We start from the raw sequence: 72,089 nt of genomic DNA on the forward strand, positions 1-72,089 counted from the left end.
TAGCCTTGTCACAGTCAGGTCAACAGGGGGGGGGGTAATGGGACTGTAGCCTTGTCACAGTCAGGTCAACAGGGGGGGTAATGGGACTGTAGCCTTGTCACAGTCAGGTCAACAGGGGGGGGTAATGGGACTGTAGCCTTGTCACAGTCAGGTCAACGGGGGGGGGTAATGGGACTGTAGCCTTGTCACAGTCAGGTCAGCGGGGGGCGGGGTAATGGGACTGTAGCCTTGTCACAGTCAGGTCAACAGGGGGGGTAATGGGACTGTAGCCTTGTCACAGTCAGGTCAACAGGGGGGGGTAATGGGACTGTAGCCTTGTCACAGTCAGGTCAACGGGGGGGGTAATGGGACTGTAGCCTTGTCACAGTCAGGTCAGCGGGGGGGGTAATGGGACTGTAGCCTTGTCACAGTCAGGTCAACAGGGGGGGGTTGGTAATGGGACTGTAGCCTTGTCACAGTCAGGTCAACAGGGGGGGTAATGGGACTGTAGCCTTGTCACAGTCAGGTCAACAGGGGGGGGGTAATGGGACTGTAGCCTTGTCACAGTCAGGTCAACAGGGGGGGTAATGGGACTGTAGCCTTGTCACAGTCAGGTCAACAGGGGGGGTAATGGGACTGTAGCCTTGTCACAGTCAGGTCAACAGGGGGGGGGTAATGGGACTGTAGCCTTGTCACAGTCAGGTCAACAGGGGGGGTAATGGGACTGTAGCCTTGTCACAGTCAGGTCAACGGGGGGGGGGGTAATGGGACTGTAGCCTTGTCACAGTCAGGTCAACAGGGGGGGTAATGGGACTGTAGCCTTGTCACAGTCAGGTCAACGGGGGGGGTAATGGGACTGTAGCCTTGTCACAGTCAGGTCAACAGGGGGGGTAATGGGACTGTAGCCTTGTCACAGTCAGGTCAACAGGGGGGGGGTAATGGGACTGTAGCCTTGTCACAGTCAGGTCAACAGGCGGGGGGGGTAATGGGACTGTAGCCTTGTCACAGTCAGGTCAACGGGGGGGGGTAATGGGACTTTAGCCTTGTCACAGTCAGGTCAACAGGGGGGGGTAATGGGACTGTAGCCTTGTCACAGTCAGGTCAACAGGGGGGGGGGGGTAATGGGACTGTAGCCTTGTCACAGTCAGGTCAACAGGGGGGGTAATGGGACTGTAGCCTTGTCACAGTCAGGTCAACAGGGGGGGTAATGGGACTGTAGCCTTGTCACAGTCAGGTCAACAGGGGGGGTAATGGGACTGTAGCCTTGTCACAGTCAGGTCAACAGGGGGGGGTAATGGGACTGTAGCCTTGTCACAGTCAGGTCAACAGGGGGGGTAATGGGACTGTAGCCTTGTCACAGTCAGGTCAACAGGGGGGGTAATGGGACTGTAGCCTTGTCACAGTCAGGTCAGCAGGGGGGGTAATGGGACTGTAGCCTTGTCACAGTCAGGTCAACAGGGGTGGTAATGGGACTGTAGCCTTGTCACAGTCAGGTCAACAGGGGGGGGGTAATGGGACTGTAGCCTTGTCACAGTCAGGTCAACAGGGGGGGGTAATGGGACTGTAGCCTTGTCTCAGTCAGGTCAACAGGGGGGGGTAATGGGACTGTAGCCTTGTCACAGTCAGGTCAACAGGGGGGGTAATGGGACTGTAGCCTTGTCACAGTCAGGTCAACAGGGGGGGGTAATGGGACTGTAGCCTTGTCACAGTCAGGTCAACAGGGGGGGGGTAATGGGACTGTAGCCTTGTCACAGTCAGGTCAACAGGGGGGGGTAATGGGACTGTAGCCTTGTCACAGTCAGGTCAGCAGGGGGGGGGTAATGGGACTGTAGCCTTGTCACAGTCAGGTCAACAGGGGGGGGTAATGGGACTGTAGCCTTGTCACAGTCAGGTCAACGGGGGGGTAATGGGACTGTAGCCTTGTCACAGTCAGGTCAACAGGGGGGGTAATGGGACTGTAGCCTTGTCACAGTCAGGTCAACAGGGGGGGTAATGGGACTGTAGCCTTGTCACAGTCAGGTCAGCAGGGGGGGTAATGGGACTGTAGCCTTGTCACAGTCAGGTCAACAGGGGGGGTAATGGGACTGTAGCCTTGTCACAGTCAGGTCAACAGGGGGGGTAATGGGACTGTAGCCTTGTCACAGTCAGGTCAACGGGGGGGGGGGTAATGGGACTGTAGCCTTGTCACAGTCAGGTCAACGGGAGGGGGGGTAATGGGACTGTAGCCTTGTCACAGTCAGGTCAACAGGGGGGGGGTAATGGGACTGTAGCCTTGTCACAGTCAGGTCAACAGGGGGGGTAATGGGACTGTAGCCTTGTCACAGTCAGGTCAACAGGGGGGGGTAATGGGACTGTAGCCTTGTCACAGTCAGGTCAACAGGGGGGGTAATGGGACTGTAGCCTTGTCACAGTCAGGTCAACAGGGGGGGTAATGGGACTGTAGCCTTGTCACAGTCAGGTCAACAGGGGGGGGTAATGGGACTGTAGCCTTGTCACAGTCAGGTCAACAGGGGGGGGTAATGGGACTGTAGCCTTGTCACAGTCAGGTCAACAGGGGGGGTAATGGGACTGTAGCCTTGTCACAGTCAGGTCAACAGGGGGGGTAATGGGACTGTAGCCTTGTCACAGTCAGGTCAGCGGGGGGGGTAATGGGACTGTAGCCTTGTCACAGTCAGGGCAACAGGGGGGTAATGGGACTGTAACCTTGTCACAGTCAGGACAACAGGGGGGTAATGGGACTGTAGCCTTGTCACAGTCAGATCAACAGGGGGGGGGTAATGGGACTGTAGCCTTGTCACAGTCAGGTCAACAGGGGGGGGTAATGGGACTGTAGCCTTGTCACAGTCAGGTCAACAGGGGGGGTAATGGGACTGTAGCCTTGTCACAGTCAGGTCAACAGGGGGGGTAATGGGACTGTAGCCTTGTCACAGTCATGTCAGCAGGGGGGGGTAATGGGACTGTAGCCTTGTCACAGTCAGGTCAGCGGGGGGGGTAATGGGACTGTAGCCTTGTCACAGTCAGGTCAGCGGGGGGGGTAATGGGACTGTAGCCTTGTCACAGTCAGGTCAACAGGGGGGGGGTAATGGGACTGTAGCCTTGTCACAGTCAGGTCAACAGGGGGGGTAATGGGACTGTAGCCTTGTCACAGTCAGGTCAACAGGGGGGGTAATGGGACTGTAGCCTTGTCACAGTCAGGTCAACAGGGGGGGTAATGGGACTGTAGCCTTGTCACAGTCAGGTCAACAGGGGGGGGTAATGGGACTGTAGCCTTGTCACAGTCAGGTCAGCAGGGGGGGTAATGGGACTGTAGCCTTGTCACAGTCAGGTCAACGGGGGGGGTAATGGGACTGTAGCCTTGTCACAGTCAGGTCAGCGGGGGGTGGGGTTGTAATGGGACTGTAGCCTTGTCACAGTCAGGTCAACAGGGGGGGTAATGGGACTGTAGCCTTGTCACAGTCAGGTCAACAGGGGGGTAATGGGACTGTAGCCTTGTCTCAGTCAGGTCAACAGGGGGGGTAATGGGACTGTAGCCTTGTCACAGTCAGGTCAACAGGGGGGTAATGGGACTGTAGCCTTGTCACAGTCAGGTCAACAGGGGGGGGTAATGGGACTGTAGCCTTGTCACAGTCAGGTCAACGGGGGGGGGTAATGGGACTGTAGCCTTGTCACAGTCAGGTCAACAGGGGGGGTAATTGGACTGTAGCCTTGTCACAGTCAGGTCAACAGGGGGGGGGTAATGGGACTGTAGCCTTGTCACAGTCAGGTCAACAGGGGGGGTAATGGGACTGTAGCCTTGTCACAGTCAGGTCAGCGGGGGGGGTAATGGGACTGTAGCCTTGTCACAGTCAGGTCAGCGGGGGGGTAATGGGACTGTAGCCTTGTCACAGTCAGGTCAACAGGGGGGGGTAATGGGACTGTAGCCTTGTCACAGTCAGGTCAACAGGGGGGGTAATGGGACTGTAGCCTTGTCACAGTCAGGTCAACAGGGGGGGTAATGGGACTGTAGCCTTGTCACAGTCTGGTCAACAGGGGGGGTAATGGGACTGTAGCCTTGTCACAGTCAGGTCAACAGGGGGGGGTAATGGGACTGTAGCCTTGTCACAGTCAGGTCAACAGGGGGGGTAATGGGACTGTAGCCTTGTCACAGTCAGGTCAACAGGGGGGGTAATGGGACTGTAGCCTTGTCACAGTCAGGTCAACAGGGAGGGGGGTAATGGGACTGTAGCCTTGTCACAGTCAGGTCAACAGGGGGGGTAATGGGACTGTAGCCTTGTCACAGTCAGGTCAACAGGGGGGGTAATGGGACTGTAGCCTTGTCACAGTCAGGTCAACAGGGGGGTGGTAATGGGACTGTAGCCTTGTCACAGTCAGGTCAACAGGGGGGGTAATGGGACTGTAGCCTTGTCGCAGTCAGGTCAACAGGGGGGGTAATGGGACTGTAGCCTTGTCACAGTCAGGTCAACAGGGGGGGGTAATGGGACTGTAGCCTTGTCACAGTCAGGTCAACAGGGGGGGTAATGGGACTGTAGCCTTGTCACAGTCAGGTCAACAGGGGGGGTAATGGGACTGTAGCCTTGTCACAGTCAGGTCAGCAGGGGGGGGTAATGGGACTGTAGCCTTGTCACAGTCAGGTCAACAGGGGGGGTAATGGGACTGTAGCCTTGTCACAGTCAGGTCAACAGGGGGGGTAATGGGACTGTAGCCTTGTCACAGTCAGGTCAACAGGGGGGGGTAATGGGACCGTAGCCTTGTCACAGTCAGGTCAACAGGGGGGGGTAATGGGTCTGTAGCCTTGTCACAGTCAGGTCAACGGGGGGCGGAATGGGACTGTAGCCTTGTCACAGTCAGGTCAACAGGGGGGTAATGGGACTGTAGCCTTGTCACAGTCAGGTCAACAGGGGGGGGTAATGGGACTGTAGCCTTGTCACAGTCAGGTCAGCAGGGGGGTGGGTAATGGGACTGTAGCCTTGTCACAATCAGGTCAGCAGGGGGGGTAATGGGACTGTAGCCTTGTCACAGTCAGGTCAACAGGGGGGGTAATGGGACTGTAGCCTTGTCACAGTCAGGTCAACAGGGGGGGTAATGGGACTGTAGCCTTGTCACAGTCAGGTCAACAGGGGGGGTAATGCGACTGTAGCCTTGTCACAGTCAGGTCAACAGGGGGGGGGGGGTAATGGGACTGTAGCCTTGTCACAGTCAGGTCAGCAGGGGGGGGTAATGGGACTGTAGCCTTGTCACAGTCAGGTCAACAGGGGGGGTAATGGGACTGTAGCCTTGTCACAGTCAGGTCAACAGGGGGGGTAATGGGACTGTAGCCTTGTCACAGTCAGGTCAACAGGGGGGGGTAATGGGACTGTAGCCTTGTCACAGTCAGGTCAACAGGGGGGGGTAATGGGACCGTAACCTTGTCACAGTCAGGTCAACAGGGGGGGTAATGGGACTGTAGCCTTGTCACAGTCAGGTCAACAGGGGGGGGGGGTAATGGGACTGTAGCCTTGTCACAGTCAGGTCAACGGGGGGGGCTGGGGTTAATGGGACTGTAGCCTTGTCACAGTCAGGTCAACAGGGGGGGTAATGGGACTGTAGCCTTGTCACAGTCAGGTCAACAGGGGGGGTAATGGGACTGTAGCCTTGTCACAGTCAGGTCAACAGGGGGGGTAATGGGACTGTAGCCTTGTCACAGTCAGGTCAACAGGGGGGGGGTAATGGGACTGTAGCCTTGTCACAGTCAGGTCAACAGGGGGGGTAATGGGACTGTAGCCTTGTCACAGTCAGGTCAGCGGGGGGGGTTTGGTAATGGGACTGTAGCCTTGTCACAGTCAGGTCAACAGGGGGGGTAATGGGACTGTAGCCTTGTCACAGTCAGGTCAGCAGGGGGGGTAATGGGACTGTAGCCTTGTCACAGTCAGGTCAACGAGGGGGGGTAATGGGACTGTAGCCTTGTCACAGTCAGGTCAACGGGGGGGGTAATGGGACTGTAGCCTTGTCACAGTCAGGTCAACAGGGGGGGTAATGGGACTGTAGCCTTGTCACAGTCAGGTCAACAGGGGGGGTAATGGGACTGTAGCCTTGTCACAGTCAGGTCAACAGGGCGGGGGGTAATGGGACTGTAGCCTTGTCACAGTCAGGTCAACAGGGGGGTAATGGGACTGTAGCCTTGTCACAGTCAGGTCAACAGGGGGGGTAATGGGACTGTAGCCTTGTCGCAGTCAGGTCAACAGGGGGGGGGGGTAATGGGACTGTAGCCTTGTCACAGTCAGGTCAACAGGGGGGGGGTAATGGGACTGTAGCCTTGTCACAGTCAGGTCAACAGGGGGGGGTAATGGGACTGTAGCCTTGTCACAGTCATGTCAACAGGGGGGGGTAATGGGTCTGTAGCCTTGTCACAGTCAGGTCAGCGGGGGGCGTAATGGGACTGTAGCCTTGTCACAGTCAGGTCAACAGGGGGGGTAATGGGACTGTAGCCTTGTCACAGTCAGGTCAACAGGGGGGGTAATGGGACTGTAGCCTTGTCACAGTCATGTCAACAGGGGGGGTAATGGGACTGTAGCCTTGTCACAGTCAGGTCAACAGGGGGGGGTAATGGGACTGTAGCCTTGTCACAGTCAGGTCAACAGGGGGGGGTAATGGGACTGTAGCCTTGTCACAGTCAGATCAACAGGGGGGGGGTAATGGGACTGTAGCCTTGTCACAGTCAGGTCAACAGGGGGGGGTAATGGGACTGTAGCCTTGTCACAGTCAGGTCAACAGGGGGGGGGGGGTAATGGGACTGTAGCCTTGTCACAGTCAGGTCAACAGGGGGGGGTAATGGGACTGTAGCCTTGTCACAGTCAGGTCAACAGGGGGGGTAATGGGACTGTAGCCTTGTCACAGTCAGGTCAACAGGGGGGGTTAATGGGACTGTAGCCTTGTCACAGTCATGTCAACAGGGGGGGTAATGGGACTGTAGCCTTGTCACAGTCAGGTCAACAGGGGGGGGTAATGGGACTGTAGCCTTGTCACAGTCAGGTCAACAGGGGGGGGTAATGGGACTGTAGCCTTGTCACAGTCAGGTCAACAGGGGGGTAATGGGACTGTAGCCTTGTCACAGTCAGGTCAACAGGGGGGGGTAATGGGACTGTAGCCTTGTCACAGTCAGGTCAACAGGGGGGGTAATGCGACTGTAGCCTTGTCACAGTCAGGTCAACAGGGGGGGGGGTAATGGGACTGTAGCCTTGTCACAGTCAGGTCAGCAGGGGGGGTAATGGGACTGTAGCCTTGTCACAGTCAGGTCAACAAGGGGGGGTAATGGGACTGTAGCCTTGTCACAGTCAGGTCAACAGGGGGGGTAATGGGACTGTAGCCTTGTCACAGTCAGGTCAACAGGGGGGGGGGTAATGGGACTGTAGCCTTGTCACAGTCAGGTCAACAGGGGGGGTAATGGGACCGTAGCCTTGTCACAGTCAGGTCAACAGGGGGGGGTAATGGGACTGTAGCCTTGTCACAGTCAGGTCAACAGGGGGGGGGGGTAATGGGACTGTAGCCTTGTCACAGTCAGGTCAGCGGGGGGTGGGTTGTAATGGGACTGTAGCCTTGTCACAGTCAGGTCAACAGGGGGGGTAATGGGACTGTAGCCTTGTCACAGTCAGGTCAACAGGGGGGGTAATGGGACTGTAGCCTTGTCACAGTCAGGTCAACAGGGGGGGTAATGGGACTGTAGCCTTGTCACAGTCAGGTCAACAGGGGGGGGTAATGGGACTGTAGCCTTGTCACAGTCAGGTCAACAGGGGGGTTTGTAATGGGACTGTAGCCTTGTCACAGTCAGGTCAACAGGGGGGTGTAATGGGACTGTAGCCTTGTCACAGTCAGGTCAACAGGGGGGGTAATGGGACTGTAGCCTTGTCACAGTCAGGTCAACAGGGGGGGGTAATGGGACTGTAGCCTTGTCACAGTCAGGTCAACGGGGGGGGGGTAATGGGACTGTAGCCTTGTCACAGTCAGGTCAACGGGGGGTAATGGGACTGTAGCCTTGTCACAGTCAGGTCAACAGGGGGGGGTAATGGGACTGTAGCCTTGTCACAGTCAGGTCAACAGGGGGGGTAATGGGACTGTAGCCTTGTCACAGTCAGGTCAACAGGGGGGGGGTAATGGGACTGTAGCCTTGTCACAGTCAGGTCAACGGGGGGGGTAATGGGACTGTAGCCTTGTCACAGTCAGGTCAACAGGGGGGGTAATGGGACTGTAGCCTTGTCGCAGTCAGGTCAACAGGGGGGGGGGTAATGGGACTGTAGCCTTGTCACAGTCAGGTCAACAGGGGGGGTAATGGGACTGTAGCCTTGTCACAGTCAGGTCAACAGGGGGGTAATGGGACCGTAACCTTGTCACAGTCATGTCAACAGGGGGGGGTAATGGGTCTGTAGCCTTGTCACAGTCAGGTCAGCGGGGGGGCGGAATGGGACTGTAGCCTTGTCACAGTCAGGGCAACAGGGGGGGTAATGGGACTGTAACCTTGTCACAGTCAGGTCAACAGGGGGGGGTAATGGGTCTGTAGCCTTGTCACAGTCAGGTCAACAGGGGGGGGTAATGGGACTGTAGCCTTGTCACAGTCAGGTCAGCAGGGGGGGGTAATGGGACTGTAGCCTTGTCACAATCAGGTCAACAGGGGGGGTAATGGGACTGTAGCCTTGTCACAGTCAGATCAACAGGGGGGGTAATGGGACTGTAGCCTTGTCACAGTCAGGTCAACAGGGGGGGTAATGGGACTGTAGCCTTGTCACAGTCAGGTCAACAGGGGGGGGGTAATGGGACTGTAGCCTTGTCACAGTCAGGTCAACAGGGGGGTAATGGGACTGTAGCCTTGTCACAGTCAGGTCAACAGGGGGGGGTAATGGGACTGTAGCCTTGTCACAGTCAGGTCAACAGGGGGGGTAATGGGACTGTAGCCTTGTCACAGTCATGTCAGCAGGGGGGGTAATGGGACTGTAGCCTTGTCACAGTCAGGTCAACAGGGGGGGTAATGGGACTGTAGCCTTGTCACAGTCAGGTCAACAGGGGGGGGGGGGTAATGGGACTGTAGCCTTGTCACAGTCAGGTCAACGGGGGGGTAATGGGACTGTAGCCTTGTCCCAGTCAGGTCAGCAGGGGGGTAATGGGACTGTAGCCTTGTCACAGTCAGGTCAACAGGGGGGGGGTAATGGGACCGTAGCCTTGTCACAGTCAGGTCAACAGGGGGGGTAATGGGACTGTAGCCTTGTCACAGTCAGGTCAGCAGGGGGGGTAATGGGACTGTAGCCTTGTCACAGTCAGGTCAACAGGGGGGGGGTAATGGGACCGTAGCCTTGTCACAGTCAGGTCAACAGGGGGGGGGTAATGGGTCTGTAGCCTTGTCACAGTCAGGTCAACAGGGGGGGGTAATGGGACTGTAGCCTTGTCACAATCAGGTCAACAGGGGGGTAATGGGACTGTAGCCTTGTCACAGTCAGGTCAGCAGGGGGGGTAATGGGACTGTAGCCTTGTCACAGTCAGGTCAACAGGGGGGGGTAATGGGACTGTAGCCTTGTCACAGTCAGGTCAACAGGGGGGGGTAATGGGACTGTAGCCTTGTCACAGTCAGGTCAGCAGGGGGGTAATGCGACTGTAGCCTTGTCACAGTCAGGTCAACAGGGGGGGTAATGGGACTGTAGCCTTGTCACAGTCAGGTCAACAGGGGGGGGGGGGTAATGGGACTGTAGCCTTGTCACAGTCAGGTCAACAAGGGGGGGGAATGGGACTGTAGCCTTGTCACAGTCAGGTCAACAGGGGGGGTAATGGGACCGTAGCCTTGTCACAGTCAGGTCAACAGGGGGGGTAATGGGACTGTAGCCTTGTCACAGTCAGGTCAGCAGGGGGGGGTAATGGGACTGTAGCCTTGTCACAGTCAGGTCAACAGGGGGGGTAATGGGACTGTAGCCTTGTCACAGTCAGGTCAACAGGGGGGGGTAATGGGACTGTAGCCTTGTCACAGTCAGGTCAACGGGGGGGGTAATGGGACTGTAGCCTTGTCACAGTCAGGTCAACAGGGGGGGTAATGGGACTGTAGCCTTGTCACAGTCAGGTCAACAGGGGGGGGTAATGGGACTGTAGCCTTGTCACAGTCAGGTCAGCGGGGGGGGTAATGCGACTGTAGCCTTGTCACAGTCAGGTCAACAGGGGGGGGGGGGTAATGGGACTGTAGCCTTGTCACAGTCAGGTCAACAGGGGGGGTAATGGGACTGTAGCCTTGTCACAGTCAGGTCAGCAGGGGGGGGTAATGGGACTGTAGCCTTGTCACAGTCAGGTCAACAAGGGGGGGTAATGGGACTGTAGCCTTGTCACAGTCAGGTCAGCAGGGGGGGTAATGGGACCGTAGCCTTGTCACAGTCAGGTCAACAGGGGGGGTAATGGGTCTGTAGCCTTGTCACAGTCAGGTCAACAGGGGGGGTAATGGGACTGTAGCCTTGTCACAGTCAGGTCAACAGGGGGGGGTAATGGGACTGTAGCCTTGTCACAGTCAGGTCAGCAGGGGGGGGTAATGGGACTGTAGCCTTGTCACAGTCAGGTCAACAGGGGGGGTAATGGGACTGTAGCCTTGTCACAGTCAGGTCAACAGGGGGGGGAATGGGACTGTAGCCTTGTCACAGTCAGGTCAGCAGGGGGGGGTAATGGGACTGTAGCCTTGTCACAGTCAGGTCAACAGGGGGGGGTAATGGGACCGTAGCCTTGTCACAGTCAGGTCAACAGGGGGGGGTAATGGGACTGTAGCCTTGTCACAGTCAGGTCAACAGGGGGGTAATGGGACTGTAGCCTTGTCACAGTCAGGTCAACAGGGGGGGGTAATGGGACTGTAGCCTTGTCACAGTCAGGTCAACAGGGGGGGGTAATGGGACCGTAGCCTTGTCACAGTCAGGTCAACAGGGGGGGGAATGGGACTGTAGCCTTGTCACAGTCAGGTCAACAGGGGGGGGTAATGGGACTGTAGCCTTGTCACAGTCAGGTCAACAGGGGGGGGAATGGGACTGTAGCCTTGTCACAGTCAGGTCAACAGGGGGGGGTAATGGGACTGTAGCCTTGTCACAGTCAGGTCAACAGGGGGGGGGTAATGGGACTGTAGCCTTGTCACAGTCAGGTCAACAGGGGGGGGTAATGGGACTGTAGCCTTGTCACAGTCAGGTCAACAGGGGGGGTAATGGGACTGTAGCCTTGTCACAGTCAGGTCAACGGGGGGGGGTAATGGGACTGTAGCCTTGTCACAGTCAGGTCAGCAGGGGGGGGGTAATGGGACTGTAGCCTTGTCACAGTCAGGTCAACAGGGGGGGGGTAATGGGACTGTAGCCTTGTCACAGTCAGGTCAACGGGGGGGTAATGGGACTGTAGCCTTGTCACAGTCAGGTCAGCGGGGGGGGTAATGGGACCGTAGCCTTGTCACAGTCAGGTCAACAGGGGGGGGGTAATGGGACTGTAGCCTTGTCACAGTCAGGTCAACGGGGGGGGGTAATGGGACTGTAGCCTTGTCACAGTCAGGTCAGCGGGGGGGTAATGGGACTGTAGCCTTGTCACAGTCAGGTCAACAGGGGGGGGTAATGGGACTGTAGCCTTGTCACAGTCAGGTCAACAGGGGGGGTAATGGGACTGTAGCCTTGTCACAGTCAGGTCAACAGGGGGGGTAATGGGACTGTAGCCTTGTCACAGTCAGGTCAACGGGGGGTAATGGGACTGTAGCCTTGTCACAGTCAGGTCAACAGGGGGGGGTAATGGGACTGTAGCCTTGTCACAGTCAGGTCAACAGGGGGGTAATGGGACTGTAGCCTTGTCACAGTCAGGTCAGCGGGGGGGGTAATGGGACTGTAGCCTTGTCACAGTCAGGTCAACAGGGGGGGTAATGGGACTGTAGCCTTGTCACAGTCAGGTCAGCGGGGGGGTAATGGGACTGTAGCCTTGTCACAGTCAGGTCAGCGGGGGGGGTAATGGGACTGTAGCCTTGTCACAGTCAGGTCAACAGGGGGGGGTAATGGGACTGTAGCCTTGTCACAGTCAGGTCAACAGGGGGGGGTAATGGGACTGTAGCCTTGTCACAGTCAGGTCAACAGGGGGGGTAATGGGACTGTAGCCTTGTCACAGTCAGGTCAACAGGGGGGTAATGGGACTGTAGCCTTGTCACAGTCAGGTCAACGGGGGGGTAATGGGACTGTAGCCTTGTCACAGTCAGGTCAACGGGGGGGGGTAATGGGACTGTAGCCTTGTCACAGTCAGGTCAACAGGGGGGGTAATGGGACTGTAGCCTTGTCACAGTCAGGTCAACAGGGGGGGTAATGGGACTGTAGCCTTGTCACAGTCAGGTCAACAGGGGGGGGTAATGGGACTGTAGCCTTGTCACAGTCAGGTCAACAGGGGGGTAATGGGACTGTAGCCTTGTCACAGTCAGGTCAACAGGGGGGGTAATGGGACTGTAGCCTTGTCACAGTCAGGTCAACGGGGGGGTAATGGGACTGTAGCCTTGTCACAGTCAGGTCAACGGGGGGGGTAATGGGACTGTAGCCTTGTCACAGTCAGGTCAACGGGGGGGTAATGGGACTGTAGCCTTGTCACAGTCAGGTCAGCGGGGGGGTAATGGGACTGTAGCCTTGTCACAGTCAGGTCAACAGGGGGGGTAATGGGACTGTAGCCTTGTCACAGTCAGGTCAACAGGGGGGGTAATGGGACTGTAGCCTTGTCACAGTCAGGTCAACAGGGGGGGTAATGGGACTGTAGCCTTGTCACAGTCAGGTCAACAGGGGGGGGTAATGGGACTGTAGCCTTGTCACAGTCAGGTCAACAGGGGGGGGTAATGGGACTGTAGCCTTGTCACAGTCAGGTCAACAGGGGGGGTAATGGGACTGTAGCCTTGTCACAGTCAGGTCAACAGGGGGGGGGTAATGGGACTGTAGCCTTGTCACAGTCAGGTCAACAGGGGGGGTAATGGGACTGTAGCCTTGTCACAGTCAGGTCAACAGGGGGGGTAATGGGACTGTAGCCTTGTCACAGTCAGGTCAACAGGGGGGGGTAATGGGACTGTAGCCTTGTCACAGTCAGGTCAACAGGGGGGGTAATGGGACTGTAGCCTTGTCACAGTCAGGTCAACAGGGGGGTAATGGGACTGTAGCCTTGTCACAGTCAGGTCAACAGGGGGGTAATGGGACTGTAGCCTTGTCACAGTCAGGTCAACAGGGGGGGTAATGGGACTGTAGCCTTGTCACAGTCAGGTCAACAGGGGGGGGTAATGGGACTGTAGCCTTGTCACAGTCAGGTCAACAGGGGGGGTAATGGGACTGTAGCCTTGTCACAGTCAGGTCAACAGGGGGGGGTAATGGGACTGTAGCCTTGTCACAGTCAGGTCAACGGGGGGGGTAATGGGACTGTAGCCTTGTCACAGTCAGGTCAACAGGGGGGGTAATGGGACTGTAGCCTTGTCACAGTCAGGTCAACGGGGGGGGGTAATGGGACTGTAGCCTTGTCACAGTCAGGTCAACAGGGGGTAATGGGACTGTAGCCTTGTCACAGTCAGGTCAACAGGGGGGGTAATGGGACTGTAGCCTTGTCACAGTCAGATCAACGGGGGGGGGTAATGGGACTGTAGCCTTGTCACAGTCAGGTCAACGGGGGGGGTAATGGGACTGTAGCCTTGTCACAGTCAGGTCAACAGGGGGGGGGTAATGGGACTGTAGCCTTGTCACAGTCAGGTCAACGGGGGGGGTAATGGGACTGTAGCCTTGTCACAGTCAGGTCAACAGGGGGGGTAATGGGACTGTAGCCTTGTCACAGTCAGGTCAGCAGGGGGGGGGGTAATGGGACTGTAGCCTTGTCACAGTCAGGTCAGCAGGGGGGGTAATGGGACTGTAGCCTTGTCACAGTCAGGTCAACAGGGGGGGGTAATGGGACTGTAGCCTTGTCACAGTCAGGTCAGCAGGGGGGGTAATGGGACTGTAGCCTTGTCACAGTCAGGTCAACAGGGGGGGGGTAATGGGACTGTAGCCTTGTCACAGTCAGGTCAACAGGGGGGGTAATGGGACTGTAACCTTGTCACAGTCAGGTCAACAGGGGGGTAATGGGACTGTAGCCTTGTCACAGTCAGGTCAACAGGGGGGGTAATGGGACTGTAACCTTGTCACAGTCAGGTCAACAGGGGGGTAATGGGACTGTAGCCTTGTCACAGTCAGGTCAACAGGGGGGTAAAGGGACTGTAGCCTTGTCACAGTCAGGTCAGCAGGGGGGGTAATGGGACTGTAGCCTTGTCACAGTCAGGTCAACAGGGGGGGTAATGGGACTGTACTCTTGTCACAGTCAGGTCAACAGGGGGGGTAATGGGACTGTAGCCTTGTCACAGTCAGGTCAACAGGGGGGGTAATGGGACTGTAGCCTTGTCACAGTCAGGTCAACAGGGGGGGTAATGGGACTGTAGCCTTGTCACAGTCAGGTCAACAGGGGGGGGTAATGGGACTGTAGCCTTGTCACAGTCAGGTCAACAGGGGGGGTAATGGGACTGTAGCCTTGTCACAGTCAGGTCAACAGGGGGGGTAATGGGACTGTAGCCTTGTCACAGTCAGGTCAACAGGGGGGGGTAATGGGACTGTAGCCTTGTCACAGTCAGGTCAACAGGGGGGGGTAATGGGACTGTAGCCTTGTCACAGTCAGGTCAACAGGGGGGTAATGGGACTGTAGCCTTGTCACAGTCAGGTCAACAGGGGGGGTAATGGGACTGTAGCCTTGTCACAGTCAGGTCAACAGGGGGGTAATGGGACTGTAGCCTTGTCACAGTCAGGTCAACAGGGGGGGGTAATGGGACTGTAGCCTTGTCACAGTCAGGTCAGCAGGGGGGTGATGGGACTGTAGCCTTGTCACAGTCAGGTCAACAGGGGGGGGGGTAATGGGACTGTAGCCTTGTCACAGTCAGGAAAACAGGGGTAATGGGACTGTAGCCTTGTCACAGTCAGGTCAACAGGGGGGGTAATGCGACTGTAACCTTGTCACAGTCAGGTCAACAGGGGGGGTAATGGGACTGTAGCCTTGTCACAGTCAGGTCAACAGGGGGGGTAATGGGACTGTAGCCTTGTCACAGTCAGGTCAACAGGGGGCGTAATGGGACTGTAGCCTTGTCACAGTCAGGTCAGCAGTCAGGGAATGAGTACACAATAGTATCATGTGAATATATAGTGAAGAAAAATTATAAAGGCAACATGCAACAATTTCAACGATTTTACTGAGTTACAGTTCATATAAGGAAATCAGTCAATTGAAAAAAATTAATTAGGCCCTAATCTATGGATTTCAGATGACTGGGCAGGGGTGCAGCTCACCCCTTGGGAGCCAGGCCCACCCACTGTGCAGTCAATCAGAATGAGTTTTTCCCTCATAAAAGTTCTTTATTACAAGCAGAAATACTCCTCAGTTTCATCAGCTGTCCAGGTGGCTGGTCTCATATGATCCCGCAGGCGAAGAAGCCGGATGTGGAGGTCCTGGGCTGGACATGGTTACATGTGGTCTACGGTTGTGAGGCCGGTTGGACGTACTGCTAAATTCTCTAAAATGATGTTGGAGGCAGCTTATGGTAGAGAAAGGAACATTCAATTATCTCTCAACAGTTCTGGTGAACATTCCTGCAGTCAGCATGCCAATTACATTCTCCCTCAAAACTTGAAATATCTGTGGCATTGTGTTGTGTGACAAAACTGCACATTTTAGAGTGGCCTTTTATTGTCCCCAGCACAAGTGAGTGCTGTAACCAGGTTACCTTAGATATAGGTAACCTTGCAACCTGGCTACAGCACTCACATCTGCAGTCACGAAATGCTTTGAAAGACTTCGGCACAGGGACTATGGTGGTCAGAGGTTGAAAATGTCAGTGAAGACACTTGCCAGCTGGCCAGAGCATGCTTTGAGTATGCGTCCTGGTAATCCGTCTGACCCCACGGCCTTGCGAATGTGAACCTATTTAAAGGTCTTACATCAGCTACAGAGAGCGTGATCACAAAGTAATCCGGAACAGCTAGTGCTCTTATGCATTGTTCAGTGCCTCAAAGCAAACATAGAAGGCATTTAGTTCGTCTGGTAGGCTCGCATCACTGGGCAGCTCATGGTCGGGTTTCCTTTTGTACTCCATGATCATTTGCAAGCCCTGCCACATCCGACGAGCGTCGAAGCTGGTGTAGTAGGATTCGATCTTAGTCCTGTATTGACGCTTTGCCAATTTGATGGTTTGTCGGAGGGCGTAGCAGGATTTCTTATAAGTGTCCGGATTAGTGTCCCGCTCCTTAAAAGTAGAAGCTCTACCCTTTAGCTCAGTGAGGATGTTGCCTGTAATCCATGGCTTCTGGTTGGGATATGTACGTACGAATATATATATACGAATGGTCATTTTGGGGACGACGTCGTCAATGCACTTCTTAATGAAGCCGGTGACTGATGTGGTAAACTCCTCAATTACCGGTCACTAGGCGCCTCATCCTGGATGAGCATTTTCTTGTTTGGTTATGGCCTTATACAGCTCTATGAGTGCAGTCTTAGTACCAGCATCAGTTTGTGGTGGTAAATAGACAGCTATGAAAAATATAGATGAAAACTCTCTTACCCTAGTATGGTCTCAGCTTATCATGAGGCATTTTAACTCAGGCGAGCAGAACTTTGAGACTTCCTGATATTAAAGAGTGTGCATCAGCTGTTGTTAACAAAGAGAAACACACCTTCCCCATGAGTGGTGTGTGTGTGTGTGTGTGTGTGTGTGTGTGTGTGTGTGTGTGTGTGTGTGTGTGTGTGTGTGTGTGTGTGTGTGTGTGTGTGTGTGTGTGTGTGTGTGTGTGTGTGTTATAACAACGTAACTGAGCTGTGACTGCCCTCTTGAGGACATAATAGTGAACATCTCACTCCAAAAAATAAAATGTGAAACACAATTGAGATTCACCCTTTGGGTAACGTTATTATTGAAATTAAACAGTCCCATGAAAATGTGCATATAAAAATAACCATAACAGGCACGCAGATCGGTCGAAACGGTCAGATAAATTGTAAGCTTCCACAAAATTCTAACTCACGAGCTGCCTATGGTCTTTACTCTTTACAGCCGTTGAAAAAAAAAATGTGAACGCGCAAGCGCATGCACACATAGGAGTATCGTTGAATAAACGTGCCCCCAAATGGAAATTAAAGGCCAGTCCAACTGAATTCGTTCTTGCGCCTGTGTCTGTGCCAAATGGCAGCCCTATTTCGTATATATGGTGCACCGTAGGGTTCTCGTCAAAAGCAGTGCACTACACAGGGAATAGCGTGTCATTTGGGATGTATATCGTCTCGGTAACATGACACAATACATTTGACTCACACAGACACCTCACAGTGAGCTGTTACAGCAGGTGCTTCTGGGATTTTAGATCCAGTAGCATGACATGTTTTTAGTTTTCAATTGATTTCAATTTAGACTGAAACCTCCCTTATAAAATAAAGAATACACATTGATTTTACAATGAGCAATTCATTACAATGTAATTAGATGCAATGTAAAAAAAAATACATTCAGTGTGATGCTTCTTTCCAGAGAAGATCAACCTAATACCTGCCAGGTAACTGTATGCTTTTTTTCACTATAGACAATGTCGAGAAGAGACGAAGGCAGATTTTTTACGTTTTTTTTAATATAAATGACATTACAAGCACATAATACTGCATGTGCTCATGATCCAAGTTCTTTCACACTTGTCATGCCAGCCCCCGCGCCAGTACACACACACACACACACACAGTTGGCGAGAGGACAGTGTCATTATTGACACAAAATGGTTGCGCTGTGTTGCTGGTGGTACTCGCTCGGAATCGAGGGAGGAGAGGAGGACAGGCGGAAACATAGGAAACCGGCGGATGTCCTTAAATACGATAGTAAGTAAATTCATGGCAGCCAATGCTTGTTAATCCTTCTCTGTCATATGAACACGCATGAAAAGGGACGGGTAGGCTATAGGATACAGCTGACTGTAAACCATTCACGTTTAATCATTCATTTACAAAGAAAACAATTTCTGTCGCATCTGTCTCATTTACTATGGAAACGACATTGCATTTCTTTATTTTGAGCTGTTATTATTACCACGAGGATAGATTCGAGGTCCTGTTATCCTATGCAGCTGTGAAAATCGTAGGCTACTGTTATTAGCCCTTTAACCTCTGTGCCAATACAACACATGCATAGACTACATATTTCGATACATTGATAGAAAAATCAATTTTCATTTAGAACTGAAAACTTCGAAAACACATTGACATTGAAATAATCAATTAAAGCTGCAATATGTAACTTTTTTGGTGACCCACCAAATTCACATAGAAATGTGTGTTATAGATCTGCCATTCTCATTGAAAGCAAGTCTAAGTAGCGGTAGATCTGTTCTAATGTGGACTATTTCTATGCTTCCCGTTCTTAAGTTTCATTTTTGTGTCTTTTACTTTCAGTTTTGTACACCAGCTTCAAACAGCTGAAAATACAATAATTTTTGTTTACGGAAAATATATATCACAGCGGTTTAGATGGATGGTACAATGATTATCTACAGTATACTTCTTTTGTCAAATAAACTGAAATTGAATTTTTAGCAACCAGGAAACGGCGGAGTGATTTCTGCATAGTGCAACTTTTAAGATGCCAATCGCCCAACTTTCTGTTGTCAGACAGGCTTGAGACAACATCAAGGCAGATGTTTTATTTAAATCATAACAACAGCAGCTAATAACACAACAAAATGCAATTTTGTCTCAGTTTAGGTAAGATTTTCTTATGCATAAAAAAAAGACATGTTTTCTCCATCCTTTCTCTAGGCAAAACCCCTCAGGCTTCCCAACAAACTGACATGTCATTGGACCAATGGAGTGTGGTAGTTCATGGCCAGCTAATCCTTAAAACCCGCCTACTGTGTGTTCACTTTCACCTGTGTCGGAAACCTCTTGAGGAAAAAATACCCACAAAACTCTGCTGAAGTAAATAATCTCAAGTGATTTTGAAGGAAATTACGCCTGAAAATAGATGGAATGTGTTCTGCTGGTGGACAACAGGTGCTGGTAGTGAATGCCACACCAAACTACCTCCACATTCCCCTTGAGATGGATGTTCTGCTGGTTCCTTGACATCTGAGGGCTTATTTTCTTCCATGCCCATGTACCTGGTGCATGGCCATTAAAACCAGTAGGTCCCCCGCTCGCCAACCCCATTAGACCAAGAGGACATCCACATAAAGGTCAGAGGGCAACATCAGGGCTTACAAGTCTCAGACAGGGTTACCTCTTCAAGAGTGTGATTCCAAATCACCTCCTAAAACACAGTCCCACAGCTCTGATCCCTCCCTTCTCTACCCTCGCTGAGAGGAACCTGGTCTGTCCTCCCTTCTCTACCCTCGCTGAGAGGAACCTGGTCTGTCCTCCCTTCTCTACCCTCACTGAGAGGAACCTGGTCTGTCCTCCCTTCTCTACCCTCGCTGAGAGGAACCTGGTCTGTCCTCCCTTCTCTACCCTCGCTGAGAGGAACCTGGTCTGTCCTCCCTTCTCTACCCTCGCTGAGAGGAACCTGGTGTGTCCTCCCTTCTCTACCCTCGCTGAGAGGAACCTGGTCTGTTTCCTCCCTTCTTTACCCTCGCTGAGAGGAACCTGGTCTGTCCTCCCTTCTCTACCCTCGCTGAGAGGAACCTGGTCTGTCCTCCCTTCTCTACCCTCGCTGAGAGGAACCTGGTCTGTCCTCCCTTCTCTACCCTCGCTGAGAGGAACCTGGTCTGTCCTCCCTTCTCTACCCTCGCTGAGAGGAACCTGGTCTGTCCTCCCTTCTCTACCCTCGCTGAGAGGAACCTGGTCTGTCCTCCCTTCTTTACCCTCGCTGAGAGGAACCTGGTCTGTCCTCCCTTCTCTACCCTCGCTGAGAGGAACCTGGTCTGTCCTCCCTTCTCTACCCTCGCTGAGAGGAACCTGGTCTGTCCTCCCTTCTCTACCCTCGCTGAGAGGAACCTGGTCTGTCCTCCCTTCTCTACCCTCGCTGAGAGGAACCTGGTCTGTCCTCCCTTCTCTACCCTCGCTGAGAGGAACCTGGTCTGTCCTCCCTTCTCTACCCTCGCTGAGAGGAACCTGGTCTGTCCTCCCTTCTCTACCCTCGCTGAGAGGAACCTGGTCTGTCCTCCCTTCTCTACCCTCGCTGAGAGGAACCTGGTCTGTCCTCCCTTCTTTACCCTCGCTGAGAGGAACCTGGTCTGTCCTCCCTTCTCTACCCTCGCTGAGAGGAACCTGGTCTGTCCTCCCTTCTCTACCCTCGCTGAGAGGAACCTGGTCTGTCCTCCCTTCTCTACCCTCGCTGAGAGGAACCTGGTCTGTCCTCCCTTCTCTACCCTCGCTGAGAGGAACCTGGTCTGTCCTCCATTCTCTACCCTCGCTGAGAGGAACCTGGTCTGTCCTCCCTTCTCTACCCTCGCTGAGAGGAACCTGGTCTGTCCTCCCTTCTCTACCCTCGGTGAGAGGAACCTGGTCTGTCCTCCCTTCTTTACCCTCGCTGAGAGGAACCTGGTCTGTCCTCCCTTCTCTACCCTCGCTGAGAGGAACCTGGTCTGTCCTCCCTTCTCTACCCTCGCTGAGAGGAACCTGGTCTGTCCTCCCTTCTCTACCCTCGCTGAGAGGAACCTGGTCTGTCCTCCCTTCTTTACCCTCGCTGAGAGGAACCTGGTCTGTCCTCCCTTCTTTACCCTCGCTGAGAGGAACCTGGTCTGTCCTCCCTTCTCTACCTCGCTGAGAGGAACCTGGTCTGTCCTCCCTTCTTTACCCTCGCTGAGAGGAACCTGGTCTGTCCTCCCTTCTTTACCCTCGCTGAGAGGAACCTGGTCTGTCCTCCCTTCTCTACCCTCGCTGAGAGGAACCTGGTCTGTCCTCCCTTCTCTACCCTCGCTGAGAGGAACCTGGTCTGTCCTCCCTTCTCTACCCTCGCTGAGAGGAATCTGGTCTGTCCTCCCTTCTCTACCCTCGCTGAGAGGAACCTGGTCTGTCCTCCCTTCTCTACCCTCGCTGAGAGGAATCTGGTCTGTCCTCCCTTCTCTACCCTTGCTGAGAGGAACCTGGTCTGTCCTCCCTTCTCTACCCTCGCTGAGAGGAACCTGGTCTGTCCTCCCTTCTCTACCCTCGCTGAGAGGAACCTGGTCTGTCCTCCGTCCACTGAGAAGAGGGACCTGGTCTGTCCTCCGTCCACTGAGAAGGGGAACCTGGTCTGTCCTCCGTCCACTGAGAAGGGGAACCTGGTCTTCCCTCCCTCCTCTGAGAAGAGGAACCTGGTCTGTCCTCCCTCCTCTGAGAAGAGGAACCTGGTCTGTCCTCCCTTCTCTGAGAAGGGGAACCTGGTCTGTCCTCCCTCCTCTGAGGAACCTGGTCTGTCCTCCCTTCTCTGAGAAGAGGAACCTGGTCTGTCCTCCCTCCTCTGAGAAGAGGAACCAGGTCTGTCCCTCCCTCATCTGAGAAGAGGAACCTGGTCTGTCATCCCTCCTCTGAGGAACCAGGTCTGTCCCTCCCTCATCTGAGAAGAGGAACCAGGTCTGTCCTCCCTCCTCTGAGGAACCTGGTCTGTCCTCCCTCCTCTGAGGAACCTGGTCTGTCCTCCCTCCTCTGAGGAACCTGGTCTGTCATCCCTCCTCTGAGAAGAGGAACCAGGTCTGTCCTCCCTTCTCTGAGAAGAGGAACCTGGTCTGTCATCCCTCCTCTGAGAAGAGAAACCAGGTCTGTCCTCCCTTCTCTGAGAAGAGGAACCTGGTCTGTCATCCCTCCTCTGAGAAGAGGAACCAGGTCTGTTCCTCCCTCATCTGTGAAGAGGAACTTGGTCTGTCCTCCCTCGTCTGAGAAGGGGAACCTGGTCTGTACTCCCTCCTCTGAGGAACCTGGTCTGTCCTCCCTTCTCTGAGAAGAGGAACCTGGTCTGTCATCCCTCCTCTGAGAAGAGAAACCAGGTCTGTTCTCCCTTTTCTGAGAAGAGGAACCTGGTCTGCCCCTCCCTTCTCTGAGAAGAGGAACCTGGTCTGTCATCCCTTCTCTGAGAAGAGGAACCTGGTCTGTCCTCCCTCCTCTGAGAAGAGGAACCAGGTCTGTCCTCCGTCCTCTGAGAAGAGGAACCAGGTCTGTCCTCCCTTCTCTGAGAAGAGGAACCTGGTCTGTCCTCCCTTCTCTGAGAAGAGGAACCTGGTCTGTCCTCCCTTCTCTGAGAAGAGGAACCTGGTCTGTCATCCCTCCTCTGAGAAGAGGAACCAGGTCTGTCCTCCCTTCTCTGAGAAGAGGAACCAGGTCTGTCCTCCCTTCTCTGAGAAGAGGAACCAGGTCTGTCCTCCCTTCTCTGAGAAGAGGAACCTGGTCTGTCCTCCCTTCTCTGAGAAGAGGAACCTGGTCTGTCATCCCTCCTCTGAGAAGAGGAACCAGGTCTGTCCTCCCTTCTCTGAGAAGAGGAACCAGGTCTGTCCCTCCCTCATCTAAGAGGTACCTGGTCTGTCCCTCCCTCATCTAAGAGGAACCAGGTCTGTCCCTCCCTCATCTAAGAGGTACCTGGTCTGTCCCTCCCTCATCTAAGAGGAACCTGGTCTTCCAGTGGTGTGATTCATTTAATGTTGAAGTGGTGTGATTCATTTAATGTTGAAGTGGTGTGATTCATTTGATTCTGAAGTGGTCAGAAGTGGCCACCTCTGGAGATGAAAGATGAAATGCGACCCGAAGCTTAGAATTATCAACTATTATATGTAACAGGAAAGCAGTGTTTAGGCTGTGTGACTCAGACTCAGTACCAGGCAGATGTAACGAATATATGCATCGAACCCTTATATTTACTGAAAAGGATATTTTTTTTCTCAGTGATATTTCAAAAATGAATGCTGCCCTTTGTATCTGCAATTTCACAAGTTCAGTCATCATTTGTGTTCCCAGTCAGCCATAAGAACATACAACACTAGTATGATAAGGAATATGTTGGTTATGGGTGCTTCTTTACAGAAACCAGAGAAATCTCTTGAATCCCCTATAATAACCATTAGCATGTACCTCTTGTTTTCTTTCAGTTGCAGATTTCTTCGATGATGGCATGACTACTCCTACCCGGGCCTATCTACAGGTCTGCTCTGCCATGTCTGAAGCCCGCCTGGATGACGTAAAGCCAAATGCAACCCTTGCCGCACTGCCCTCCCAACAGCAGGAGGCGTTGCAGCCCTCGCCTGTTACCACTGTACAACAAAGGAGCATTCTACGCACAGAGGAAAAAAGTAAGTCAAGCAACTCTTATCCACAGTTCATGGGTGAATCGCAGAAATCTTTTCCTGAATTCTCTTTCACCTTTCTTAAAATGTCAAGGAAACAGTGAGAGCATTGGAGGAGAAGGTCCTTGTTCTGATACACTCCCTCTCTCTTCCCTCGTTGAGGCCGGCGACAATGAGAGGAATCAAAGAAAAACCTTTTTGAGATTCACCCACACTGTTCAAACACAAGGCTATTGTAACCAAGCATTCTTGTTTTCGGGAAACACCTACATAATGACTTCATAACACATTCATGATATCACATTTAAAAGCAGTACATAAGTATTTATTGCTTATAAATGCTTTATGTATGTGTATGGGTTATGAGTGTGGTGTGTATGTATATAAAGTAAAAGTGGCGTTCCCCTCCACAGACCAAATGGCAGGACAACCAGAAGTCCACGAAGCAGGTGAGCATCGCGGTGACACAGAGCGTTAGACAGGTGGATAAGAAGATCAAGGAGAAATCCCTCACCACCTTTGAAGTCATGAAACCAGTGGAAGACCTGAAGGATGTGGCTGGAGGACGTGGCTAAAGGACGTGTCTGGAGGTCGTGGCTGGAGGTCGTGGCTGGAGGTCGTGGCTGGAGGACGTGGCTGGAGGACGTGTCTGGAGGTCGTGGCTGGAGGTCGTGGCTGGAGGTCGTGGCTGGAGGTCGTGGCTGGAGGTCGTGGCTGGAGGTCGTGGCTGGAGGACGTGTCTGGAGGTCGTGGCTGGAGGACGTGGCTGGAGGCCGTGGCTGGAGGACGTGGCTGGAGGTCGTGGCTGGAGGACGTGGCTGGAGGACGTGTCTGGAGGACGTGTCTGGAGGACGTGTCTGGAGGACGTGGCTAAAGGACGTGTCTGGAGGTCGTGGCTGGAGGTCGTGGCTGGAGGTCGTGGCTGGAGGACGTGGCTGGAGGACGTGTCTGGAGGTCGTGGCTGGAGGTCGTGGCTGGAGGTCGTGGCTGGAGGTCGTGGCTGGAGGTCGTGGCTGGAGGACGTGTCTGGAGGTCGTGGCTGGAGGACGTGGCTGGAGGTCGTGGCTGGAGGACGTGGCTGGAGGTCGTGGCTGGAGGACGTGGCTGGAGGACGTGTCTGGAGGACGTGTCTGGAGGACGTGTCTGGAGGACGTGGCTGGAGGACGTGGCTGGAGGTCGTGGCTGGAGGTCGTGGCTGGAGGACGTGGCTGAAAGATGCAGTAGAAACAGCAGGGAATAACACTGACGCACTGAAGTCTGAGAAGTAACGGGACCAAAGACTGTGACAAAAACAATTCATGGAGTGAGAAAGGACTGTTCAACGTTGATCTGACCAATCGGAATCTATGCTTCAAGATTGTTTTTATCACGCAGACTGGGAGATGTTCTGGGTCGCCTCTGAAAATAGTATCGATGTATACACTGACTCGGCGACTGGGTTCATCGGGAAGTGCATAGAGGATGTTGTACCCACTGTGACGATTAGAATTTATCCAAATCAAAAACTGTGGATAGATGGCAGCATTAGCACAGAACTAAGAGCCACATTTAACCATGGCAAGGTGACGGAACATGGACGTTTAGAAACAGACCAGCTACGACCTCCGTAAAGGCAATCAAAAAGGCAGAATGAGAGTACAGGGACAAAGCGGAGTCGGGAATTCATCGGCTCGGACACGAGATGTATGTGGCAGGAACTCCAGACAATCACAGATTATAAAGGGAAAGCCAGCCACGTCACAGACCCCGACACCTCGCTCCCAGACGAGCTAAACACCTTCTTCGCCCACTTCAAGGAAAACAATATCAAGCCACCGACACGGGCCCCCCTGCCACTCACGAGGACTGTGTGCTCTCGCTGCCGGCCCAGACAGCATCCCAAGCCGCGTCCTCAGAGCATGTGCAGACCAGCTGGCTGGAGTGTTTACAGACATATTCAATCTCTCCCTATACCAGTCTGCTGTCCCCACTTGCTTCAAGATGTCAACCAATTTTCCTGTACCAAAGAAAGCTAAGGTCACTGAACTAAATGACTCCCGCCCCATAGCACTCACTTCTGTCATCATGAAGTGCTTTGAGAGACTAGTCAAGGACCATATCACCTCCACCTTACCAGACACCCTAGACCCACTACAATTCACATAATCGCCCACTACAATTCACATAACCGTCTCAACAGATCCACGGACGACGCAATCGCCATTCCACTGCAGACTGCCCTTTCCCATCTGGACAAGATAAATACTTACGTAAGAATGCTGTTCATCGACTTCATCCCCCGAGTTCCACCACAACGCATCACCGGGGGGCACACTACCTGCCCTCCAGGACATCTACAGCACCCAGTGTCACAGGAAGGCCAAGAAGATCATCAAGGACCTCAGCCACCTGATCCACGGCCTGTTCACCCCGCTACCATCTAGAAGATCATCAAGGACCTCAGCCTCCTGAGCCACGGCCTGTTCACCCCGCTACCATCTAGAAGATCATCAAGGACCTCAGCCACCTGAGCCACGGCCTGTTCACCCCGCTACCATCTAGAAGGAGGAGACAGTACAGGTGCGTGAAAGCTGGGACAGAGACACTGATTAATAGCGCCTATCTCCAGGGCATCAGACTGTTAAGTAGTCACCACCAGCCACCGCCCAGTACCCTGCCCTGAACTTAGTAAGTGTTACTAGCCGGCTACCACCCGGTAATCTACCCTGCACCTTAAGAGACTGCTCCCCTATGGAAATACAGTCATTGAACACTGGACACTTTAATGTTTACATACTGTGTTTTAGTCATGGCTCATCCTATATAACTGCTGCTGTCCACTTCATATGTAAACTCAGCAAAAAAATAACGTCCCTTTTGCAGGACCCTGTCTTTCAAAGATCATTCGTAAAAATTCAAATAACTTCACAGATCTTCATTGTAAAGGGTTTAAACACTGTTTCCCATGCTTGTTCAATGAACCATAAACAATTAATGAACATGCACCTGTGGAACGGTCGTTAAGACACTAGCAGCTTACAGACGGTAGGCAATTAAGGTCACAGTTATGAAAACTTAGGACACTAAAGAGGCCTTTCTACTGACTCTGAAAAACACCAAAATAAAGATGCCCAGGGTCCCTGCTCATCTGCGTGAACGTGCCTTAGGCATGCTGCAAGGAGGCATGAGGACTGCAGATGTGGCCAGGACAATACATTGCCATGTCCGTACTGTGAGGTGCCTAAGACAGCGCTACAGGGAGACAGGACGGACAGCTGATCGTCCTCGCAGTGGCAGACCACGTGTAACAACACCTGCACAGGATCGGTACATCCAAACATCACACCTGTGGGACAGGTACATCATGGCAACAACAACTGCCAGAGTTACACCAGGAATGCACAATCCCTCCATCAGTGCTCAGACTGTCCGCAATAGGCTGAGAGAGTCTGGACTGAGGGCTTGTAGGCCTGTTGTAAGGCAGGTCCTCACCAGACATCACCGGCAACAACGTCGCCTATGGGCACAAACCCACCGTCGCTGGATCAGACAGGACTAGCAAAAAGTGCTCTTCACTGACGAGTCGCGGTTTTGTCTCACCAGGGGTGATGGTCGGATTCGCGTTTATCATAGAAGGAATGAGCGTTACACCTTGGCCTGTACTCTGGAGCGGGATCGATTTGGAGGTGGAGGGTCCATCATGGTCTGGGGCGGTGTGTCACAGCATCATTGGACTGAGCTTGTTGTCATTGCAGGAAATCACAATGCTCTGTGTTACAGGGAAGACATCCTCCTCCCTCATGTGGTACCCTTCATCCTGACATGACCCTCCAGCATGACAATGCCACCAGCCATACTGCTCATTCTATGCATGATTTCCTGCAAGACAGAAGTGTCAGTGTTCTGCCATGGCCAGCAAAGAGCCTGGATCTCAATCCCATTGAGCACATCTGGGACCTGTTGGATCGGAGGGTGAGGGCTAGGGCCATTCCCCCCAGAAATGTCCGGGAACTTGCAGGTGCCTTGGTGGAAGAGTGGGGTAACATCTCACAGCAAGAACTGTCAAATCTGGTGCAGTCCATGAGGAGGAGATGCACTGTAGTACTTAATGCAGCTGGTGGCCACACCAGATACTGACTGTTACTTTTGATTTTGACCCCCCCTTTGTGCAGGGACACATTATTCAATTTCTGTTTAGTCACGTCTGTGGAACTTGTTCAGTTTATGTCTCAGTTGTTGAATCTTATGTTCATACAAATATTTACACATGTTAAGTTTGCTGAAAATAAACACAGTTGACAGTGAGAGGACGTTTCTTTTTTTTCTGAGTTTATATACTGTATTCTAGTCATGATTCATCCTATATAGCTACTGCTGTCCACTTCATATGTACAGTTGAAGTCGGAAGTTTACATACAACTTAGCCAAATACATTTAAAGTCAGTTTTTCAAAACTCCTGACATTTAATCCTTGTAAAATTCCCTGTCTTAGGTCAGTTAGGATCACCACTTTTATTTTAAGAATGTGAAATGTCAGAATAATAGTAGAGAATTATTTATTATAGCTTTTATTTCTTTCATCACATTCCCAGTGGGTCAGAAGTTTACATACACTCAATTAGTATTTGGTAGCATTGCCTTTAAATTGTTTAACTTGGGTTAAATGTTCGGGTAGCCTTCCACAAGCTTCCCACAATAAGTTGGGTGAATTTTGGCCCATTCCTCCTGACAGCTGGTGTAACTGAGTCAGGTTTGTAGGCCTCCTTGCTCGCACATGCTTTTTCAGTTCTACCCACAAATTTTCTATGGGATTGAGGTCAGAGCTTTGTGATGGCCACTCCAATACCTTGACTTTGTTGTCCTTAAGCCATTTTGCCACAACTTTGGAGGTATGCTTGGGCTCATTGTCCATTTGGAAGACCCATTTGCGTCCAAGCTTTAACTTCCTGACTGATGTCTTCAGATGTTGCTTCAATATATCCACATAATTTTCCTGCCTCATGAAGCCATCTATTTTGTGAAGTGCACCAGTCCCTCCTGCAGCAAAGCACCCCCACAACATGATGCTGCCACCCCTGTGCTTCACAGTTGGGATGGTCTTCTTCGGCTTGCAAGCCTCCCCCTTTTCCTCCAAACAGAACAATGGTCATTATGGCCAAACAGCTTTATTTGTTTCATCAGACCAGAGGACATTTCTCCATGTGCAGTTGCGAACTGTAGTCTGGCTTTTTTTTATGGCGGTTTTGAAGCAGTGGCTTCTTCCTTGCTGAGCGGCCTTTCAGGTTCGTTTTACTGTGGATATAGACACTTTTGTACCTGTTTCCTCCAGCATCTTCACAAGGTCCTTTGCTGTTGTTCTGGGATTGATTTGCACTTTTCGCACCTAAGTACGTTCATCTCTAGGAGACAGAACGCGTCTCCTTCCTGAGCGGTATGACGGCTGCGTGGTCCCATGACGTTAATACTTGCGTACTATTGTTTGTACAGATGAACGTGGTACCTTCAGGCGTTTGGAAATTGCTCCCAAGGATGAACCAGACTTGTGGAGGTCTACAATTTTTTTATCTGAGGTCTTGGCTGATTTCTTTTGATTTTCCCATGATGTCAAGCAAAGAGGCACTGAGTTTGAAGGTAGGCCTTGAAATACATCCACAGGTACACCTCCAATTTACTCAAATGATGTCAATTAGCCAATCAGAAGCTTCTAAATCCATGACATAATTTTCTGGAATTTTCCAAGCTGTTTAAAGGCACAGTCAACTTAGTGTATGTAAACTTCTGACCCACTGGAATTGGATGTTCCTGAAGGAAACCAGTCTTGAAGAAGGTCATTTTGTAATGTATATGTTTAGTGTTTAAATAGGCAACTCGTTGGGTAGTGTTTGTTTTGTCTTGACGGATTTCTTTTTGAAAAACTGTAGACTACAATGTTTTCCACCCTGTCGGCCGGCCTTTGACGGACGGTTCCTCCCGCCCCATGTGGAATTGCCTCTATCGGGGGATCCGACAATTTTTCATTTTTATGATTTAAAATTTTTCATAGATTTTCCTTTTTAGATTTTAGATTTTTCATTTTTTTTAAATGTTTTTATATTACGAACGAGTGACTTTATGAATAACTGACTGTACGAACTAGCGACTGAATGATTTGAGGTGACTACACATCTAGTATCAGCTCTACATGAAGAGAACTTGATTCGAAACAGATTTAGCTGTGGAGTATGATCATCTTCATCTATTAGATAGCTACAGTAGCGTCAGAAGATCCTCCGTACAATTCTCACAAAGTTTTTAGACGTTGGTAAAAAGGAGGAATATGTTGCCAAAAAAAATGTTTTTTTTTCATCCTCATATATTTATACACAATTCAAATTGAAAAATGTACAATGGAAGCAGTTGGCAATGGCTTAGGATTTCCCTGGTTTGAACGATACACAGTGAATCTGAAAGGGGGGAACAAGGATCACAGGTCACAGCATTCAACATAGCAGTTTTCAATTGCGTTTTTTTATTCAATGGCAAACTGCCTCAGTAAGTATACGGTCAATTTGTACATTCCAAAGTAACAGAGCTCGTAGGTCACCTTGGTCAGGTCGTTTTGGCTTAACTCTTCAGTTCATGTTTATCGATATGGACAGTGTACATTTGTACTGACAATAAAACAGATGACATGTGAGTGCTTTGTGGTTTCATTTCCTTTTTTTAAGTCATGTCATAGAAGTTGCATTATTTACATTGTATCAACTGCAGACAATTGTGATTGGAATATTGTCCATGGTGCATAATGTTGAAGTACATCTTTATATGTACTATTGTCTACATTGTAGAATAAATGTGAAGACGACAAAACTATGAAATAACACATATGGAATCATGTAGTAACCCAAAATATATTTTATATTTGAGATTCTTCAAAGTAGCCACCCTTTGCCTTGATGACAGCTTTGCCCACTCTTGACATTCTCTCAACCAGCTTCATGAGGTAGTCACCTGGAATGCATTTCAATTAACATGTGTGCCTTGTTAAAAGTTAATTTGTGGAATTTCTTTCCTTCTCAATGAGTTTGAGCCAATCAGTTGTGTTGTGACAAGGTAGGGGTGGTAAACAGAAGATAGCCCTATTTGGTAAAAGACCAAGTCCATATTATGGCAAGAACAGCTCAAATAAGCAAAGAGAAACAACAGTCCATCCTTACTTTAAGACATGAAGGTCAGTCAATCCGGAAAATTTCAAGAACCTTTAAAGTCTTCAAGTGCAGTCGCAAAAACCATCAAGCGCTATGATGAAACTGGCTCTCATGAGGACCGCCACAGGAAAGGAAGACCCAGAGTTACCTCTGCTGAAAAGGATAAGTTCATTAGTTACCAGCCTCAGAAATTGCCGCCCAAATAAATGCTTCCCAGAGTTCAAGTAACAGACACATCTCAACATCAACTGTTCAGAGGAGACTGCGTGAATCAGGCCTTCATGGTTGAATTGAGTGAAGGAAAAGCAGTCAACAAGTGCTCAGCATATGTGGGAACTCCTTCAAGACTGATGGGAAAGCATTCCAGGTGAAGCTCGTTGAGAGAATGCCAAGCGTGTGCAAAGCTGTCATCAATTCAAAGGGTGGTTACTTTGAAGAATCTCAAATATAAAATATATTCTGATTTGTTTAACACTTTTTTAGATACTACATGATTCCATATGTGTTATTTCATAGTTTATGTCTTCACTATTATTCTACAATGTAGAAAATAGTCAAAACAAAAACCCTTAAGTGAGTAGGTGTGTCCAAACTTTTGACTGGTACTGTATATACTGTTCACGCTTACTGAGATATTTTATGAATACAGGCCCTGGTCCAGTCACTTAATTGTTTAAAATGTGTACTGAGATCAGCAGTTAGCTGTGAACTGGTAACGTGTGTATCTGTTTCTTCTGGTTGTACTCCATGCGTCCCTTCCTGAACCCCAGCTCCTCTCTCTCCATCCACGTCTCCTGACTGAAGTCTGGGAAGAAGAAACTGATCTCCCTCTGTGCTGACTCCACCGAATCTGGAAACGGGAAGAATTTTAAATTCCTATATATAAAGAAGACTTTTATTAGCCCAAGCTTTGGGAAATTACTTTGGCATGTTAGGTTTCACAAAATTATTACACAATATCAAGAGTTAAAGGGTTTATGGAAATTAATATTAGTAGAATCACTTAAATCTTTAAATGACATTGATGTTATGGCATACAGTTTATGGTCAGGAGTCCCAACCACCAGCCAAAATATGAAGATAAAGTTGTATATGGGCTGCGATGTTTACCCCCCCAAAGTATTGTAGACTGCAAATCAGTAGATTACTCAAAGGATTCTGGTTGTCTAATGCAAAACCTATATTGATAGCTATCATACACAATTAATACCTAAATCATTTGATTGACAGCTATAAATAACGGTTGTGTGTGTGTGTGTGTGTGTGTGTGTGTGTGTGTGTGTGTGCGTCTTCCTACATTATCAGGACCAGAATGTCCTGACAAGGTAAGAAAACAAGATTTTATTTTTGAAATCTGGACTTTTTTTTTTTTCATGTCCTGGATTTGTTAAAAAAAAACATGTATTTTAGTCTTAAGGGTTAGTTTTAAGAAAATATGATTTTGAATAGGACTACATTGTTACTCCCCCAAAAAGTCGTGAAAATGTACGTAAGAAAGATCTGTGTGTGCGCCAGAGACCCTTCATCTACAGATCAGTTCACTGCTGTTCCCCTGAACATCATCAATCTTTCTCTTTGTTCAGCGTGGCAGGACACACACTCAGTAACAACAGCTACATCCTACAATCTTCTATTAGAAAAACAGTGCTCAGTGTAGAGAGCATGAAGCCATATGTGTGTGTAGATAATACCAGGACAGAGGGGAAACCCCTCATGCCATTGATCTGCTACTTGAAAAGTGGATCAGCGAGGCTTGTGATTTCTATTCAATCTCAATGGGACTCAACTAGATCAATAAATAGATAGTCAATAAATATGACAAAACACCAAACCCTGAGCCCTGGTCAAAAGTACTGCATTATTATAAAAGCAGCCATTTCAGACCCACAAGAGTCCTGGGGGCCTTACCAGAGCCGAGAGTCCTGGGGGCCTTACCAGAGCCCTGGGGGACTTACCAGAGCCGAGAGTCCTGGGGGCCTTACCAGAGCCGAGGGTCCTGGGGGACTTACCAGAGCCCTGAGTGCCTTACCAGAGCCCTGGGGGCCTTACCAGAGTCCTGGGGGCCTTACCAGAGTCCTGGGGGCCTTACCAGAGCCGAGAGTCCTGGGGGCCTTACCAGAGTCCTGGGGGCCTTACCAGAGCCAAGAGTCCTGGGGGCCTTAACAGAGCCCTGGGGGCCTTACCAGAGCCGAGAGTCCTGGGGGCCTTACCAGAGCCGAGAGTCCTGGGGGCCTTACCAGAGCCGAGAGTCCTGGGGGACTTACCAGAGCCTGGGGGACTTACCAGAGCCGAGGGTCCTGGGGGACTTACCAGAGCCTGGGGGCCTTACCAGAGCCCTGGGGGACTTACCAGAGCCGAGGGTCCTGGGGGACTTACCAGAGCCTGGGGGCCTTACCAGAGCCCTGGGGGACTTACCAGAGCCGAGAGTCCTGGGGGCCTTACCAGAGCCGAGAGTCCTGGGGGCCTTACCAGAGCCAAGAGTGCCTTACCAGAGCCGAGAGCCCCGGGGGCCTTACCGGGGTCCTTAACAGAGCCCTGGGGGCCTTACCAGAGCCGAGAGCCCCGGGGGCCTTACCAGAGCCTGGGGGCCTTACCAGAGCCTGGGGGCCTTACCAGAGCCGAGGGTCCTGGGGGACTTACCGGGGGCCTTAACAGAGTCCTGGGGGCCTTACCAGAGCCGAGAGTCCTGGGGGCCTTACCAGAGCCTGGGGGCCTTACCAGAGCCTGGGGGCCTTACCAGAGCCGAGGGTCCTGGGGGACTTACCAGAGCCTGGGGGCCTTACCAGAGCCCTGGGGGCCTTACCAGAGCCGAGAGTCCTGGGGGCCTTACCAGAGCCGAGAGTCCTGGGGGACTTACCAGAGCCAAGAGCCCCGGGGGCCTTACCGGGGGCCTTAACAGAGCCCTGGGGGCCTTACCAGAGCCGAGAGCCCCGGGGGCCTTACCGGGGGCCTTAACAGAGCCCTGGGGGCCTTACCAGAGCCGAGAGTCCTGGAGGCCTTACCAGAGCCGAGAGTCCTGGAGGCCTTACCAGAGCCGAGAGTCCTGGGGGACTTACCAGAGCCAAGAGTCCTGGGGGACTTACCAGAGCCGTGTGTGGTATTCCTGGTGTCAGTGAGTCCGTACTGGGCTCTGATGGTTAAGGGAGAGGTATAGCGGGCCCTGAACACCTTGGTAGGACCCATCAGTTCTCTCCAGTGGGTTATGGCGTCCTCTCTAGCCAGGACGTACGCCCGCATCGGACCACTGAATCACAACAGAGAAATTGGGGAAAAGTTTCAAACTAGGGAGCCTTTTGACAAAGAGTTCCACCCAATCTGTGTGAGGTAGGAAACACCAGCACAAGAGTAGCATCTTTAAAATATCCAGCCAGTATTGGCCTCAAATTATATTTGCTTTGTAAAATATAATTGGGACTACAGGTCAAAATGCAGTGTTTGCTTAAAATGTTCATATGACGAAAACATGGTAAAAAGACCAGATGAACTCAAAGACCCCCCACCCCAGATACACAGTAGCACAACGGGTGGTAAAAGACAACTCACCCCACAAAAGAAAAAAGACAGTCTAAGCTAAAAAAAACGTTAAAACAAAACAAGGCTCTACTTCAAGCTGTGATGTACCACCAACACTCATCTATGTATTCTTTCAGGAGTTCAGAACGAGAAAGAAAAGAATACAACATGGCCGGGCCCCCAGGATCAGTTGGCGCGGCAACCACCAACCCGTCGCTTCATTTCATTACCGTTTGCTGCCTCTAACACAGGCTCGTGTCCCAAATGGAACACTATTCCCCACGTAGTGCACTAAACTTAAGCGGCTTAAACCTGACTCTGGTCAAAAGTAGTACACTGCATAGGGAATAGAGTGCCATTTGGAGCCAATGGCGCGGAAGAACACCTTTAGAAGCCAGAGGGGTGCCCTGCATGGGGGGGGGGTCTATAAACGAACTACGTCCCTCTCGTCGCCCAGCGTCCCTCTCGTCGCCCAGCGTCCCCCTCGTCGCCCAGCGTCCCCCTCGTCGCCCAGCGTCCCCCTCGTCGCCCAGCGTCCCCCTCGTCGCCCAAGCCCCATTATGAATGAGCTGACGACAACAGACATCCCCCACAGAGCTGCCTCAAAGACTGGACTGATAGAAGTGGTTCGTATGTCTGGATGGGTAGAAGTGGTTCGTATGGCTGGACGGGTAGAAGTGGTTCGTATGTCTGGACGGGTAGAAGTGGTTCGTATGTCTGGACGGGTAGAAGTGGTTCGTATGTCTGGACGGGTAGAAGTGGTTCGTATGTCTGGACGGGTAGAAGTGGTTCGTATGGCTGGATGGGTAGAAGTGGTTCGTATGGCTGGATGGGTAGAAGTGGTTCGTATGGCTGGACGGGTAGAAGTGGTTCGTATGGCTGGACGGGTAGAAGTGGTTCGTATGGCTGGACGGGTAGAAGTGGTTCGTATGGCTGGACGGGTAGAAGTGGTTCGTATGGCTGGACGGGTAGAAGTGGTTCGCATGGCTGGACGGGTAGAAGTGGTTCGTATGGCTGGACGGGTAGAAGTGGTTCGTATGGCTGGACGGGTAGAAGTGGTTCGTATGGCTGGATGGGTAGAAGTGGTTTGTATGGCTGGATGGGTAGAAGTGGTTTGTATGGCTGGATGGGTAGAAGTGGTTTGTATGGCTGGATGGGTAGAAGTGGTTCGTATGGCTGGATGGGTAGAAGTGGTTCGTATGGCTGGATGGGTAGAAGTGGTTCGTATGGCTGGATGGGTAGAAGTGGTTCGTATGGCTGGATGGGTAGAAGTGGTTCGTATGGCTGGATGGGTAGAAGTGGTTCGTATGGCTGGATGGGTAGAAGTGGTTCGTATGGCTGGACGGGTAGAAGTGGTTCGTATGGCTGGACGGGTAGAAGTGGTTCGTATGGCTGGATGGGTAGAAGTGGTTCGTATGGCTGGATGGGTAGAAGTGGTTCGTATGGCTGGATGGGTAGAAGTGGTTCGTATGGCTGGATGGGTAGAAGTGGTTCGTATGGCTGGATGGGTAGAAGTGGTTCGTATGTCTGGATGGGTAGAAGTGGTTCGTATGTCTGGATGGGTAGAAGTGGTTCGTATGGCTGGATGGGTAGAAGTGGTTCGTATGGCTGGATGGGTAGAAGTGGTTCGTATGGCTGGATGGGTAGAAGTGGTTCGTATGTCTGGATGGGTAGAAGTGGTTCGTATGGCTGGATGGGTAGAAGTGGTTCGTATGGCTGGATGGGTAGAAGTGGTTCGTATGTCTGGATGGGTAGAAGTGGTTCGTATGTCTGGACGGGTAGAAGTGGTTTGTATGGCTGGATGGGTAGAAGTGGTTCGTATGGCTGGATGGGTAGAAGTGGTTCGTATGTCTGGATGGGTAGAAGTGGTTCGTATGTCTGGATGGGTAGAAGTGGTTCGTATGGCTGGATGGGTAGAAGTGGTTCGTATGGCTGGATGGGTAGAAGTGGTTCGTATGTCTGGATGGGTAGAAGTGGTTCGTATGTCTGGACGGGTAGAAGTGGTTTGTATGGCTGGATGGGTAGAAGTGGTTCGTATGGCTGGATGGGTAGAAGTGGTTCGTATGGCTGGATGGGTAGAAGTGGTTCGTATGGGGCTCTCAGGGGAGAGAAATCGGACCAAGCTCAAGTGATGTAGTTTTTTATTGTAGGATGTCTCAACCAATACATTTCTATTCACATGCATGAAAGCAGCAGGGGGCCGGATTCACAAAACATTCATTACGAAAAAATGGAGGAAGCTGCTTAAGTTTCTTCCTAAGAAAAAAGTTTTAAGAAAAACCTAAAGAACATTTCAAGTAACTTTATTGAGGAATAGCAACTTTGCTTAACTTTCTTCTTAAGTTAAGGGGGAAAAAATGGCAGTTAAGATATTTCTTCTTAATTTTATTTAACCTTTATTTAACTAGGCAAGTCAGTTAAGAACAACATTCTTATTTACAATGACGGCCTAGGAACAGTGTGCAGAACGACAGATTTTTACCTTGTCAGCTCAGGGATTCGATCTAGCAACCTTTCGGTTACTGGCCCAACGCTCTAACCACTAGGTTACCTGCCGACCCAAGAAGGTATCCTTAAGGTTTTGTGAATCCGGCCCCAGTACTTGAGTTTCCATGTGATTGCATCTCAGCAGTATGAATTTGACAAAGGCCACGTTTACACAGGTAACCCAATTCTGATTCTCTTTCCAGTAATTGATCTGTTGACCAATAAGATCAACTCTTTTGTCCAATAATTGGACAAAATATCAGAAGTGGGCGAAGATACGCCATCGAGTCGAAGTTACATACTGTGTTTAGTTGTCAAGATGCTTTTATCTTCACATTCAACAGCACATACATCATATTATAGTGGGAGATAAAGGTAAATATGTGTATGTGACCAATACAATTTGATTTGATAAAGGTAAGTTAAACAATGAATATGAGTCAGAGGCTAGCGTCCCGAACGGCAGCCTATTCCCTACATAGTACACAACTTTAGTCCAAATAGGGTTCCATTTGGGACACAAAATAAAGTTAAGTGTGGGAAGAAATGACTTGAAGCTTACCTGGACATGAACTCAACCAGTCTTTGGTAGAAGAACCGTCCTGAGAGATGAGACAAAACACACAAAGACGCATCAAAGATATATGGTGGTTCTATGTGGTGATACGAGGAGGTTCTATATGGTGAAACGAGGAGGTTCTATGTGGTGATACGAGGAGGATCTATGTGGTGAAACGAGGAGGTTCTATATGGTGAAACGAGGGGGGTTCTATGTGGTGATACGAGGAGGTTCTATGTGGTGAAACTAGGAGGTTCTATGTGGTGAAACGAGGAGGTTCTATGTGGTGAAACGAGGAGGTTCTATGTGGTGATACGAGGAGGTTCTATATGGTGAAACGAGGAGGTTCTATGTGGTGAAACGAGGAGGTTCTATGTGGTGAAACGAGGAGGTTCTATATGGTGAAACGAGGAGGTTCTATGTGGTGATACGAGGAGGTTCTATATGGTGAAACGAGGAGGTTCTATGTGGTGAAACGAGGAGGTTCTATGTGGTGAAACGAAGAGGTTCTATATGGTGAAACGAGGGGGTTCTATGTGGTGAAACGAGGAGGTTCTATGTGGTGAAACGAGGAGGTTCTATGTGGTGAAACGAGGGGGTTCTATATGGTGAAACGAGGCGGTTCTATGTGGTGAAACGAGGAGGTTCTATGTGGTGATACAAGGTGGTTCTATGTGGTGAAACGAGGAGGTTCTATGTGGTGAAACGAGGAGGTTCTATGTGGTGAAACGAGGAGGTTCTATGTGGTGATACGAGGTGGTTCTATGTGGTGAAACGAGGAGGTTCTATGTGGTGAAACGAGGAGGTTCTATGTGGTGAAATGAGGAGGTTCTATATGGTGAAACGAGGGGGTTCTATGTGGTGAAACGAGGAGGTTCTATGTGGTGAAACGAGGAGGTTCTATGTGGTGAAACGAGGAGGTTCTATGTGGTGAAACGAGGCGGTTCTATGTGGTGAAACGAGGAGGTTCTATGTGGTGATACAAGGTGGTTCTATGTGGTGAAACGAGGAGGTTCTATGTGGTGAAACGAGGAGGTTCTATGTGGTGATAGGAGGTGGTTCTATATGGTGAAACGAGGAGGTTCTATGTGGTGAAACAAGGAGGTTCTATGTGGTGATACAAGGTGGTTCTATGTGGTGAAACGAGGAGGTTCTATGTGGTGAAACGAGGGGGTTCTATGTGGTGATACGAGGGGGTTCTATGTGGTGAAACGAGGAGGTTCTATGTGGTGAAACGAGGAGGTTCTATGTGGTGATACGAGGAGGTTCTATGTGGTGAAACGAGGAGGTTCTATGTGGTGAAACGAGGAGGTTCTATGTGGTGAAACGAGGAGGTTCTATGTGGTGAAACGAGGAGGTTCTATGTGGTGATACGAGGAGGTTCTATGTGGTGAAACGAGGAGGTTCTATGTGGTGAAACGAGGAGGATCTATGTGGTGAAATGAGGAGGTTCTATGTGGTGAAACAAGGAGGTTCTATGTGGTGATACGAGGTGGTTCTATGTGGTGATACGAGGAGGTTCTATGTGGTGAAACGAGGTGGTTCTATGTGGTGAAACAAGGAGGTTCTATGTGGTGATACGAGGTGGTTCTATGTGGTGAAACAAGGAGGTTCTATGTGGTGATACGAGGAGGTTCTATGTGGTGAAACGAGGAGGTTCTATGTGGTGATATTGTATCACCACAGTTAAACTGCCTTGTTCGGGGGCAGAACGACAGATTTTTACCTTGTCAGCTCGGGAATTCGATCTTGCAACCTTCCGGTTACTAGTCCAACGCTCTAACCACTAGGCTACCTGCTACCTAGGCTACCTCCCACTGTTCCTAGGCCGTTATTGAAAATGAGAATTTGTTCTTAACTGACTTGCCTAGTTAAATAGCAAAATGTATTTAAAATAACAAAACAAAAATACCTTATTTACATAAGTATTCAGACCAAAGAGAGCTGGATGAATCATTCCGGGTTTTGACTGGTCTCTTTGCCACACCCACTGCTGACAGTTGTATAAAATCAAGCACACAGCCATGCAATCTCCATAGACAAACATTGGCGGTAAAATGGTCTTACTGAAGAGCTCAGTGACTTTCAACGTGGCACCGTCATAGGATGCCACCTTTCCAACAAGTCTGTTCGTCAAATTTCTGCCCTGCTAGAGCTGCCCCCAGTCAACTGTAAGTGCTGTTATTGTGAAGTGGAAACGTCTAGGAGCAACAACGGTTTAGCCACGAAGTGGTAGGCCATACATGCTCACAGAACGGGACCGCCGAGTGCTGAAGCGAGTAGCTCGTAAAAATCATCTGTCCACGGTTGCAACACTCACTACCGAGTTCCAAACTGCTGCTGGAAGCAACGTCAGCACAAGAACTGTTCATCAGGAGCTTCATGAAATGGGTTTCCATGGCTGAGCAGCCGCACACACACAAGCCTAAGTTCACCATCCGCAATGCCAAGTGTTGGCTGGAGTGATGAATCACGCTTCTTCATTTGGTAGTCCGACGGACTGGCATATTTAAAAAAAAAAAAGTAACCTTTATTTTACTAGGCAAGTCAGTTAAGAACAAATTCTTATTTTACAATGACGGCCTACCCCGGCCAAACCCTCCCCTAACCCGGACGATGCTGGGCCAATTCTGCACCGCCCTATGGGACTCCCGATCACGGCTGGTTGTGATACAGCCCGGGATCGAACCAGGGTCTGTAGTGACGCCTCCAGCACTGAGATGCAGTGCCTTAGACCGCTGCTCCACTTGGGATGCCAGGAAAACACTACCTGCTCGAATGCATAGTGCCAACTGTAAAGTTTAGTGTAAGAGGAATAATGGTCCTGGGCTGTTTTTCAGTGAAGGGAAATCTTAACCCTACAGCATACAATAACATTCCAGACGATTCTGTGCTTCCAACTTTGTGGCAACAGTTTGGGGAAGTCCCTTTCCTGTTTCAGCATGACAATGCCCCCGTGCACAAAAAAAATACAAAAATAAAAATATATATATATATATATATATATATATATATATATATCATTAAAAAGCTAGTCACAGTTAAAAGTTGTTCAAGCAGGAAAATGGATAATTAACTTCTAGCAGACTCCACATAATAAACATGGGTCTGACATATTAAGTTTGTTGTGATTGTAGCTGCTACAACTGGAGAATAGATTTTTATTACCAGACGGAGTCCATAGCATTCCCTCTGTTTAGTTTAAGCCTTCGACGTCTGGCCTTAGCTGCGTGCTCAGATAAAAAACCATAGAGAATACTGTAGCGACCCTGTGTTCATTACTCCGGACATTGACTCTGCCACACGAGCCTGCTTTTTTGTGGCACAGTCAATGTCGCGTAGAGCTGCGGGCCAGAAAGCTGAGGGATTCGAGCCGCACTCCCTGCCTGTTTCATTACACTGGGGTCAGGAATATCACCACGGGCAAGATCACTCTCCTTGCCTGTTTCATTACAATACATATAAAGCTAATATGTTTTCTATGGTAGAACCATACCTAGCTGATAAAATGTACCTGCATGTTCCGAATAGAACCCCTTAAGATACGTTTTAATTCGATGGTAGAACCATCTAGAACCTTACCTGCATGTTCAGAGTAGAACTTCTCAGAGTCCTGTCTCCTCCACACCAGGTCTTTGGACCTGACAATGATGAAGTTGTTCTCTAGGATTCTCTGGTGAAGGGCCTGGAAGGTAGAGAACTATATATTACTTCCTGTTCTCTAGGATTCTCTGGTGAAGGGCCTGGAAGGTAGAGAACTATATATTACTTCCTGTTCACTAGGATTCTCTGGTGAAGGGCCTGGAAGGTAGAGAACTATATATTACTTCCTGTTCACTAGGATTCTCTGGTGAAGGGCCTGGAAGGTAGAGAACTATATATTACTTCCTGATCTCTAGGATTATCTGGTGAAGGACCTGGAAGGTAGAGAACTATATATTACTTCCTGTTCACTAGGATTCTCTGGTGAAGGGCCTGGAAGGTAGAGAACTATATATTACTTCCTGTTCACTAGGATTATCTGGTGAAGGGCCTGGAAGGTAGAGAACTATATATTACTTCCTGTTCACTAGGATTATCTGGTGAAGGGCCTGGAAGGTAGAGAACTATATATTACTTCCTGTTCACTAGGATTCTCTGGTGAAGGGCCTGGAAGGTAGAGAACTATATATTACTTCCTGTTCTCTAGGATTCTCTGGTGAAGGGCCTGGAAGGTAGAGAACTATATATTACTTCCTGTTCACTAGGATTCTCTGGTGAAGGGCCTGGAAGGTAGAGAACTATATATTACTTCCTGTTCACTAGGATTCTCTGGTGAAGGGCCTGGAAGGTAGAGAACTATATATTACTTCCTGATCTCTAGGATTATCTGGTGAAGGACCTGGAAGGTAGAGAACTATATATTACTTCCTGTTCACTAGGATTCTCTGGTGAAGGGCCTGGAAGGTAGAGAACTATATATTACTTCCTGTTCACTAGGATTATCTGGTGAAGGGCCTGGAAGGTAGAGAACTATATATTACTTCCTGTTCACTAGGATTATCTGGTGAAGGGCCTGGAAGGTAGAGAACTATATATTACTTCCTGTTCACTAGGATTCTCTGGTGAAGGGCCTGGAAGGTAGAGAACTATATATTACTTCCTGTTCTCTAGGATTCTCTGGTGAAGGGCCTGGAAGGTAGAGAACTATATATTACTTCCTGTTCACTAGGATTCTCTGGTGAAGGGCCTGGAAGGTAGAGAACTATATATTACTTCCTGTTCACTAGGATTCTCTGGTGAAGGGCCTGGAAGGTAGAGAACTATATATTACTTCCTGATCTCTAGGATTATCTGGTGAAGGACCTGGAAGGTAGAGAACTATATATTACTTCCTGTTCACTAGGATTCTCTGGTGAAGGGCCTGGAAGGTAGAGAACTATATATTACTTCCTGTTCACTAGGATTATCTGGTGAAGGACCTGGAAGGTAGAGAACTATATATTACTTCCTGTTCACTAGGATTCTCTGGTGAAGGGCCTGGAAGGTAGAGAACTATATATTACTTCCTGTTCACTAGGATTCTCTGGTGAAGGGCCTGGAAGGTAGAGAACTATATATTACTTCCTGTTCACTAGGATTCTCTGGTGAAGGGCCTGGAAGGTAGAGAACTATATATTACTTCCTGTTCACTAGGATTCTCTGGTGAAGGACCTGGAAGGTAGAGAACTATATATTACTTCCTGTTCACTAGGATTCTCTGGTGAAGGGCCTGGAAGGTAGAGAACTATATATTACTTCCTGTTCACTAGGATTCTCTGGTGAAGGGCCTGGAAGGTAGAGAACTATATATTACTTCCTGTTCACTAGGATTCTCTGGTGAAGGGCCTGGAAGGTAGAGAACTATATATTACTTCCTGATCTCTAGGATTATCTGGTGAAGGACCTGGAAGGTAGAGAACTATATATTACTTCCTGTTCACTAGGATTATCTGGTGAAGGACCTGGAAGGTAGAGAACTATATATTACTTCCTGTTCACTAGGATTCTCTGGTGAAGGGCCTGGAAGGTAGAGAACTATATATTACTTCCTGTTCACTAGGATTATCTGGTGAAGGGCCTGGAAGGTAGAGAACTATATATTACTTCCTGTTCACTAGGATTCTCTGGTGAAGGGCCTGGAAGGTAGAGAACTATATATTACTTCCTGTTCTCTAGGATTCTCTGGTGAAGGGCCTGGAAGGTAGAGAACTATATATTACTTCCTGTTCACTAGGATTCTCTGGTGAAGGGCCTGGAGGGTAGAGAACTATATATTACTTCCTGTTCACTAGGATTCTCTGGTGAAGGGCCTGGAAGGTAGAGAACTATATATTACTTCCTGATCTCTAGGATTATCTGGTGAAGGACCTGGAAGGTAGAGAACTATATATTACTTCCTGTTCACTAGGATTCTCTGGTGAAGGGCCTGGAAGGTAGAGAACTATATATTACTTCCTGTTCACTAGGATTATCTGGTGAAGGACCTGGAAGGTAGAGAACTATATATTACTTCCTGTTCACTAGGATTCTCTGGTGAAGGGCCTGGAAGGTAGAGAACTATATATTACTTCCTGTTCACTAGGATTCTCTGGTGAAGGGCCTGGAAGGTAGAGAACTATATATTACTTCCTGTTCACTAGGATTCTCTGGTGAAGGGCCTGGAAGGTAGAGAACTATATATTACTTCCTGTTCACTAGGATTCTCTGGTGAAGGACCTGGAAGGTAGAGAACTATATATTACTTCCTGTTCACTAGGATTCTCTGGTGAAGGGCCTGGAAGGTAGAGAACTATATATTACTTCCTGTTCACTAGGATTCTCTGGTGAAGGGCCTGGAAGGTAGAGAACTATATATTACTTCCTGTTCACTAGGATTATCTGGTGAAGGGCCTGGAAGGTAGAGAACTATATATTACTTCCTGTTCACTAGGATTCTCTGGTGAAGGGCCTGGAAGGTAGAGAACTATATATTACTTCCTGTTCACTAGGATTCTCTGGTGAAGGGCCTGGAAGGTAGAGAACTATATATTACTTCCTGATCTCTAGGATTCTCTGGTGAAGGGCCTGGAAGGTAGAGAACTATATATTACTTCCTGTTCACTAGGATTCTCTGGTGAAGGGCCTGGAAGGTAGAGAACTATATATTACTTCCTGTTCACTAGGATTCTCTGGTGAAGGGCCTGGAAGGTAGAGAACTATATATTACTTCCTGATCTCTAGGATTCTCTGGTGAAGGGCCTGGAAGGTAGAGAACTATATATTACTTCCTGATCTCTAGGATTCTCTGGTGAAGGGCCTGGAAGGTAGAGAACTATATATTACTTCCTGATCTCTAGGATTTTCTGGTGAAGGGCCTGGAAGGTAGAGAACTATATATTACTTCCTGATCTCTAGGATTCTCTGGTGAAGGGCCTGGAAGGTAGAGAACTATATATTACTTCCTGATCTCTAGGATTCTCTGGTGAAGGGCCTGGAAGGTAGAGAACTATATATTACTTCCTGATCTCTAGGATTTTCTGGTGAAGGGCCTGGAAGGTAGAGAACTATATATATCATACTGGTAATTAAATCAGAAAAGAACTGAGAAGTCTAAATAACTTCTTGTTGCCTCTCATTCAGTTCATTTATGATCCTATATGCACAATTAGAATATGCCAATAGGCTCTGTCCACTCCCCAATTGTGTGGATGATAACATTTTATTGAAGATGCAGCTGGAATTGGTGTTTATTTATGGACCATTGAAAATGACTTCAGAAATCAACTTCTCACAATCAATGTTTTGAAAAGCTGACGTGATCAACTTCTAAAATGATCAAGTGTTTACAATAGGCAAAGATACTATCATACTGGTAACTAACCACAAGATACTGTCATACTGGTAACTAACCACAAGATACTGTCATACTGGTAACTAACCACAAGATACTGTCATACTGGTAACTAACCACAAGATACTGTCATACTGGTAACTAACCACAAGATACTGTCATACTGGTAACTAACCACAAGATACTGTCATACTGGTAACTAACCACAAGATACTATCATACTGGTAACTAACCACAAGATACTGTCATACTGGTAACTAACCACAACATACTGGTAACTAACCACAAGATACTGTCATACTGGTAACTAACCACAAGATACTGTCATAGTGGTAACTAACCACAAGATACTATCATACTGGTAACTAACCACAAGATACTATCATACTGGTAACTAACCACAAGATACTGTCATACTGGTAACTAACCACAAGATACTGTCATACTGGTAACTAACCACAAGATACTGTCATACTGGTAACTAACCACAAGATACTGTCATACTGGTAACTAACCACAAGATACTATCATACTGGTAACTAACCACAAGATACTGTCATACTGGTAACTAACCACAAGATACTGTCATACTGGTAACTAACCACAAGATACTGTCATACTGGTAACTAACCACAAGATACTGTCATACTGGTAACTAACCACAAGATACTGTCATACTGGTAACTAACCACAAGATACTGTCATACTGGTAACTAACCACAAGATACTGTCATACTGGTAACTAACCACAAGATACTGTCATACTGGTAACTAACCACAAGATACTGTCATACTGGTAACTAACCACAAGGTACTATCATACTGGTAACTAACCACAACATACTGGTAACTAACCACAAGATACTATCATACTGGTAACTAACCACAACATACTGGTAACTAACCACAATATACTTTCATACTGGTAACTAACCACAAGGTACTATCATACTGGTAACTAACCACAAGATACTGTCATACTGGTAACTAACCACAAGATACTGTCATACTGGTAACTAACCACAAGATACTATCATACTGGTAACTAACCACAAGATACTGTCATACTGGTAACTAACCACAAGATACTATCATACTGGTAACTAACCACAAGATACTGTCATACTGGTAACTAACCACAAGATACTGTCATACTGGTAACTAACCACAAGATACTATCATACTGGTAACTAACCACAAGATACTGTCATACTGGTAACTAACCACAATATACTGTCATACTGGTAACTAACCACAAGATACTGTCATACTGGTAACTAACCACAAGATACTATCATACTGGTAACTAACCACAAGATACTATCATACTGGTAACTAACCCCCTTAATTCCACCTTTTGTCTGTGCAATAGGTGTTTTCAAACAGTAGCTAATCTGAAATGGTTTTGATATGTGATGTGGATAATTGTAATTCGGTCCACAAAAATACATGATTTCAACATGATTATCTGAATAGCCTAATGTGTGTGTGTGTGTGTGTCTATAGCCTACAGTATAATGTAGCCAGTATTTACAATCACGGATCCCATTAATAAAGAAACTCAAGCCACTCACTGACCTCCAAGATGACAGGATGCGCCACTGCATCAGGCTTGATCACGGCGAGGGTGAGCTGAAGTGCTTTCGCACAGCGATGTGTGGTTAACATGCCTGGAAAACGGCAAAGAAAAAATGTAAACAACTAAATTGTCGTGGTAAAGCAAAGAACACACGTCCCCCGTTTACACAACAGTACCAGCTATCATTCAGACTCAATTTAGCTGGATAACATTACAGAATAATGTAACGTTACTGTAATTAACTTTAGATAGCTAGCTCGTATGAGAAAACTAACAGGTGAATTTGAAATAGCAGGCTAATTCAGTTACTTTGACAGTCTAAATTTAGTAAAAGAAAGTAAAAGTAAAAGACCTGAAGGTACAAAGCGTGTTTATTAGTAGCTAGATAATGTAATGTTTGCAGTGATATTTATATGGGCGCCACCATTTTTGGTAAATGTAACTTGCGTTAGCTACCGTTGTTATTCGTTACATCAAAGTATTAATTACATATCGACAATAACATACGTTTTGGGACAGTTAAAATCTACCTTTTGAATCGTAATAGCTTATTAACATTCATTAGAATATTCTGCACTTTCTCCTACCTGATCCGCTCTTAAAGAGTCCCCAAATTTCTCAACCCCAATTTTAGGTTCCACATGTTTAATGTTCCGCGTATTTGACACATTATACAGTAGTCCAACGGCCGGCAGATGGCGATATTGAGTCGTTTCATCTTACCTTCATTTTAAAGGGACTGCATGCAGCCAGCCGGCTAAACACTCTTATCCCCCGTGGACAGGTTCGTACATAAAACATTCTCCATCCCGACTGAAAAGCCTTCAATTCTTCCTTAACACGATTTTATTGAGAGAAGGCAGAAAAAGAAGTTAAAAAAGGTGAAATATGTGTACTTTCTATAAGAAACAACATTTTCTACCACTGCTAGAGTGGCTAATGCTATTTCCTGATGTTGCACTTTTGTTCAGCCAACAACAGACTGCTGCAAGCAGATTAGCTGAACTCAATAGAACTCAAAGGATCCACTCTAGCATGGTAGTGGAAAATGGTTTCATAAATAAAGTACTCATATTTTCCCTGTTTTTTTTCCCGCCTTCTCGCCATTAAATCAAGTTAAAGGGATACTTTAAGATTTTGGCAGTGAAGCCCTTTATACAACTACTTCCCCAGAGTCAGATGAACTCGTGGATACCATGTTTATATCTCTGTGTGCAGTTTTGAAGGAAGTTGCTAACTAGCATTAGCACAGTGACAGGAAGTCTATGGTAACTGCTAGCATGCTAGTAGATACCATAGACTTCCAGTCATTGCACTAAAGCTAGTTAGCATTGGCTTGAGAAACTACCATGGACTTCTTTCATACTGAATGCAGAGACATAAAATGGTATCCATGAATTAATCTGATTCTGGGGAAGTAGATAAAGGGCTTCCCGGTAGTATCCCTTTATTAAGGAGGAAATTCACACCTTTGCAGCCTGAATGGAGAATGTTTTATGTATGAACCGGTCCACAGGGGACAGTAAGATGAAACTACTCAATAAAAATAATGGTCATATGTCTTGTGCATTGCGCTAGTGTTCAATTTGACAAATTCATTTTTGTAATGCCTATGCACTTCAAATATGAACGATGAAACCCCTTTCCCTTTGTGGCACAATCCCTGATAACATCTGTGTGGCTGGCTTTGTACACACAAAAATCAACATCTATTCATTTATCACTGTTCTGTGCACTGTGTGTTGACAGATAAACATAGCCATGATGACAAGTCCAACAGCTTGTGTCTTTTACAGCCATGGTATCCACAGACCATCAAACATGCTCTTTAAGCATTTCATTGTACTGTATGTACCCTGTGCATATGACAAATGAACTTGACTCTCACTCAGACACCATCTAAATAACACCAGTCTCGTTTGCATCACTTGATTCCAAGATGTTTTATGCAATCCACCAAAATATTTCTGCAAGAAAATGACTAATTTCTGTTGGTATAATAAAAGATAGTCAAACATTGGGAGTTACAGTGGAATGGTAACAGTGAGGATGGAGTGGACAAACACTGAGTGTACAAAACATTAAGAACACTTTCCTAAAATTGAGTGACAGACACTAAGTGTACAAAACATTAAGGACACTTTCCTAAAATTGAGTGACAGACACTGAGTGTACAAAACATTAAGAACACTTTCCTAAAATTGAGTGACAGACACTAAGTGTACAAAACATTAAGAACACTTTCCTAAAATTGAGTGACAGACACTGAGTGTACAAAACATTAAGAACACTTTCCTAAAATTGAGTGACAGACACTGAGTGTACAAAACATTAAGAACACTTTCCTAAAATTGAGTGACAGACACTGAGTGTACAAAACATTAAGAACGCTTTCCTAAAATTGAGTGACAGACACTGAGTGTACAAAACATTAAGAACACTTTCCTAAAATTGTGTGACAGACACTGAGTGTACAAAACATTAAGAACACTTTCCTAAAATTGAGTTGGGCTGCAGTTCTAGACACACCTGGTACCTGGCGCCTGGCACCTACTACCATAGTCCTTTCAAAGGCACTTATATCTTTTGTCACCCTCTGAATGACACACATACACAATCTGTGTCTCAATTGTCTCAAGGCTTAACAATCCTTCTTTAACCTGTCTCCTCCCGTTCATCTACACTGATTGAAGTGAATTTAACAGGTGACATCAATAAGGGATCATATCTTTCACCTGGATCCACCTGGTCAGTTTATGTCATGGAAAGAGCAGGTGTTCCTAATGTTTTGTACACTCAGTGTCGATGGCAGATCTTTGTCTTTGGAATCCTGTCAATGTGAGAAACTGGCCATGACAGCTTTGAACACCTGGTAACACATTCCCACAGGGAGAGATGTCACAACCTGGAAAAGAAGGATGACACTCAGGGGAAAATACAGAGGGGGGTGAGAGAGAAAGAGAGAGAGGTGTGGAAGGGAGAGAGAGAGGCAGAGAGAGAGAACTGGAATGCTATTTGGCCCTAAACAGAGAGTGCACAGTGGCAGAATACCTGACCACTGTGACTGACCCAAACTTAAGGAAAACTTTGACTATGTACAGACTCAGTGAGCATAGCCTTGCTCTCTCTCTGAGGCCACCGTAGGCAGACCTGACTCTCCAGAGAAGGCAGGCTATGTGCACACTGCCCACAAAATGAGGTGGAAACAGCTGCCCTTCCTAACCTCCTGCCAAATGTATAACCATATTAGAGGGACATATTTCCCTCAGATTACACAGACCCACAAAAATACTCTACAGTGTTCCATCACAGAAGGAAGATTTGTGACCTGTTGGCACAAGAAAAGGGCAACCAGTGAAGAACAAACACCATTGTAAATATGTTTATTTATTTTCCCTTTTGTTCTTCAACACATCGTTACAACACTGTATATAGCCATAATATGACATTTGAAATGTCTCTATTCCTTTGGATGTTCATGCTTGATTGTTTACGTCAATTTTGTTTATTGTCTATTTCCCTTACTTTGGCAATGTAAACATATGTTTCCCATGCCAATAAAGCCCTTTTAATTTATTTGAATTGAGAGACAAATAAAATGGAAATAGAGGTGGGGAGGGGAGTTTGGTGGCCCACAGATTTTGTCCCACCTGCCACAGCCATGTGACACCACAGCTGTTACCTCCTCTGAAGAGGAGAAGGGAGAGGGCGGGAGAGAGAGAGTGGGGAGGGAGAAGATGGGGAGGGAGAAAGAGAGGGGGAGGGAGAAGAGGGCGAAGGGAGAAGAGGGGGTGGGAGAAGAGAGGGGAGAGAGAAGAGGGTGGTGGGAGGAGAGAGGGTAGTGGACAGGGGGGGTGAGCTAAAGGCTTATGTTCCAGCTCATCACACTTACTCTATAAAGCTAAATACTACAGCGCATCACACTTAGTCTATAAAGCTAAATACTACAGCGCATCACACTTACTCTATAAAGCTAAATACTACAGCGCATCACACTTAGTCTATAAAGCTAAATACTACAGCTCATCACACTTAGTCTGTAAAGCTAAATACTACAGCTCATCACACTTAATCTGTAAAGCTAAATACTACAGCGCATCACACTTAGTCTGTAAAGCTAAATACTACAGCGCATCACACTTAGTCTGTAAAGCTAAATACTACAGCGCATCACACTTAGTCTGTAAAGCTAAATACTACAGCGCATCACACTTAGTCTGTAAAGCTAAATACTACAGCTCATCACACTTAGTCTGTAAAGCTAAATACTACAGCGCATCACACTTAGTCTATAAAGCTAAATACTACAGCGCATCACACTTAGTCTGTAAAGCTAAATACTACAGCTCATCACACTTAGTCTGTAAAGCTAAATACTACAGCGCATCACACTTAGTCTGTAAAGCTAAATACTACATTTACATTTACATTTAAGTCATTTAGCAGACGCTCTTATCCAGAGCGACTTACAAAATGGTGCATTCACCTTATGATATCCAGTGGAACAACCACTTTACAATAGTGCATCTAAATCTACATCTAAATCTACATCTAAATCTACTACAGCTCATCACACCACTCAATCAGCATTCTGAATTGCCCTTAGAGGCACCAGAACATCAAATGTAAGAATTTTTTTTTTAAAGATTGTTCCACAAATAAGGTGCAAGAAAACTAAAAGCTGATTTCCGTAACTCAGTAGAGACCAAGGGTAGCCATCCCTGAGACCGGTTGTGGTAACTCGTATTTCTCTAGTTTAGTAACGATGTTTGGTACAGTGGGACTTTTTGTAAAAGGGCTTTATAAATGAGAACATAGCAACATATCAACTTACGTGACATCACAGAGGACCAACCAACTTCCTGGTAGAGAACGCAGTGATGAGTGCTGCGGAGGGCTGCGGCAGAAATAGATTAAGCATATCATCTCCAGTGGATTTATCTCAATAAGCAAGGCATCTAGCACATCACAGATAGTAAATTGTTGATATTAAAACAAAGATTCACTAGAAGTTGACGGGTTAACTGTCGAGTCAGCTGGAGGGCGGCAGAGAGAAGAGCAGTCTGGCTGACTGACCAGGGTCCATTAAACCACAGTTTCTCTAAAACAAAAAGCCTGCCCAGATAAAAATGATGATTAAAAGCATCACTTATCACTCTATAAATGCTACAGCGCATCATACCACTCTATAAAGTTAAATGCATACTCATCCATTAATACTAAGGGCTTTACAGTAAATCACTGATAATTGGTCATAATATATAATAGAGATGAACACAATGATGAGAAACTGACTGACTGACTGGCTGACTGGCTGACTGACTGACTGGATGACTGGATGACTGGCTGACTGAATGGCTGACTGGCTGACTGGCTGGCTTACTGGCTGGCTTACTGACTGACTGACTGACTGACTGACTGGCTGGCTGGCTGGCTGACTCCCTGGCTGACTGACTGGCTGACTGGCTGACAGGCTGACTGACTGGCTGACTCACTGACTGACTGGCTGGCTGTCTGTCTGGCTGGCTGGCTGACTCCCTGACTGACTGACTGACTGACTGGCTGGCTGACTCCCTGACTGACTCACTGACTGACTGGTTGACTGGCTGGCTGACTGACTCCCTGACTGACTGACTGACTGACTGGCTGACTGGCTGGCTGGCTGACTGGCTGGCTGACTCCCTGACTGACTCACTGGCTGTCTGGCTGACTGGCTGACTGGCTGACTGGCTGACTCACTGACTGACTGACTGGCTGGCTGGCTGGCTGACTGGCTGACTGGCTGGCTGAGTGGCTGGCTGACTCCCTGACTGACTGGCTGGCTGACTGTCTGGCTGGCTGGCTGACTCCCTGACTGACTCACTGACTGACTGACTGGCTGACTGGCTGAATGACTCGCTGACTCCCTGACTGACTGACTGACTCACTGTTTGACTGGTTGACTGGCTGGCTGACTGACTCCCTGACTGACTGGCTGACTGGCTGGCTGACTCCCTGACTGACTCACTGGCTGACTGGCTGGCTGGCTGACTGGCTGACTCCCTGACTTACTCACTGACTGACTGGCTGGCTGACTGGCTGGCTGGCTGGCTGGCTGACTGTCTGAATGACTCGCTGACTCCCTGACTGACTGACTGACTGACTGACTGACTGGCTGGCTGACTGGCTGACTGGCTGGCTGACTGGCTGGCTGACTGGCTGGCTGACTGTCTGAATGACTCGCTGACTCCCTGACTGACTGACTGACTGACTGACTGACTGACTGGCTGGCTGACTGGCTGACTGACTCACTGACTGACTGGTTGACTGGCTGGCTGACTGGCTGACTGGCTGACTGACTCACTGACTGACTGGTTGACTGGCTGGCTGACTGACTCCCTGACTGACTGGCTGACTGGCTGGCTGGCTGGCTGACTGGTTGGTTGGCTGACTCCCTGACTGACTCACTGGCTGACTGACTGGCTGACTCCTTGACTCCCTAACTGGCTAACTGACTGACTGACTGACTGACTGACTGGCTGGCTGGCTGGCTGGCTGACTCCCTAACTGACTGACTGACTGACTGGCTGACTGGCTGGCTGACTGGCTGGCTGACTCCCTGACTCACTGACTGACTGACTCACTGGCTGACTGACTGGCTCACTGGCTGACTGGCTGACTGACTGGCTGACTGGCTGACTGATTCACTGACTGGCTGACTGACTCACTGGCTGACTGACTGACTCGGTCACTGGCTGAATGCCTCAGAGAGACAGATAGCCATTGGAGCCCCTTCAACCAGAATGTGGAGAGACGTACCACAAGCCTGTTTCAAACCCACAGACACAGCTCTAAAGGTCTCAGCACACTCTCAGAGCAACGGAGCAACGTGTACAGTGTGCAGAACTACGTACGTGTGAAAATGACACTCCATCGATGCGTTTGCGTAGTTTGCGTGAAGTGTGTAGCGGCCTTAAACCCATGTCTGGTTGGCATCTGATCCTGTATCATCTTTGTTCTCTCTCTCTGATCCGATAGCGTCTTTGTTCTCTCGCTCTGATCCTGAATCATCTTTGTTCTCTCTCTCTCTCTGATCCTGTATCATCTTTGTTCTCTCTCTCTCTCTGATCCTGTATCATCTTTGTTCTCTCTCTCTCTCTGATCCTGTATCATCTTTGTTCTCTCTCTCTCTCTGATCCTGTATCATCTTGTTCTCTCTCTCTCTGATCCTGTATCATCTTGTTCTCTCTCTCTCTCTGATCCTGAATCATCTTTGTTCTCTCTCTCTCTGATCCTGTATCATCTTGTTCTCTCTCTCTCTGATCCTGTATCATCTTGTTCTCTCTCTCTGATCCTGTATCATCTTGTTCTCTCTCTCTGATCCTGTATCATCTTTGTTCTCTCTCTCTCTGATCCTGTATCATCTTTGTTCTCTCTCTCTCTGATCCTGTATCATCTTGTTCTCTCTCTCTCTGATCCTGTATCATCTTGTTCTCTCTCTCTGATCCTGTATCATCTTGTTCTCTCTCTCTGATCCTGTATCATCTTGTTCTCTCTCTCTCTGATCCTGTATCATCTTGTTCTCTCTCTCTCTGATCCTGTATCATCTTGTTCTCTCTCTCTCTGATCCTGTATCATCTTGTTCTCTCTCTCTGATCCTGTATCATCTTTGTTCTCTCTCTCTGATCCTGTATCATCTTGTTCTCTCTCTCTCTCTGATCCTGAATCATCTTTGTTCTCTCTCTCTCTGATCCTGTATCATCTTTGTTCTCTCTCTCTCTGATCCTGAATCATCTTTGTTCTCTCTCTCTCTGATCCTGTATCATCTTTGTTCTCTCTCTCTCTCTGATCCTGTATCATCTTTGTTCTCTCTCTCTCTCTGATCCTGTATCATCTTGTTCTCTCTCTCTCTCTGATCCTGTATCATCTTTGTTCTCTCTCTCTGATCCTGTATCATCTTTGTTCTCTCTCTCTCTGATCCTGAATCATCTTTGTTCTCTCTCTCTCTGATCCTGTATCATCTTTGTTCTCTCTCTCTCTCTGATCCTGTATCATCTTTGTTCTCTCTCTCTCTCTGATCCTGTATCATCTTGTTCTCTCTCTCTCTCTGATCCTGTATCATCTTTGTTCTCTCTCTCTGATCCTGTATCATCTTTGTTCTCTCTCTCTCTCTGATCCTGTATCATCTTTGTTCTCTCTCTCTGATCCTGTATCATCTTGTTCTCTCTCTCTCTGATCCTGAATCATCTTTGTTCTCTCTCTCTGATCCTGTATCATCTTTGTTCTCTCTCTCTCTCTCTGATCCTGTATCATCTTTGTTCTCTCTCTCTGATCCTGTATCATCTTGTTATCTCTCTCTCTCTGATCCTGTATCATCTTGTTCTCTCTCTCTCTGATCCTGTATCATCTTGTTCTATCTCTGATCCTGTATCATCTTTGTTCTCTCTCTCTGATCCTGTATCATCTTTGTTCTCTCTCTCTGATCCTGTATCATCTTTGTTCTCTCTCTCTGATCCTGTATCATCTTGTTCTCTCTCTCTCTGATCCTGTATCATCTTTGTTCTCTCTCTCTGATCCTGTATCATCTTGTTCTCTCTCTGATCCTGTATCAGCTTGTTCTCTCTCTGATTTTGTATCATCTTTGTTCTCTCTCTCTGATCCTGTATCATCTTGTTCTCTCTCTCTCTGATCCTGTATCATCTTTGTTCTCTCTCTCTGATCCTGTATCATCTTGTTCTCTCTCTGATCCTGTATCATCTTGTTCTCTCTCTCTCTGATCCTGTATCATCTTGTTCTCTCTCTGATCCTGTATCATCTTGTTCTCTCTCTGATCCTGTATCAGCTTGTTCTCTCTCTGATCCTGTATCATCTTTGTTCTCTCTCTCTCTCTGATCCTGTATCATCTTTGTTCTCTCTCTCTCTCTGATCCTGTATCATCTTTGTTCTCTCTCTCTGATCCTGTATCATCTTGTTCTCTCTCTGATCCTGTATCATCTTTGTTCTCTCTCTCTGATCCTGTATCATCTTTGTTCTCTCTCTCTCTGATCCTGTATCATCTTGTTCTCTCTCTCTCTCTGATCCTGTATCATCTTTGTTCTCTCTCTCTGATCCTGTATCATCTTGTTCTCTCTCTGATCCTGTATCATCTTTGTTCTCTCTCTCTGATCCTGTATCATCTTTGTTCTCTCTCTCTCTGATCCTGTATCATCTTGTTCTCTCTCTCTCTGATCCTGTATCATCTTGTTCTATCTCTGATCCTGTATCATCTTTGTTCTCTCTCTCTGATCCTGTATCATCTTTGTTCTCTCTCTCTCTGATCCTGTATCATCTTTGGTATCTCTCTCTCTGATCCTGTATCATCTTGTTCTCTCTCTCTCTGATCCTGTATCATCTTTGTTCTCTCTCTCTGATCCTGTATCATCTTTGTTCTCTCTCTCTGATCCTGAATCATCTTTGTTCTCTCTCTCTGATCCTGTATCATCTTTGTTCTCTCTCTCTGATCCTGTATCATCTTGTTCTCTCTCTCTCTGATCCTGTATCATCTTTGTTCTCTCTCTCTGATCCTGTATCATCTTTGTTCTCTCTCTCTGATCCTGAATCATCTTTGTTCTCTCTCTCTGATCCTGTATCATCTTTGTTCTCTCTCTCTCTGATCCTGTATCATCTTGTTCTCTCTCTCTCTGATCCTGTATCATCTTTGTTCTCTCTCTCTGATCCTGTATCATCTTTGTTCTCTCTCTCTGATCCTGTATCATCTTGTTCTCTCTCTGATCCTGTATCATCTTGTTCTATCTCTGATCCTGTATCATCTTGTTCTCTCTCTCTCTGATCCTGTATCATCTTTGTTATCTCTCTGATCCTGTATCATCTTTGTTATCTCTCTGATCCTGTATCATCTTTGTTATCTCTCTATCTCCGACTCAGGTATCAAACATCCTCAGCTGGTCAACAGGCAGACAGAGAGACACGGATCCTCCTAGGTCCTCACTCACTCACTCACTCACTCACTCACTCACTCACTCACTCACTCACTCACTCACTCACACATGCCGTCACCATCCCCCAACCCCCCTGGTTGACTATCTGGGCCTGGGTGTTGCTGCTGTTACTTGGCCATGCCTGCAGTTGTCGCTCCTTTTGGTGGAACGGACGGACGGTTAGAGCAGCTGTCTGGCTAACTGACCCTCAGAGGAGCTTGGGTGTCCGACCAACCGGCCGGCATTCTGCAAGCAGAGCAGGGGTCATGTGAAGGAGATGTGTCACATGGCACGAGGCTGATCACTTCTCTGTAAATTTACAGATTTTCAGGCTGATCACTTTCTCTGCTACAGATCTGCCAGGTTTTTAGGCTGACCACTTTCCTCTGCTACAGATCTGCCAGGTTTTCAGGCTGATCACTCTCCTCTGCTACAGATCTGCCAGGTTTTCAGGCTGATCACTTTCCTCTGCTACAGATCTGCCAGGTTTTCAGGCTGATCACTCTCCTCTGCTACAGATCTGCCAGGTTTTCAGGCTGATCACTTTCCTCTGCTACAGATCTGCCAGGTTTTCAGGCTGATCACTCTCCTCTGCTACAGATCTGCCAGGTTTTCAGGCTCATCACTTTCCTCTGCTACAGATCTGCCAGGTTTTCAGGCTGATCACTTTCCTCTGCTACAGATCTGCCAGGTTTTCAGGCTGATCACTCTCCTCTGCTACAGATCTGCCAGGTTTTCAGGCTCATCACTTTCCTCTGCTACAGATCTGCCAGGTTTTCAGGCTGATCACTTTCCTCTGCTACAGATCTGCCAGGTTTTCAGGCTGATCACTCTCCTCTGCTACAGATCTGCCAGGTTTTCAGGCTGACCACTTTCCTCTGCTACAGATCTGCCAGGTTTTCAGGCTGATCACTTTCCTCTGCTACAGATCTGCCAGGTTTTCAGGCTGATCACTTTCCTCTGCTACAGATCTGCCAGGTTTTCAGGCTGACCACTTTCCTCTGCTACAGATCTGCCAGGTTTTCAGGCTGACCACTTTCCTCTGCTACAGATCTGCCAGGTTTTCAGGCTGATCACTTTCCTCTGCTACAGATCTGCCAGGTTTTCAGGCTGATCACTTTCCTCTGCTACAGATCTGCCAGGATTTCAGAATCAGCCCTTGTAGTGACTTTTGTGCTGAATACAGATGAAAACATCAGATCAACCAATCAAACAAGTGGACATTATCACACATATGTAATGATAATAAACAGGCATTGCTAATCAACATAATATGCTGCTCTATAGACTTCTGTCAGAAAATAAAGCCTGTCAAATAGACTCATCCTCTATAAATATCTGACATTACCTGGTTACCCAAAACTCCTTGCTCCAGCCAAACGCCACGCCAGCCAAACGCTACGTTAGTTTCTTCTCCCCAATGAGGATCTGAGTACCTCCCCGATGATTTCTAGAACGCAAACACATTCTAACTGTTCTGATTGGTCCCAGAAACCGAGGCGCTGGGCCAAAAACACAGGTGGATAAAGATGCGTTTTGAACATTTTGTCATTGGCTTTGATACTCTGAGTGTCGGGTGAAGAGTGAGGCTAGGGTCAGAGGTGTACCTCCTGTTAGTATCATACCATCTGGGATTCGCAGAGCATGGAGGCAAAGTACTATATTTCACCTACAAAAAAGGCCGTATTTTGACATGGTTTATAAGTAGCTTATACATCGGTAATAATTAGCTCATAGGTAGTTTCTAAATATGTATACCACTATATTGTGTTCTCAATTAAGATACATGTTTTTTTCCGATCAGGATGTATCTGAAGGGTAAACAAGTTACATTAGTTCTGGAAAGGCATGGAGGAGAATCAATCCCACCCTGTCAATCAACTGATGGACATGAAGAGATACTAGATACTAGATACTAGTCTTCCTAGATCAGCTCATATTGATGTCTGTTCCTAGATCAGCTGATACTGATGTCTGTTGATGTCTGTTCCTAGATCAGCTCATATTGATGTCTGTTGATGTCTGTTCTCAGATCAGCTCATATTGATGTCTGTTGATGTCTGTTCCTAGATCAGCTCATAATGATGTCTGTTGATGTCTGTTCCTAGATCAGCTCATATTGATGTCTGTTCCTAGATCAGCTGATATTGATGTCTGTTGATGTCTGTTCCTAGATCAGCTCATATTGATGTCTGTTGATGTCTGTTCTCAGATCAGCTCATATTGATGTCTGTTGATGTCTGTTCCTAGATCAGCTCATATTGATGTCTGTTGATGTCTGTTCCTAGATCAGCTCATATTGATGTCTGTTCCTAGATCAGCTGATATTGATGTCTGTTGATGTCTGTTCCTAGATCAGCTCATATTGATGTCTGTTGATGTCTGTTCTCAGATCAGCTCATATTGATGTCTGTTGATGTCTGTTCCTAGATCAGCTCATATTGATGTCTGTTGATGTCTGTTCCTAGATCAGCTCATATTGATGTCTGTTCCTAGATCAGCTCATATTGATGTCTGTTGATGTTTGTTCTCAGATCAGCTCATATTGATGTCTGTTCCTAGATCAGCTCATATTGATGTCTGTTCCTAGATCAGCTCATATTGATGTCTGTTGATGTCTGTTCCTAGATCAGCTGATATTGATGTCTGTTGATGTCTGTTCCTAGATCAGCTCATATTGATGTCTGTTGATGTCTGTTCCTAGATCAGCTCATATTGATGTCTGTTGATGTCTGTTCCTAGATCAGCTCATATTGATGTCTGTTCCTAGATCAGCTGATATTGATGTCTGTTCCTAGATCAGCTGATATTGATGTCTGTTGATGTCTGTTCCTAGATCAGCTCATATTGATGTCTGTTGATGTCTGTTCCTAGATCAGCTCATATTGATGTCTGTTGATGTCTGTTCCTAGATCAGCTCATATTGATGTCTGTTGATGTCTGTTCCTAGATCAGCTCATATTGATGTCTGTTGATGTCTGTTCCTAGATCAGCTGATATTGATGTCTGTTGATGTCTGTTCTCAGATCAGCTCATATTGATGTCTGTTCCTAGATCAGCTCATATTGATGTCTGTTGATGTCTGTTCCTAGATCAGCTCATATTGATGTCTGTTGATGTCTGTTCCTAGATCAACTCATATTGATGTCTGTTCCTAGATCAGCTCATATTGATGTCTGTTGATGTCTGTTCCTAGATCAGCTCATATTGATGTCTGTTGATGTCTGTTCCTAGATCAGCTCATATTGATGTCTGTTCCTAGATCAGCTCATATTGATGTCTGTTGATGTCTGTTCCTAGATCAGCTCATATTGATGTCTGTTGATGTCTGTTCTCAGATCAGCTCATATTGATGTCTGTTCCTAGATCAGCTCGTATTGATGTCTGTTGATGTCTGTTCCTAGATCAGCTCATATTGATGTCTGTTCCTAGATCAGCTCGTATTGAAGTCTGTTCCTAGATCAGCTCATATTGATGTCTGTTGATGTCTGTTCCTAGATCAGCTCGTATTGATGTCTGTTCCTAGATCAGCTCATATTGATGTCTGTTGATGTCTGTTCCTAGATCAGCTCATATTGATGTCTGTTGATGTCTGTTCTCAGATCAGCTCATATTGATGTCTGTTCCTAGATCAGCTCGTATTGAAGTCTGTTCTCAGATCAGATCACCTTGATGTAGCTTCTCACCAACAGTCTTCTAGGACTTCTAGGATGACGGACCGCCACAGGAGCAGTCGCAGCGACCACAACAGCTGTATCAACCTCAGCCCGGGCAACTGGCGTGGCTCAGTGAAGAACAGCTAGCAGACAGCCATTAAATGTCACATCAATCAAATGACCACGTTTACATGCACACCAATATCCCGTTATTATTCGGTATACTCAAGTATTCTGTTTTTTGAATTTGAGGCATAATAAACATCATATCCCGTTTACAATAACCCGAAAAAGCTTGTATCCCGGGTTATGAGAAAGCCGGATAAGATGCCTGGGATAGGCTGATGTAAGACGGGATACTGTGGCATGTCAACATCTTATCCAGTTTACTGTTGTTTCTGCAGTCTGCACACACTCAGTTTCACATAACATGGTGTGGTGTGTGATTATGTTTTCAGCTGATTGTCAAACAAATCACTTTAAAAAGTAGTTTACCTGCTCAGTTCCGTCCACTATAATCATTTATTTTGCTGAAACTCCGTACTGGACCCTGTAGGCTACTGCAAGATTCCCCAACTTTTATTTGTTATTTTTGGGGATGTAAAAACACCAGTAAATCAGCTCCAATTATTCCCACGCTGAGCTGCACTACCTGAGCCACTTGTGTGGTTTGTAGACACCGTCTCATGCTACCACTAGAGTGAAAGCACCGCCAGCATTCAAAAGTGACCAAAACATCAGCCAGGAAGCATAGGAACTGAGAAGTGGTCTGTGGTCACCCCCTGCAGAACCACTCCTTTATTGGGGGTGTCTTGCTTATTGCTTATAATTTCCACCTGTTGTCTATTCCATTTGCACAACAGCATGTGAAATGTATTGTCAATCAGTGTTGCTTCCTAAGTGGACAGTTTGATTTCACAGAAGTGTGATTGACTTGGAGTTACATTGTGTTGTTTAAGTGTTCCCTTTATTTTTTTGAGCAGTATATATATATATATATAATACTTGAAAATATAATATAAAAAGTCAGGGACTGAAATATTACCCTTTTGTCCAAGAATGACCCAATTATGTTCCGGCCTCCGATCATTCGCTCAAGAAAAAAAATCACCCGCGGCTGAATCTAGTTAATGATCCCTGGCCTACCGTCTACTTTCAACCCTAATTTAGACACTTTTCCGATCAGAATTTCTGCCATTTGGTCGGACATTTGTTTGTCAGCTATAGTTAGACACATGCAGCTTCTCTTCTGTCATAACTTGTTGCCCCAGAACACTAAATCAGGTAGTGCTCACCAGAATAATGTTTTACATTGATAGAATGAATGAGGTAGAGCTCACCAGAATAATGTTTTACATTGATAGAATGAATGCACGCGAGACACCACTAGCACCATTTTGACCAAACTTGAGTGAATGATGCATCTTGCCACAGAGAGCCACAGAGAGCCACAGAGAGCCACAGAGATCCACAGAGATCCACAGAGAGCCACAGAGATCCACAGAGAGCCACAGAGATCCACAGAGAGCCACAGAGATCCACAGAGATCCACAGAGAGCCACAGAGATCCACAGATATCCACAGAGATCCACAGAGATCAGGCATTAACATTCCCCCAAGGCTGGGGGTGTTGCATCATTCGTGGGGACCACATGTTTACTGTTGCCTTGTTTCCCATTTCTACTCTGGTAATGTAGCACTGTGTTAAATCTGTGATTTAGATGGGCGAGGGGCCGAGGGGCATGACAGCGAGGAGAACTAAATGATTAGCAGGACTTGGGGCCCTGGCATGTGGATGCTGACCCAGTAAAATATTAACCCAGCTGACCCAGTTAATATTAACTCAGCTGACCCAGTTAATAATAACCCAGCTGACCCAGATAATAATAACCCAGCTGACCCAGTTAATATTAACCCAGCTGACCCAGTTAATAATAACCCAGCTGACCCAGTTAATATTAACTCAGCTGACCCAGTTAATAACAACCCAGCTGACCCAGTTAATAACAACCCAGCTGACCCAGTTAATAATAACCCAGCTGACCCAGTTTGGACAAGGATGCCAGTCAAACGCTGATCGCCCTCCCTCAGTCCGTTTCTCTACCAGGCTCTGGGCCTATAATTGGTCCTTAGGATGAGCTCAGTGGATATGTCCCAAATGGCACCCTACTCCCTAGACAGAGCAATACTTTTGACCAGAGCCCTGTGGGGGTGTCATCTGGGACACAAACCCAGTGTTTGACGTACAGATACACAGAGTTGATGCACAAAGCCATAAAGTAGAGGCATTAGCCTTCATCAAAGAGCTAGGTGGGAAAGCACAGTAACACCACATGGTGTGACACCTAGCCAACCTAGCCAAGGTTGTAAAGTTAGATTAGAGGTTATGTGCTACTAGAATCCATTCTGAATGTTATAGGCCTATGTTGTTATAGGCCTATGTTGGACTGGGAGGTTCAACCAGGGTTTTGCTGGTATAGCCGAGGTGTTGGACGTGATGAGGTAGCCCTCCCTTTGACTTAAAACTAGTGTCACGCTCGGCCCAAGAAGGAATTTCCTCTTGGTCAAATGGTTACCTCAGTAGGTATGTGATCACACATAGTGCGTCCCAAACCAGCACCCTATCCCGTGTATAGTGTGCAACTTTTGACTGGGGCCCATAGGGCCCATAGGGCTCTGGTCAAAAGTAGTGCACTCCATAGGGAATAGGGTGCAGGTTTGGGACGTATCCAGTCAGCTACCATTGTCCTACCAACCCATTACCCTCCTCGCCAAGGAAGTAGCTTCACCGTGTCACATCCTGGCCATTGTGTCCTGTTGGTAGTTTAAACAGCCAAGAAATCAGTAGGTGGCAAAAAAAACATTTAATCTGGTTGTATCTAGATATATCTGGCCCGCTGCCAGGTCGCAGTTGTAAATGAGAACTTGTTCTCAACTAGCCTACCTGGTTAAAAAAGGTGAAATATATATTTTTTTAAATAAACATAGTCCGCATAAGGGCCTCCCGAGTGGCGCAGCGGTTTAAGGCACTGCATCTCAGTCTCTGGTTCGAAACCAGGCTGCATCACATCCCCGCCGCGATTGGGAGTCCCATAGGGCGGCGTACAATTGGCCTAAGCGTCGTCCGGGTTTGGCTGGGATAGGCCATCGTTGTAAAATAAGAATTTGTTCTTAACTAACTTGCCTAGTTAAATAAAGGTAAAAAAAAAAATATATATATATATATAGTGCACTACTTTTGACCAGAATTCTATGTGTCCTGGTCAAAAGTAGTGCACTAAACAGAATAGGGGGCCATTCGGGACACAGCAGGGCTACAAAAAGATGTGAGGCTATTTGTGGACGGTGAATGCCTCTAAAATAGCGTGAGCATAGGGTCTCAATACACACCCCTCTTAGAGCCGTAGCTTTCTGTGAGTGAGGCCCCCAGGTTCCAACCGCCCACGGGGACCATTTTAGAAAACGCAGGTGTTGACCTTAGTGGAGCCTCTGAGTGCAGAGGCTTGTGCTTGCTACAGAGGAAAATGTAGCCAAACACACGTACACACAAACACAGACACACACGCTGAGAGTCCCTGTCCCCCCCCACACACACACACACACACACACACACACACACACACACACACACACACACACACACACACACACACACACACACACACACGCACGCACATGGCCTATCCACTGCAGCTGAAGCCATCCAGCTCTTGTGGCTGATCTGAACACGGCATGACGCCTTAGAGATTCCTGGTGACATATGGTTCTTTTGGGAGTAAGGAGGAAATGGGCTATTTAATAGTATTGGCAAAGGAACATTGACAATGGTGGAAATGACCAAGATGACTAAGTGACACATTACATGTGAATATAATTTATTATCCATTTGTCGGATAACGCTTTACAAAAAGGTTCCATTTGTAAAGGGGTTATAATAATGTTAACGCTATTATATAATCATTAGTAAAAGCATTTTAAATAGTGCATAATTGGTCAGTGTTTGCCAAATGGTGAGCCAATATTTAACCTCCAGTTATTAAGCATTTAAAAATGCACTTAAAACTGCTTATAAGATGAACACTTATGTATCATCATGCATCCTTATTTTTAATAGTTGCACAGTTATTAAACAAGAGTTATTTTCTCACTTCTGGGTGTTATGTAATTGGTGCTCTGTCCCAGGAACACAAGAGGTTGTTTTTCATGATGCGTCTTGACCCACCTTTGAAATCCCTGATGCCTATTGGTCAAATTTACTTCCAGGATATTATTCAATCATCATTCCTAATTTATGACCCCTTTCCCAGATTATAATAACACGTTTACCACTTCTCTGTGATAGTCCAAGTATGATGAAATGCTCTGGTGTGATGGTAACCGTAATACATTTGGTTGGTGAAACAGCGGAGGAGGTATCCTCTCACAACGTTGAATGTTTTGATCTTTATACCAATCATTCATTGACTGAACATGTTAAAAGAAATATATATCTACCTTAAAAGATAGTGGAAACTTACTGGCCATTTATTAATGACTTGCAAACATCTAGAACAGTAGATCATCTCCTCAAACATACATAGTAAAAACAACATGTAATTTAATAGAAGGATACATTGGGAAAACTATTTTAATTGCAGGGAATCAAATCTGTGGCCTATCATTGGTATATTGTGTAGCCTAGCTAATTCAGATTAACAGGGTTTTGTCTTTTTCTCCCCATTTTAACTTTACAAGTCAGAATATAAATTGACAACAAATGAACTATTTCAAATACAACATAGAGTCTCATGGTTCCATTCTGTGTTTTCATTTGTTTCTGTCTTGTTAAAGCATTTTTCCCATCCTGGAGTCTGAGACCTTATGGAAATCTGTGGGAGAGAAGAGGAATTTATGACAATTTAACATTGTAACGATGACGCCGTGAGTCGAGAAGCAGGTGCAGGTTAAAACGTTTAATGAAAACAACAAACATGAAACAAGACAGCGTAACAGAAGCGAGGAAACACAGGTGCAATACGAACTGGGGAAGGAAGGTGTGAATCATAACGATGTGTGCCAGGTGAGAATAACGATGATTCCCAGGACTGGTGATTAGTATTCCGGCGACGTCGCATGCTGGAGGGAAGGAGCAGGAGTAGACGTGACAGTACCCCCCCCTCTGATGCGCGGCTTCTGCCGCAGGACAACGCCAACCAGGAGGACGACCCCTGGGGCGAGGAGCGGGTCTATCAGGGCGGCGAAGGTGGAAATCACGGATGATGTTGGGATCCAGAATGTCCTCCACCGGAACCCAACACAGCTCCTCAGGGCCATACCCCTCCCATTCCACCAGATACTGGAGCCGAGCCCCACGACGCTGGGAGTCCAAAAGAGATCTGACAGCATACGCCGGACTGCCCTCGTTGTCCAGGTGGGTTAGTGGGGTGTCGTGGGGGACAGCATCAGCTAGGGGACCAAGAACCACTGGCCTGAGAAGGGAGACATGAAACGAGGGTGAGATACGGTAGTGACTGGGCAGTTGTAACCGATACGTCACCTCGTTGACCCTCCGGAGAACTTTGAACGACCCCACAAACCGGGGGCTCAGTTTCTTTCAGGGCAGGCGGAGTAGGAGGTTCCTGGTAGAGAACCAGATGCGATCCCCAGGGTGGAACACAGGGGTCTCATTGCGGTGGTGGTCTGCCTGTTCCTTTTGACAATGGACAGCAATCTGGAACCACTCATCAACCGCAGGAGCCTTGGTCTGGCCCGGAGTCCACGGAGCCAGGGCCGGCTGAAAACTCAGAACACACTGGAAGGGAGTTGACCCAGTGGAGGAGTGTCGCAGCGAATTCTGGGCGTACTCTGCCCATGGAAGGAATCGTGCCCACTCACCCTGCCGGTCCAGACAGTGACTCCTCAGGAACCTCCCCAGGTCCTGGTTCATCCTCTCCACCTGCCCGTTGGACAGGGCCCTCTCCCGAATTGTAGAGGCGGGACAAGGCATCAGCCTAGGTGTTCTTTGAGCATGGGCGTTAGGTTAGTGTGAAGTTAAACCTTGTGAAGAAAAGGGCCCACCTTGCTTGTAGCGGATTCAGCCTCCTCGCTGTCTGTATGTACTCCAGGTTCCTGTGGTCGGTGAGGATGACGAATGGTTCCTTGGTGCACTCCAGCCAGTGTCTCCACTCCTCTAATGCCAACTTCACTTTGCAGGTCCCCCGGCATTCAGTTGACCAGTCTGTGATTCTCATCCTCAACCATGAAATGGTGGGGTTATGGAGTTGAAGCCAAGGGAGGCAGAGGATGATCTTGTGAACTGGTGCCCTGGTGATGAAGAAGGGGATATTCTCCTGATGATTGGACTCCACGGTGAGAGTGAGCGGTTGAGTGATGTGTGTAATGGTTCCGGATCCTAATGGCCGACAATCGAGGCCTTCCACCAGAAAAGGAGAGAGGGTATGAAGTAATGTTGAGAGAGGAATCAAGGGTCTGATCCATAACATTCCACGCGGTACCAGAATCCACTAAAGCTGTTGACACAGGGCATGAGGGACAGTCAACCAACGAGATGGACACCAAAAAGAGCCTAGCAGGAAGTGATGAAGCTGGAATACTCACTCCTGGGCCAGGGGATGGCAGATCACGTTACCATCCCTCTGTTCTAGTAGATCCCGGATTCGGACGTGCCTGACACCGCTGGAGTCTGTGCCCTCTTTGACCACAGTACATACAGAGCCATAGTTGTATCAGTCAACGTGTGACCCCTACCTCCATGGGTTCAGGCTCTGATTCCGAGTGTTTGCCCGAAGGAGGGAGAGTAGCGATGAGAATACCGACGCTCCCGGAGAAGGTTATCCAGACGGATGGCCATCGCAATGAGTGCGTTCCAGGGTAAGGTTGTCGTCTCGACAGGCCAATTCTGTCTGGACTTCCTCACACAGACCTCTTCTAAATAGCGTGCGAAGCGCCGGTTCATTCCATCCACTGGATGCTGCTACTGTCCAGAAGGTGAGCGCGTACTCAGTAGCCGTCTGATCCCCCTGCCGTAATTGAAGTAGACGCTCACCTCTCTCTCTGCCCTCCGGGGGATGATCAAAGATACATTTAAAACAGAGCCATGAACCCCTCATATGAATTTAGCTCCTCTCCTCTCTCCCAGATGGCCGTAGCCCATTCCAATGCCCGCCCCGTCAGCAGATAAATAACCGTGGCAAACTTAGACCTCTCGGTGGTGGGGGCTCCCATCTGGAGTGTAAAATAAAAGGGAGCACTGAAGTAGGGAGGGATAAACGGGCATCGCTGACATGAGCGGGTTACTGAATGGGTTGTTGGGCTGGCTCACTGGGTAGGCTTGTTCTAGAGTATACTCATCTAGTTGGATGCTGCGCCTCCCGGGAATGTTCCAGATGCTGCAAACTGCGAAGGACCTCTTCCATGGCCGTCCCCAGTTGTGCCAGCTGGTCACGGTGCTGACGCAGAAGGTAACTCTGTTCGTCGACCGTCTGAGAGATATCCGATTTTCCTGCTGCTTCCATTGTTTGAGGTGGTATTCTGTAACGATGATGCCGTGAGTCGAGAAGCAGGTGCAGGTAAAACATTTCATGAAAGCAACAAACATGAAACAAGACAGCGTAACAGAACGTAACGAACTGAGGAATGAACAAAAGGAAGTGACTTATAAAGGGGAGGTAATGAGGTCCAAGTGTGAGTCATAACGATGAGTGCTAGGTGTGCACAATGATGATTCCCAGAACCGATGGTTAATATTCTGGCGATGTTGCACGCCGGAGGGATGGAGCAGGAATAGACGTGACAAGCATAGACACTCTAGATACACATAACTCTACTATTATCATTATGTATACCATTTAGGCTTAACTAGTTATGTTATCCACTACTAGCTAGCTAATAATAATAGCTAGCTAGTGTTTAACATTACTCTCTAACACTAATAGCTAGCTACCACAGATTAAATGAATTAGCTAGTTATCACGATTTATGCTAATACACTAGCTAATTAGCTAGCTAGCTAGTCTTAAAATTGGAACCATTAGCGTGCTGACAAAGGATGCAAGCTAGCTAGCTAATTTACCAGCTACCTAGCTAGAGACAGTAACGTTACTTGAGTTCAAAGGTTAGATGACTAGCTAGCTAGCATGCAAAAAAGCTAGCTAATCCAAAAAAGCTAGCCTAATAAATGACATGGAAATTCAGTCATAGCTAACTAGCCAGCAAACATGAACTACTTAGCTAGCTAACTATATCATGCCAAAGATTATCTTGTGTTAAATAATCTAGCAGAATTTCTACACTGAACAAAAATACAAACCGCAACATGTAAAGTGTTCGTCCCATGATTCATGAGCTGAAATAAAAATCCCTGACATTTTCCATAGGCACAAAAAGATCATTTATCTCAAATTTTGTGCACAAATTTGTTAACATCTCTCCTTTGCCAAGATAACCCATCCACCTGACAGGTGTGGCATATAAAGAAGCTGATTATACAGCATGATCATTACACAGGTGCACCTTGTGCTGGGGACAATAAAAGGCCATTCTAAAATGTGCAGTTTTGTCACACAACACAATGCCACAGATCTCTCAAATTTTGAGGGAGGATGCAATTGGCATGCTGACTGCAGGAATATCTACCAGAGCTGTTGGCAGAGAATTTAATGCTAATTTCTCTACCATAAGCCGCCTCCAACGTTGTTTTAGAGAATTTAGCAGTACGTGCAACCAGCCTCACAACCGCAGACCACATGTAACCACGCCAACCCAGGACCTCCACATCCGGCTTCTTCACCTTCTTCGTTATCTGAGACCAGCCACCTGGACAGCTGATGAAACTGAGGAGTATTTCTGTCTGTAATAAAGCCCTTTTGAAGGGAAAAACAAATTCTGATTGGCTAGGCCTAGCTCCCAAGTAGGTGGGCCTCCAGGCCACCTATGGCTGCGCCCCTGCCCAGTCATGTGAAATCCATAGATTAGGGCCTAATGAATTAATTTCAATTGACAGATTTCCTTATATGAACAGTAACTCAGTACAATCTTTGAAATTGTTGCATGTTGCGTTTATATTTTTGTTCAGTATATATTCATAAAGACATGTTTATGGAGAGGTTAATGTCTGACGTCTAGAGACAGATAAAGACATGTTTATGGAGAGGTTCTGAGGTTAGATATTGTATCTTGTTTGTTCCAAGAGTTTCTTCACCATAATCATTTTTACTTTATTTATTAATAATTTCTCCATACACAAGCTCCTGATATATAGAGTTGATCACATATCCACATGTTAGATGTTACATCATATTCAAATGTTACATCATATTTCAAACTTTTCTAACTGGGTTGTGTTTTTAATATTTTTATGTATTTTTTATTTTATTTAACTTGGCAAGTCAGTTAAGAACTAATTGTTATTTACAATACTGCTGTGGTCAATTTAATTTATTGCCTGGTTTGATGAAGTCATACGAACACCCGCATGGCAGATTCTTCAGACTCCACAGATATCCTAGACACTACAGTATCAGTCACTAACTCCACAGATATCCTAGACACTACAGTATCAGTCACTAACTCCACAGATATCCTAGACACTACAGTATCAGTCACTAACTCCACAGATATCCTAGACACTACAGTATCAGTCACTAACTCCACAGATATCCGAGACACTACATCCTAGACACTACAGTATCAGTCACTAACTCCACAGATATCCTAGACACTACAGTATCAGTCACTAACTCCACAGATATCCTAGACACTACAGTATCAGTCACTAACTCCACAGATATCCGAGACACTACATCCTAGACACTACAGTATCAGTCACTAACTCCACAGATATCCTAGACACTACAGTATCTGTCACTACCTCCACAGATATTTTTTTATAAATGTTTTTCTTCTACTGCATCATTGATTGTATGTTGTTTTACTCCATGTGTAACTCTGTGTTTTTGTATGGTGTCGAACTGCTTTGCTTTATCTTGGCCAGGTCGCAATTGTAAATGAGAACTTGTTCTCAACTTGCCTACCTGGTTAAATAAAGGTGAAATAAATAAATAAATAAAATATTCGAGACACTACATCCTAGACACTACAGTATCAGTCACTAACTCCACAGATATCCGAGACACTACAGTATCAGTCACTACCTCCACAGATATCCTAGACACTACAGTATCAGTCACTAACTCCACAGATATCCGAGACACTACAGTATCAGTCACTACCTCCACAGATATCCTAGACACTACAGTATCAGTCACTAACTCCACAGATATCCTAGACACTACAGTATCAGTCACTAACTCCACAGATATCCTAGACACTACAGTATCAGTCACTAACTCCACAGATATCCTAGACACTACAGTATCAGTCACTAACTCCACAGATATCCTAGACACTACAGTATAAGTCACTACCTCCACAGATATTCGAGACACTACAGTATCAGTCACTAACTCCACAGATATCCTAGACACTACAGTATCAGTCACTACCTCCACAGATATCCGAGACACTACATCCTAGACACTACAGTATCAGTCACTAACTCCACAGATATCCTAGACACTACAGTATCAGTCACTAACTCCACAGATATCCTAGACACTACAGTATCAGTCACTAACTCCACAGATATCCTAGACACTACAGTATCAGTCACTACCTCCACAGATATCCGAGACACTACATCCTAGACACTACAGTATCAGTCACTAACTCCACAGATATCCTAGACACTACAGTATCAGTCACTAACTCCACAGATATCCTAGACACTACAGTATCAGTCACTAACTCCACAGATATCCTAGACACTACAGTATCAGTCACTAACTCCACAGATATTTTATTTTATTTTTTTATATCACCGGTCCATTGAAGAAAGCATGTGTGAGTTTTTTAGTAGCCCGTAGAAAATGTTCACAACGAATTTGAAACGTTTAAAAAAAAAAATATTATAGACCAGATTAGGTATAGTATGATGATCAGACAGGGATATGTGAAAACACCCTTAAAAGCTGGAATAAAGAAATGAAACAATTGGATTTAAAGACTGAAATACTATTGGCTACTCTTACACCTACTTGGCAGCAACTGGCAAAGTGCTCAGACCGCCGAGTTGAACTACTACTTTGATCACTCACTCCGTGTATGACTCTCTAGGAACCAAAGAGGGATGAAATCCTAGCTTTTCTTCAGCTATGTCAGTGACTGCTGTTCTGTTGAACATGACCGTACCCCCCCCCCCCCCAAGCCAAGAGCAGTTGTTTCCCGGGTCCGAGTTCTACCCGGGTTCTTACTCCTTCTTTCTTTTTATCAAAAGGCGCTATTGACATTCGGTGTAAGAGAAGAGGGGGTGTAGGGTAGGAAACGTCCGGCGGGCGGGCAGGGGTGTAGGGTATCTCGGGCTGAGTGCGAACAGCTGAGAGGTGTGATTTCACAAGCTCGTTGCCCCCTGTCAGGCTCTGATTGGGCTGGACAGGAGGTGCAGGCGAGGCCCAGGCTTCAGAGGGACACCGACAGGTGGCAGGCCGCTGCTCTCTGCTGGGGCTGGGGAGGGGGGCAGGCCGCGGTGGAGGGTGGGGTGGGGGGGTGGGGGGGGACACCCTGGGGATAGAAAAGGCCGGGAGAGGAGGTCTGATCTGGGCACAATCCAGATCAGGATGGTACGACAGGAGGATAGGACAGGAGAGGAGAGAACAGCACAGGAGAGAAGGAGAGAGAGAAAGGTTGAGGACTGTTACAGCAGGAGAGGACAGCAGCACAGGGTAGAAGGAAGGAAGGAGGGAGGGAGGGAGAGAAGAGAGAGAGAGAGAGAGAGAGAGAGAGAGAGAGAGAGAGAGAGAGAGAGAGAGAGAGAGAGAGAGAGAGAGGGAGAGAGAGAGAGGGGAGAGAGAGAGAGAGAGAGAGAGAGAGAGAGAGAGAGAGAGAGAGAGAGAGGGAGGGAGAGAGAGAGAGAGGGAGAGAGAGAGAGAGAGAGAGAGAGAGAGAGAGAGAGAGGTTGAGGACTGGATCTAGATCTGGTCGGGGTGTTCTGAGTGATGTTGAGGGCCTAGGAGCGGTTTGGTGACTGTGCCAGATTGTGGTGATTTAGTTTGGCGTTGTGGCACCAGGTGTGGTGTCGTGGAGACATTCTGGTAGAGGAGGTCTGTGGGTTCAATGGAACTGTTATCATTCAGCTTTTCAGGTAAAAAAAAAAAAATTGTTTACAAACTATTTCTCTGGAAGTTCTGCTTCTAGTTTATAAAAAGTTAAAAGCTTCTGAGTGAAGTAGAATGTTTCTGATAGTTGCTTTAAGTAATGTGGAGAGTCATTTTTTACAATCTTTTAATCTATGTAAAACCTAAAGTATAGCTTTGAGAGAGTCACATGTTCTGTGCCCTCTCACTATCAAATCCCCTTGATTTGCTGTGCCATTTGAGCTGAGAGTGGGATCGGGGGATGGGACGGGACGGGGAGGGGACGGGGAGGGGACGGGACGGGACGGGGAGGGACGGGGGGCCAGCAGCAGGTGTTGGAACAGTTGTTAGGTGATGTCTCTCTATCTGTGGTTTACGACGTTGGGACAACGGCACT

At 47.7% G+C, this 72,089-nt stretch overlaps 1 protein-coding gene across 2 annotated transcripts; it reads right to left on the reverse strand.

Moving 5' to 3' along the window:
* Positions 1 to 30,875: 30,875 nt before the first annotated feature.
* nme6 (NME/NM23 nucleoside diphosphate kinase 6) lies at positions 30,876 to 46,567 on the reverse strand. 2 transcript variants are annotated; one of them, XM_014206206.2, is made up of 6 exons: positions 46,423 to 46,491; positions 45,892 to 45,983; positions 40,545 to 40,647; positions 36,966 to 37,005; positions 33,487 to 33,647; positions 30,876 to 31,253 (listed from the first exon to the last, which is right to left on the reverse strand). In XM_014206206.2, exons 1-6 carry the CDS (start codon positions 46,448 to 46,450, stop codon positions 31,102 to 31,104), a joined length of 576 nt encoding a protein of 191 aa, XP_014061681.1. In that variant the 5' UTR covers positions 46,451 to 46,491; the 3' UTR covers positions 30,876 to 31,101. The 2 variants fall into 2 exon arrangements, with proteins under 2 accessions (XP_014061681.1, XP_014061682.1); XM_014206207.2 differs by having other exon boundaries at positions 30,878 to 31,253; positions 46,480 to 46,567.
* Positions 46,568 to 72,089: the final 25,522 nt, after the last annotated feature.

This window comes from Salmo salar, chromosome ssa06 (genome assembly GCF_905237065.1).
Source record: "Salmo salar chromosome ssa06, Ssal_v3.1, whole genome shotgun sequence".
In the NCBI taxonomy this organism is placed as follows: Eukaryota; Metazoa; Chordata; class Actinopteri; order Salmoniformes; family Salmonidae; genus Salmo; species Salmo salar.

Coding starts and splice junctions, on each gene's coding strand:
- nme6 (XM_014206206.2), bottom strand. CDS start 46,450: ATGTTAATAAGCTATTACGATTCAAAAG. Junction 40,648..45,891: donor CGCATCCTGTCATCTTGGAG/GTCAGTGAGTGG, acceptor TCTACCTTCCAG/GCCCTTCACCAGAGAATCCT. Junction 37,006..40,544: donor GTTCTACTCTGAACATGCAG/GTAAGGTTCTAG, acceptor CTCATCTCTCAG/GACGGTTCTTCTACCAAAGA.